The 54,684-nt window shown below is 41.3% G+C and overlaps 3 protein-coding genes across 4 annotated transcripts; 2 read left to right on the top strand and 1 right to left on the bottom strand.

The window, feature by feature from the left end:
- Nucleotides 1-3,423: 3,423 nt before the first annotated feature.
- Nucleotides 3,424-17,552, top strand: GARIN1B (golgi associated RAB2 interactor 1B). The gene is made up of 7 exons (XM_045564192.1): nt 3,424-3,769; nt 5,287-5,471; nt 6,587-6,839; nt 10,284-10,405; nt 13,240-13,277; nt 16,055-16,228; nt 17,128-17,552. Exons 1-7 carry the CDS (start codon nt 3,524-3,526, stop codon nt 17,139-17,141), a joined length of 1,032 nt encoding a protein of 343 aa, XP_045420148.1. The 5' UTR covers nt 3,424-3,523; the 3' UTR covers nt 17,142-17,552.
- Nucleotides 17,553-23,537: 5,985 nt separating this feature from the next.
- Nucleotides 23,538-50,585, top strand: CALU (calumenin). 2 transcript variants are annotated; one of them, XM_045564190.1, is made up of 7 exons: nt 23,538-23,581; nt 30,565-30,796; nt 35,570-35,763; nt 40,263-40,429; nt 41,147-41,207; nt 46,264-46,463; nt 48,159-50,585. In XM_045564190.1, the coding sequence occupies exons 2-7, from the start codon at nt 30,576-30,578 to the stop codon at nt 48,261-48,263; spliced, it is 948 nt and encodes a 315-aa protein (XP_045420146.1). In that variant the 5' UTR covers nt 23,538-23,581; nt 30,565-30,575; the 3' UTR covers nt 48,264-50,585. The 2 variants fall into 2 exon arrangements, with proteins under 2 accessions (XP_045420146.1, XP_045420147.1); XM_045564191.1 differs by lacking the exon at nt 35,570-35,763 and adding an exon at nt 35,837-36,030 and having other exon boundaries at nt 23,539-23,581.
- A 1,052-nt stretch (nt 50,586-51,637) lies between these two features.
- On the bottom strand, nt 51,638-54,465 carry OPN1SW (opsin 1, short wave sensitive). Its single transcript, XM_045564188.1, has 5 exons — nt 54,109-54,465; nt 53,638-53,806; nt 53,128-53,293; nt 52,613-52,852; nt 51,638-51,807 (listed from the first exon to the last, which is right to left on the bottom strand). The coding sequence occupies exons 1-5, from the start codon at nt 54,461-54,463 to the stop codon at nt 51,688-51,690; spliced, it is 1,050 nt and encodes a 349-aa protein (XP_045420144.1). The 5' UTR covers nt 54,464-54,465; the 3' UTR covers nt 51,638-51,687.
- Between the last annotated feature and the right edge of the window lie 219 nt (nt 54,466-54,684).

The following is a 54,684-nucleotide window of genomic DNA, read 5'->3' as shown; positions in this document are numbered from 1 at the left end:
AAGTTAGCTGGGCATGGTAGCATACGCCTGTAGTCCCAGTCACTTGCGTGCGAGACTGAGGCAGGAGGATTGCTTGAGCCCAGGAGTTTGAGGTTGCTGTGAGCTAGGCTGACACCACAGCACTCTAGCTGGAGCGACAGAGCAAGACTTTGTCAAAAAAAAAAAAAGAAAGAAAGAAAGAAAGAAGAAACAGAAAAATGTTTACCTTGAATCTAGAAACCCTTTAGATATAACTTCTACTTTACAGAAAATTAGTAGCTAGAGAATTAAGCTAAACATCACCACAAGGATGCAAACAGACACATCTAGAAGGTGAGACATTCTGTAGGACAACTCAATTGCTTTCACTAGTCAGGGTCCTAAAAAAGGGACTATACTAGATTAAAATAAACTAAGGGGAAATGTGTGGTCCCAGATTGAGTATGGGTTTGTACAAACCAGCTGTAATAATAATTTGAGTAAATTGGAGAAATTATAGTATGGCCTAGAAATTAGATAAGATGAAAATATACTGAAATACAAAAGCAGAGGGTGTTAACTAAATGAAACAGACTATTAAGAAGTTATAAAACAACTTTAGAATATGAGGCCGGGCACGGTGGCTCACACCTGTAATCCTAGCACTCTGGGAGGCCGAGGTGGGTGGATTGCTTGAGCTCAGGAGTTCAAGACCAGCCTGAGCAAGGGCGAGACCCCATCTCTACTAAAAATAGAAAAATTATCTGGCCAACTAAAAAATATATATATAAAAAAAAAAATTAGCCAGGCATGGTGGCGCATGCCTGTAGTCCCAGCTACTCGGGAGGTTGAGGCAGTAGGATTGCTTAAGCCCAGGAGTTTGAGGTTGCTGTGAGCTAGGCTGATGCCATGGCACTCACTCTAGCCCGGGCAACAAAGCAAGACTCTGTCTCAAAAAAAAAAAAAAAAAAAGAAGTTATAAAACAACTTTAGAATACGATATTTGGTTTTACACACACTCATACACATGGTTGTTATAGTGGTGTTCTCTAGGTGGTTGTTTTTTAACTTCTTTGTATTTTCTAATGTTCAACAAAGCATATGCACTGCTTATATAATAACAGAGTGTTTTAAATAGTGACATAGATTTCAATGGGACAGACTCACCAGGAAGATGATAAAGTTTAAGCTTCAGGGCCTCTAATTCCAAGTGAGCCTTACAAGGCTCTAGGAGGACCTCTAGCAATTTTGTATCATACTTTTATGGAGGTTCTATTTTATTTTTAAAGGTCTAGCACCTTTTTATTGTGGTAAAATATATATAACATGAAATGTACCATTTTAACGATTTTAAGTGTACAGTTCAGTGGCATTAAGTACATTCACATTGTTGTGCAACTATCACCACCATCCATCCCCAGAACTTCTTCACCTTCCAAACTGAAACTCTGTACCCATTAAACGATAACTCCCCATCCCTCCCTCCACTCAGTCTTCTTATTTTTAAGGGTTTCCCAAATTGTATGAGCTTTAAGTTCCTGAAAACATGGGTCCAGCCCCACCTTACAACCAGATATCCTGGTAACTCCTGTGCAAGCTTTGAAATGATCCCTTGCACTGACAAAGTGGCTTTATCCTCAAACCTTAGGATAGTCAACATAGTTGAGGAGATTGTCAACAAAGTTCTTCATCACCAAATGTGCAAAGAGCAGTGATTGTGGCAGCATCAATATCACTGAATGCACAAGGCTTCCTCCCAGAAATTGTACCTAACACTTGAGTTTACATCTCTTTTGCCAGAACATAGTCACATGGCCTTACCTAGCTGCAAGGGGGCAGGCCAGGAAATATAATCTTTCTTCCAGAAGAGCCTGTGCCCAACTGAAAATCAGGTATTTTATTACTAAAGGAATGGAGAGAATAGATAGTGGGATAGACAACTAAGCATCTGTCGTACGTTTTTTAAAAAGATTCGATGTGCTGGTTTCTGAGGTTTGGTGGGGGCAGGGAGGAAGGAGTAGACATCTTAAAGCACCATTTATACAATTGCTTAGCATCTTGTTTAGAGCCAAAAACTCTCCTGCTCACAGTTAGCTTTCCAGACTGGGTGCTCAAGCCTTCTTAATGAATTAATGAATACCACAGAAGTGGGCTTAACACACCTGTATGGACAAGAGAAAAAGTCCTCTTCCCAATCAACTCTGGGATATCACAGTGGTCAAATATATCCAAACCACATATCTAAACCAATAGACTTTATTGTTGTAGTTAAGCCTTGACTATGAAAAGCAACGAATCTGTTTATTAACTACCATCACGTTTATACTGTGTGTCCCTTTCCAGGCTGTTTCTAGGGAAATGCAAACCACAGGATGTGGTCTCTGACCCTATTCTTAGAGAATGTGACCCTGGAGGACATTTTCCCCACATAGTAAACAAAAGAAAATGTGGAAAGTGAGCTCAGAAGTTGCTTCACTGACCCGGGAGCTATAACAGGTGCCCGAGCAGAGGCGTGATGTAAATGACCAGGTGGGAGGGCCCACGAAACCAGATGAGAAAGCAACCTGGTGCGTCAGCCCTCTCCCTGACTTTGCAATGAGATGCACAAATCAACTCCCAGCTTGACCTTTGTGCATAATGGTTGTCAGACTGTTCTTCTAAATCTGTCACATTTGGCCTTGATTGTTAATACCTTATATAAATAACATCTGGAATTTTGTCCAAATTAGAATACAATTTCTCCCGGAAATGGGCTTGACTAGTGGTCAGCCTGCTTGGTTCTTTGCTCCTGATCTAGCTACCAGAAGATGTGGGCTCTTTCTTCCTCTGGCTCAAGGGTGAGGGATGCTGTCACTCTGAGAGGGCATGGCTTGCTGATCCGAGCAGAGCTGCTCATCAGGGTTCCACTCCTCCCAGCTGGCGCCCTCACAAGGCCAGCCTCTGGGTAAGAAACTAATTACTTCTCCTGCTCCTTCTGTTTGACCTACAGGAAATAAACCCTGCAAAAGGAACCAGACCGCCTTAGCAGAGCACAGAGCAGGCACCAACTGCCCTGCAACTGTTTCCATAAGCAGAGAAGGCTGCTGCAGATCCACCAGGGTGTGGGCGGATGGGGGGTGGCCTCATGCAAAGCTCAGGAAGGCTGGGTTTCCCATGGACAGGCAGCCCTGAAAGTTTGGGGTAGGTTGCGTTCAGAGTAAGGGAGGGTTGGAAGCCAGGGAGGGCATTTTCCTCTTAGTGGCAGAGGAGCTTCCTGGCAGCCCTCCTTCCTTGCTGTCTGCCTGGCTCACTGCTTTCTCAGCAAGTTCTGGGAGAGCTATATCCTGGGGCCCGACAAAGCCTGGGGAATGTCAGGGCATGAATAAGTCACAGAAGCACTCTGGAGGAAAAGGGAGGCCCCTCTGCATTTCCCTTTCCTGAAGGCCTGTGCTGGTTTTTCATGATGTCATCCATTCATCATTGTGAGCTGATTGGTGGTCCCAGGGCTTGGCCAGCAGCCCAAGGCCAGGAGGGAAGAGGGAGATCCCAGGACAAATGTGCAGCAGGCCCCTGAGCATGTGTAGAAATGTCATCAGTTCCACATAGAAACACTTGGCAGAAATCGAAGAAGACAGTAAAAGTCACAAGATCCTATCCAACCTTCCCTTCCCTTAATGCCTGGGAAGAATTCAGGGGCCTCTTGCCTGCGGTTGGGGAACTGAACCCTGGAGTGGCCTTGGGTGTGGAGGAGGGACTGCTCTGCCAGCTGGTTCATTCTCCAGAATTCAACCTGTTTCCTGACTCCATGGTGTTTGAAAGCAACTTTGTCCAGGTACGCTTGGGTGGCTCAGAGTAGCATTTCTTGATTCTTCTAAACCTATTTCCAAATGTGACCAAGAGAGTCCATCCCTGGAACTAGAGTGGAGTGAGAATTGAGGCCAGGAGAAGTTTTTGGGCCTGGAATGCAAGGCTACCTCAGTTACCTGGGCTTTGCAGAGCCGCAGACAGGGCTACTCATACACACAGTGGTTACCTGGGGAGAGAGGTCGGGTGTTCTCTGCTCTGAGCAGAGGGTTTGGTATTCAAATCCCCAGTTTTCTTCATCCCCCAGGCTGTCACCCAAAGCAGATGAACAAAAAGACAGTGAAAGGAGATGCCCTTTAAGGATTAGGAACACAAATGCTGATTATTGAAAAAACAGATCCTCAGGACCCAGAGAGACCTGGGCTCAGATTCCAGTCCTCTGCTTTCCCCTTGGGGAGGCATCATTGTGCAAATAACCAGAGTACCCTGAATCACTTCTTCTATTGTAAAAGGGTTGGATTGACCTGAGAATTGAATACAAATTCAGCAAGCAAAGTACCTAGTTTAACAGGTACCCAGTGTATTTTTGTTTTCTTTCCTGGTCTCTCCTCAGGCCAGACGGAACCCAGAACAAACAGAACTTTGAAGTTGGAAGGGACCTTCCTGTTCAGAGAAGATGCAGGAAATAATGGGACCCCTCAGAGAAGGGCTAAGAGGACAAATTTTCCAAAGCAAGGCCAGGAAACAGTCCAGGGAGGATTCATAGGAATATAATAGATACCAGAGAACTCCTGGGTTATAGTTCTTTTTTTTTTTTTTTGAAACAGAGTCTTGCTTTGTTGCCCGGGCTAGAGTGAGTGCCGTGGCGTCAGCCTAGCTCACAGCAACCTCAAACTCCTGGGCTTAAGCGATCCTACTGCCTCAGCCTCCCCAGTAGCTGGGACTACAGGCATGTGCCACCACACCTGGCTAATTTTTTCTATATACATATTTTTTAGTTGGCCAGATAATTTCTTTCTATTTTTTTTAATAGAGACGGGGCGGGGGGGTGTCTCACTCTTGCTCAGGCTGGTCTTGAACCCCTGACCTTGAGCAATCCACCCGCCTCGGCCTCCCAGAGTGCTAGGATTACAGGCGTGAGCCACCGCGCCCGGCCAACTCCTGGGTTATAGTTCTTATGGGCAATTGTTAATAGTAGGTCATTTAAATGCTATTACAGTTGTTTAACCAATATAGGTCAAAAGAGTGGTTCTCAACAAGCAGTGATTTTTGTCTCTCACTGCCAAGGGACGTTTGACAATGTTTGGAGATATTTTTGGTTGTCACAATTTTGTTTGGGTGGGGCGTGCTACTAGCATCTAATGTGTAGAGGCCAAGGATGCTGCTAAACATTCTACAATGAGTAAGACAGGCCCCCAGACCACCACTGCCCAACAAAGAATATCCAGCCCAAAATGTTAATAGTGCCAAGGTTGAGAATCCCTGGCTAAAACATACTGCTGCTTTTGCCAAATGCTCAGGCTGTGCCTGGGGGCTGCATTGCAGGTCAAAAGGGGCAGGAATTGGATAGACATCTACAAGGCTTCCAACACCATGGCCCTTGGAGTGACCTCCTCTGTGCCCTGCCTGCCCCTTCCCAACATCCTCCTCATGGCCAATGTCAAATGGCACCAGGGGCAGAACCAGACATGGAACAGACCATCTACAGCCCCAAAAATCATCCTGAAGAGGTAAGTGACAAAGATGGGAAAGAGGACTTGAGGGGTGAAGGGTGGACCCCAAGCGGAGGCTGCTTGGTGACTAACATCAGGGTGGAGAGAAAGCAGAGAAGTCATCAGCAGTAACATTAATTGTTTTAGTCAACAGTAACCCGAGACAGGTGGTGTGCTGGAAGGACAGAAGTCAAGTGGCTGAGGGAGGTGTCAGGTGGACAGGAATGAGGGGTCAGTCTACATGCACACTTTCCTTCTTGCTGCACTCACGCTGCTAAACTCAGGAAAGCTCTCGGCATTTGGCCGAGTGGCAAGGAGGCATGGAGCTCTGGCAGATGAAGCACGGGTTGGGAGAGGCAGGTTCTTTCTAGTCCTTGGTGTGCAACTAACTAAACTCAATTTTGAGTCACGAGTCACTTACTGCACTTCAGTTTTCCTATTGGTAAAATGAATGGGACTAAATCTCTTAGAACTGTAATGTGTAGTGACATCATGTTTCTCTGGGTTGGAACAGCCCTTTTTGAGGTTTGAGCCTCTTTGAATAATCTATAGTATGTCTCAATAATCTCTAGATAGTCCCAGAAATCCAGGAAAACCCTTCATTTCTCCATGCTACCTTAGTGACGAACCTCTTCATTATGTTCTTAGTGTATCTCTAGCAAGCATAGCCCAGTCCCAGCTAATATTAGATCCAAAGCCAGCTCCTTAGACCTTAGCTCCTTTGAGAAGAGTAATTGAGGGATTAAGGTCAATGAATGGACAAGTTGGACAGTGGGGCCAGCTCCCTTGGTGCTATCAAGAGGGAAATTGCAAAACCCTACGACTCCAGCTGCCTTACTCCTAGGCTGCCTCTCTCAAGGAGGGTCCAGGAATTACCAGCATGAGAATCATGTCAGGGCCATACCCCAGGTCTACTAAATCTGAATCTATGAGGGTGTATTCAGGTGTCTGCATGTTAAACAACCTCCCCAGGTATGTCTGATCTCCCCAGTATTTCAGCACCACTGTGCTAAGCACCCTTTCTTCTACATCCAAAGCCCCAGTCCTAAAGGAGACATTCCTTGTTTTAATGAAGATAGGGTCAAATCAGAAGCAATGGGGTTGTCAATGTGTGTCTTCCCTGGTGGCTTCAGGATTCTCCCATTGAAGTTTGTGGAGCTCCGGGTGTGTGACCGCCTTCAGCGCATCATGCGGTTGAGGACAGTCACTGAGAAGGTCTATTACCTAAAGCTCCACCCCAACCATCCTGCGACTGTCTTCCACTTCTGGATCCGACTGGTTCAAATTCTGCAGAAGGGTCTGTCCATCACCACCAAAGACCCTAGGATTCTTGTCACTCACTGCCTGGTACCCAAGAACTCCTGCAGCCCCTCAGGAGACTCCAAGGTAAGGGAGCACCATTGCCAGCCTACAGCCAAGGCCAGAGCCGAGAGGTAGACCTTACACTAGCTGGTATGTGAGCACCTGTGAAGGTGATCTCAGCTTTATGCCTTTTCTAAACAGCTTTATTGAGGTATCATTTGCACCATAAAATTCACCCATTGTACATGTACAGTTCAACACTTTCAGTAAATGTATAGAATTGTGTAACCATCACCACAATCCAGTTTTAGCACACTTCCATCTCCCTAAAAAATTCCATCTTGCCTTTTTGCAGCCATTCCCTGTTCCTACTCCCAGCTCTAGGCAACCATTCATCTATTTTCACCTCTATAAATTCATCTTTTTTAGATATTTCATATAAATGGAATCCTGCTATACAACATAAAGCCTTTTGTGTCTGGCTTAGCATAGTGTTTTTCAGGTTCATCCACATTGTAGCATGGGGCCCACTCCAGGGCAGAGGCACAGCTATCACTAGTTTATTCTCTTCGGTTGCTGAATAGTATCCCTTTGTGTAGATTTACCACATTTTTGTATCCATTCACTGGTTGTTGGACATTTGGATTGTTTCCAGTTTGGGGCTATTATGAATAATGCTGCCATGAATATTTGTGTACAGGTTTTTGTAGACATATGTTTTCATTTGTCTTGGGTAGATTCCAAGGAATGAAATTTCCAGGTTATGTGGTGTGTTTATGTTTAACTTTTAAAGAAACTGGCAAACTATTTTCCCAAGTGGCTGCACCATTTTATATTCTCACCAGCAATACATGAGAGTTTCTGTTTCTCCACATCCTCACCAACACTGGTACTGTCTATCTTGTTTATTGTAACCATTCTAGCAGGCATGTAGTAGTTTTAATTTGGATATCTGTAGTTGCTATAAGAAAAAAATTTGGATATCTGTAATGACTAATGATGAAGAACTTTTCATGGGCTTATTCATTGTTTGTATATCTTCTTTGGTGATATGTCTATTCAAATCTTTTGCCCATGTTTAAATTGGGTTTTGTCTTATTGCGTTGTAAGAATTCTTTGTATATTTTGGATATAAGTCCTTTATCAGGTATATGATTTGAAAATATTTTCTCCTTATCTGTGAATTTTCATTTTCTTGATGTCTTTTGAGGAGTAGAAACTTTTAATTTTGATGAAGTGTAATTTATCAACTTTTTCTTTTATGGATCAGGTTTTTCGTGTTTATCTAAGAATTCTTTGTTCAACTTAAAGTCACAAAGATTTTATCCCATATTTTCTTCTAGGAGTTTTGTAGATTTAGTTCTTACATTTATGTCTATGATCCATTTTGAGTTAATATGTATACATGGAATGAGGGAAGGGTCTAAGTAGTAGACTATCCTTCCCCCATTAACTTGTCTGGGCACCTTTGTCAAAAATCAATTGATCATGAATGTAAGAATTTATCTCTGAATTCTCAGTTCTGTTCTGTTGATGTATTTGTGTATTCTTGTGCCAATACCACAATGTCTTGATTAATGTAGCTTTGTATTAAGTTTTGAAAATGGGTGGTATAAGTCTTCCAATTTTGTTCTTTTCCAAATTGTTTTGGCTATTCTAGATCTTTTGCATTTCCATATAAATTTTAGGACCAGTTTGTCAATTTCTGCAAAACAAAAAAAAAAAGCCTGCTAGAATTTTGATGAACACATATTGAATTTACATATCAGTTTGGGAGAAAAGTGCCATTTTGACAATGTTGAGTCTTCCAATATATGGATACGGAATATCTTTCCATTTCTTTCAATCTTCTTTAATTTCTCTTAAATTAAAAGAAATGTTTTTAATTTTCAGTATTTAACATTTAACAAAAATGTTTTATAGTTTTCAGTAAACAAGTTCTGTACTTCTTTTGTTAAATGCATTCCAAAGTATTTTATTGTTGTTGATGCTATTGTAAATGGATTGTGTTTTCTAAATTTCACTTTTGGATTATTCATTGATAGTATACAGAAATACAATTAGTTTTTGTATATTAATTTTGTTTATTAGTTATAGTAGTTTTTGTGGATTCCTTGGGATTTTCTACATAGATACATATAGACATACATACATACATACGTACATTCATACCTCTGCAAATAAAGACAGTTTTGCTTTTTTATTTCCAATCTGGATCTATTTGTTTGTTGCTTTATTACATTAGCTAGAACCTCAGGTATAATGTTTGATAGAGGCAAAACAGACATCCTTGTTATTTCCTAATCGTAGGGAAAAAACAAATAGTCCTTTGCTATTAAGTATGATGCTAATTATGGAATATTTTTAGATGCCCTTTATGAGGAAGTTCCCTTTGTTCCTAGCTTATTGAGGTTATTCTTTTTTTTTTTTTATCATGAATGAGTATTGGATTTTGTTAAATACTTTTTCTGCATCTATTAAGATGATCATGTGGTTTGTCCTTTATTCTGTGAATACAGTATATTACATTAATTGCTTTTATGCTGTTAAACCAACCTTGTGTTCCTGCAATGAATTCTACTTGGTCTTGGTGTCTATAATTTTTTTATATGTTACTGGATTCATTTGCTAGCATTTTATTAAGGAATTTTGCATCTATGTTCATGAGAGATATTGGTCTGTAATTTTCTTGTGACATCTTTGTGATACCCTGGCTTTAACATCAAGTTAGCACTAACCTAATTGAACCCAGTTGGGAAATGTTCCCTTCTCTATTTTCTGAAAGAATTTGTGAAGAATTTTGATTACTTGTTCCTTAAATATTTGATAGAATTGACCGATGAAGCCACCTGGGCCACTTTGCCCAAGGTCTTTGAGCATGATGAACATGAGCCTGACTTGGTTTACAATATAAACTCCATGAAGGCAGGGATTTTTATCTGTCCTCTTCACTGCTGTATCCCTAGTACCAGGCACATAGTTGGCATTCAATAGATACTGAATGAATGAATGAACGAACATGGACAGCATGCACAACTGAAGCACCTTTGGGATATCACAGGCAACAGGAAAGAAATTAATTTTACCCAGGTGTAAAAAGCAGCTCAATATAGGATTTTTCTTAGACAAATTAATTTTTAAAACATTCATTAAATTCCTATAATAAATATATGATTCCCCTATGTTTAAGTATAAAACCAAGTAGCACAAACTTTATTAAGTTTATATCAACAGACTATTAAATTATATTAAGGTATATTAACAGGAATAGGTTGTCTACTAAATTATGTTAAAATTATACAATGATGACATATCTTTAAGGCACTGAAGGATATTTATACCAATACAGGCAGTGTAAACAAACAGTTAACAGCCTCAGAAACACCTCTACAAGCAGCTGGTATGGCTGCACGATGGAAGAATTTGAGTTCTAACAATTTAGAATCTGGACTATGATATTAGGAAAATGCAGAGACCCTAAGGCCCTAACCACCTGGTTTTGTTTTGTTTTGGTTTTTCTCCATACAGTTAGTACAGAAGAAACTCCAAGCCTCCCAGCCCAGCGAGAGCCTCATTCAGCTAATGGCCAAGGGGGAGAGTGAAGCAATCTCTCAGATTTTTGCCGACTTGCACCAGAAGAAGCAGTTCAGGTACATGACTTAAATCAGGCCAGCCTCTGACATTCCTTTGTGCAGCCCAGATGGTCTGGGCGGTGAGGTCCAGAAATCAAGTATCTTGCTTAATGAGCACAGGGAGGGGACATGAAAAGCTGCCACTCAGTATCCAGTCTTTTATTATTATTATTATTATTATTATTTTGTGGCATTGTAGCTCACTGTAACCTCACACACCAAGCATAGTAGGCTTGACTCCAGAGGAGGAATTTCATAAAACGTGAAAAGTAAATCTCCAACAGTGAGAATAAGTTAGTAACACAGGTGGAAAAGTAAACCCTAATTTCTAAAAACTAATTTCTAATCCAGTTCCTAGTCCTACAGAGAAATATCCAAAATATTGTTTAAAACATTATCTGCTTATTGGGTTCACTGACCTACTTACCTGGTCCCTGCTTGGACTTTATGGAGCTTGTAAATACATAGTCTGTTCTGGAAAGCTCCATGGTACAGACCTATCTTCCCCATGCCTGAGGAAATGTGCCTATATGTACAGATGACTTAGCCTTGAGTCTTAAGACTGGTTAATATGAGAGAGACAGGAGTTGAGAGCACTTAGACCAGAGGATACCACAACCAGAGTACCCAGTCCCAGGTGAAGTGGGACCCAGGGTCCTAGTGCATATTATTTGTGGTTTAATAGAAAAAGGAGAACAGAAATAAATTAGTAAATGTCATCAGGAGAGAAAAATGAGGTGTCAGAGAGGAGATTTTTGTCACTACAGGAACAATTTGGACCAGCAGCCCAGAGGCAGAACAAATCCCCTTTCTTTCTGAGAGCTGGTAATAAACTGAAACCAGCAGGGCTCAGAGGATACGATCTCTTACAGTGGTCAAGAGCTCATGTAGACTTGGGCCCAAGTCACTGTTCTAACTGCACCTTTGAGTATATTGCTTAACTTTTCTAGGCCTCAGTTTTCAGATCTGAAAAATGGAAATGATAATAATGCCCGCCTTATCCAGATATTGTCAAGATCAAATGATCTCATACACATCAAGTACTGAGCACACTCCTCAGCAGATTTAGAGGCAAATCTAAGTAAGCTCTCAATAAATGTTAACTCGTAGTATTGACTCCAACTTGGGCTGGAGCTAGAAAGTATTAACACAAGAGAAAGTTCTATCTGTTGGCCAGTGTAAAGGACATATACTGGAGATCGTCAATCTATAGATCACACAGAGATCTAAACTTAAGGAACTTCTGGACAAGATGTCACACTGCTGAGCTAGAGGGCACTGGACTCTAATAGAGCAAGAAATTTTGAAGCAACTTTTTGATTGTCTCAAAATACTAAATCACTGATTTTTAAATTACTATTTAAAGGACGGCTTCTGTTTCTATCTCACCGGCCACAACTCAAGTCACCTGGCCACACCCACCTGCAAGGGAGGCTGGGAAATGTACTTTCCATTCTGCATAGCCCTGTGCTCCATACAAAATCAGCTGCTTTGCCCCTAAGGAGAAAGGAAAAAGTATTACTGGAGGCCTCCTGGCATTCTCTGGCACCGACAGCTTTTAATATTTCCTGAAGGTCAGAGGAGGCTAAGACCTGAAGGAGAAATAGGCAACACACAGATAAAAGGGTGGCGATGGTGGCCGGGCGCGGTGGCTCACGCCTGTAATCCTAGCTCTGGGAGGCCGAGGCGGGTGGATCGCTCGAGGTCAGGAGTTCGAGACCAGCCTGAGCAAGAGTGAGACCCCGTCTCTACTAAAAATAGAAAGAAATTATCTGGCCAACTAAAAATATATATACAAAAAAAAAAAAAAATTAGCCGGGCATGGTGGCTCATGCCTGTAGTCCCAGCTACTCGGGAGGCTGAGGCAGTAGGATCGCTTAAGCCCAGGAGTCTGAGGTTGCTGTGAGCTAGGCTGATGCCACGGCACTCACTCTAGCCCGGGCAAGAAAGTGAGACTCTGTCTCAAAAAAAAAAAAAAGGGTGGCGATGGTGACAGTTTAAGGGAACAAGCAGGCGCAAGGCTGAGGCACCCTGGGAGCAAGCAGCTCGTTGAAGACCAGCGGGGAGAGCAGGCAGTGGTGGAAGAGAATAAGTAGAAGTGGGCAGGGGCCGCACCAGGCAGGGCCTGGGAAGCCATGTGAAGGAATTTAGACTTTAAGTGTCATGGGAGCCTTAGCAGCATTTTAAACAGGGAAGTGATGTGACCCAATTTACGTTTTGAAAAGGTCATGCTAGCGGTTGCTGTGACAGTTAATTTGAGGGAGAGAGAAGAGACGTGGTGAGACCAGCGAGGGAGCTATGGCAACGTAGTCTGGGCTGTCACATACAAAGCGGATGGAAGAATGCAAGAAACAGGGCAGGGGGCGATTAATTTTTATTTCACTGTTATCTCAGTTGCTTTATACAGAGGTTTTACTTCCTTTAGTTTCCCAAAACCAAGGCCTGGGTGGTCATTTTTCTCCTCATTCAGGCACATTCTAGTCTGGTTGCAATTATTATCAGTTTTTGCACATTGGCAACAACATGCAACTTAACAGCAAATAAAATAAATGGCTGAGACACAGGACTGAACAGATGGAGTCACTGCTCCCCGCTCCTCAGCGGAATCAGCAGCTTGGACTCTGCCCCCGCCTCCCCCCCACCTCCCCCTTCCCTACCTTTCTTCTGGAACTTTAATAAGTGTCACAGCCATCCAGCATAGCCACAGCTGGCCTTTTCATGTTTATATCCATCTCTAAACCTTTGGTATCAGGAAAAATATAACTAGAACAAGATCTGAAATACGAATTTAATGCTCTTTTCCTTTACTTTCCACCTTCATTTCCTTGATTCTGAAATGGCTGGAGTTTCAGGAGCAGCAAAAAGATGGAGACCAGCAAGGACAGCTCAGGTAAGTGAGTGCACAGGATGCTGTGAGAGATTTCTGCTCTGCAGACCCAAGAATAAGATCCGCTCCTGTTCCCCACGCTGACTTTCCTGGCACTGCCAGGACTGCCGTCGTCTCCCATGCCTTAGTTTGAATTCCTCGAGGCTCTCTGGCCACCATAGTCAATTTGGCATCAAGTCTTACCAATTTCTCTCTTTGCAGTGGTTCTTATATTCTTTACTTCATTTCTACCCTCACAGAACCTACCCTGGCTCAGCCCTTTCTCATCTCAAGCCTGCAGCAACTTCCCACTAGTTCATTCATCCATTTCTTCATTCAAAAGCAGGCACTGAGCACCTTGCAAGTGCCAGTCACTGTAGTAGGCTTTGGGGTCACCATGTCAAAAGACACCACGCCCCCTTCAAGGAGTTTACAATTTGGTGGGGTCAGATGGGGAAATCCCCAAATTACAAAACCTCTCCTTCCAGGAAGCATTCAAAGTGCATGCCTGGGGTGCCCATGCGGCACAAAGGAGGAGGTGGTGGTCCCTCGCTCCTCCCAGGAAGCTGGTCCGGGAGGCCTAGGTGTGAGCTGAGCCTCAGAGGGTGAGTACAGGTGAGCTGGCTGATGCAGATGAGAGAGGGCATTCCAGGAAGAAGAGACAGGGTCTGCATGAGGGAGCGTGATACATTCTGGAAACAGCAGCCCATTCCCTGTTTCCAGGTTCTAGCCCAAATCTACTCCATGCATGCATGGTCCTGCATAAACTTCCTGTTTCACCCATCTCACCTGACCACTCACTGCTTTAACAGGAGCCCTCTGCCTCGTCATCTTCTGCAGCCCAAACCTGCTCAACAAAGCTTAGCTAAGCTTCCCCAAATCTCCTTCACCCCTGCTCCGCCCTTTTCCCCCAGGCGCCACTCTAAATCTTACCTACCCTTCTAAATCCTCCCCCTCACAACTCCTTCCTGCCCGGACTAATCTCTCCTTGCTCATAACCTTTCTTACATTATGCCCTAGTTGTTTCACAGGTTTAAGGAATATTTTTTCAATGAATACTAAATTGTCTTCATACCTCTCACTTATCCACAGCAGCAAGCACAGGGCTGGGAACACAATGAGAGTTCACCAAATATCCATTTATCATGCCACTAATAAGTTATTTCTCCATATCAGCTCAGGAAGCAGTCAGAACATCGTGTTATAAGATACTTAGAAATTTCCAGGAGGTTGTAGACCCTAGGGGAGCTCTGCTAACTTTCATCCAAACAGGGATTACAAACTCATATGTCTGCAGGTGGTATAAATGTGTGGGTGACATGGATATAAGAAATAGTTAACTTTTCTCTAAATTCTATTATAAATAAAACAACCCGTGGCAGCTGACACTTGGTTTCAGCACTCAGTTCAGCATTGAGGAGACAATAGGGAGTGGTGAGGACAGTGGCAACAAGAAAGTGAAGGTTTCAATTAAGGCTTCGATTAATTATCGCCATGCTGGAGCCCAGGCCTGCTGTTGCCAGATACTCTGATTTTGCAAGATAAGCCAAAAATCCAGATTTTTATATAATAGACCCCCACCCCATAAAAAAATGAAGGTGCATTATAGGCTAACAGTGGGCAAACAAAACATATCTGCAGACCACATTCAGCCACACTCAGCCTGGAGGCTCCCAGCTCCGGTGAGCAGAGCTGCAGTTTCCCTACATTTTCTCCAAGTCTAGGACTGCTTTCTCATGTTATGCGACTGATGACACAGTGGTGATTCATTTCTGTTTTCACACATATATCCAAGCACACACACACACATAAACATACACACTCAAAATATACCCCATGAAGTTAGGGTTGAGGAAAACAGAAATAAAAATATTTTAAACTTATTTCTGGCACTTGAGAGAAGAGCTAGAATTTCAGGGTCACAGAATATCTGGCATCACAGGAACCACCCAGATGTTCCCAGGCTGATTTCAATAAACCATCCTGGGATGGCCTCCGGACCCTCTATTCTCATTGGGCCAGGTAGCATACCCTCTCAGTTTGGAAGGAGAGTTACACCCCAGCCTCATGGAACTTTTGGATGAAAAAAAAGAGAGCTACAGTGGAAAAACCAGCAGCCCAAAACTTACCTGTGTGGCTGAAACTTTCGACTCCCGACCGGCAGGTGGAGTGGCCTATTACTGCAGTGCTTCCCAAACTTTAATGTGCAAACCATCCCCTGTGGATCTTGTTAAAATGCAGATTCTAATTCCTTAGGTTTGGGTGGGCTTGGGATTGTGCACGTCTAACATGCTTCCAGGTGCTGCCAAAGCTGCTGGGCTGTGGGCCACCGTTTGAGTAGCCAGGGCCAAGTGGACAAAGAACAGGCTTTGGCTTAAGGCCTTCTGGGTTCAAGGCCTTTGCCAGCTCAGCTAGCTTTACCTCCTAGGGAAATCTACTCAGTTAATCTGTCCAAACCATGCTAGGTTTGTCCTTTTACGGGCACTGTGTTGCTCACATGATGTAGTGGTAAGAGCACGGGCTCTGGGGCTGGGCTGCCTAGCTTCGAATTCTGACCTGGCCTCATTATGTGACCATAAGTAAGTCCCTAACCCTCTCTGGGCCTTAGGTTCCTCATCCCTGCAATGGGGATTGTGGCAATGCTGACCTCACAGAGTTGTGGTGAGGACTGGGGAACATGAATGCATGTCATTGTTTGGAGCAGTGCTGGGCACGTAATAAGCACCCCCAAATGTTGCCTGTATTCTGTGCGTGATCTGTGAACCAGAGTACAAACAAATGCATTCCTTTTCTTGACCTAGAGAAAGATACTCCCTCCAAAGAGGACGACAGCATCCCTTGTACCCTCGACCTCAGTTGGAGGGATTCGTTCACGTATGGAGAGTGGGAAAGAGAGAACCCCTCTGGGCCGCAGCCGCTCTCACTCCTCAGCACTCTGGCAGCCTCCACCAGGCCACAGCTGGCCCCACCCATAGGTACAGTGACGGGACTAACCCACTGACATCATGGGACAGCCCTGGAGTTCAACCTCAGGGCTGGGTCAGGTCCTGGGGTCCTGAGGGTGATTCCCAAAAGCTGTGGGGTGAGGGTTGGCGGATGCAGGCCACAGCAACCTCAACCTTCTCTTTTTCTGCCTTTTTGTTCTCTGCCTCCAACTGGGTTGAGCAAAACCCTGAAGTGTGGTACCTCCAGAGCCCCCAGAGTTCCCACAGTGGCTCTGAAGGGACAGACGAGAATGGACAATGCTGTCATAGCTAGAGCTGCTTTCCCCTTGCTGTGTCAGAGGCAGGAGCGGCCTGCTCGGGGGAGTTCCGGTGCGCTCTCCCTCCCTCTTCCTTCCCTAGAGCCCTTGGCAAGCTTTCTCTCTGCTGGAGTTGGGGTGCAGAGAGCTAGAAGGAGGTAGGCTAGGAGGGCTGGGGAGGGTCAGACTTCCCTGGGGTTCCAGCCCTTTTCTGTCCATGCTCAAGGTGCACTCATCCACCCTCTTATTCAGTTAATAAACATTTGTGAAGTACTTCCTATGTGCCTGACTGACCAGAGATAGCTTCCTAAAGAAGGCAGGGGTGATGTACATTTTCTAAAGTAAAATGTTACTAATAAACCACTAACTCTTATAAGATACCTGTTATTAATAGTTGACAATTTTAAAAAATTGCCAGGGTAGTGGCTCACACCTGTAATCCCAGCACTTTGGGAGACCTAGGTGAGAGCCTCACTTGAAACCAGGAGTTCAAGACCATCCTGAGCAACATAGCAAGATTCCATCTCTACATAAAAAAATTTTTTTAAATTAACATAAGTATCTATGTGCCCACAAAAGAGCTCTTTAGGTAAATTATATTCTATCGAACATTTTTCTCTCCTACACTCACAGGCAATTCTATTTGAGCCACCCTTTCATGCTGGGGAGAATCTATGCAGCCCTCACCAACACCACTCTGCAATATTCAGCTCGAGGGGCTCTGTGGCTGGAGGGGCAGAGAAAGCTGTAACCAAGGGAAAACTGGAATCATCTCATGGAGACATCAGAGCCTTTCCTCATTCAGCTGTACATAACACACCTCAGCGCAGCCCACCTCCGTCCCACAGCCAGAGCGGGCCCAGGAAGATGCAAGAGACGGAGGAGGGGGAGAAAGGGAAGCCGGGCCAGAGGAGAGGCGGAAGAGAACAGAACCGAGGTGAAGAGGAAAGTGGCGGGAGGAAGTCAGAGAAGAGGAGAGACCCAAAGAGAAGTGGCAACAGAAGGAAACAGAAGAGACTTGGCAGAAGACATAAAGAGGATAAGAGAAGAAACACATCCCTGAGAGATGCCTCACCAAGCTTGTATTTATCTAATTTAAAACTTGAAAGTAAAGCCATAAACCAAAAAAAGAAACATGTTTTCTCCTCTGCTTAGACCACTCTGGACAAGTATGAAGGGCCAGACTCCTTCAATTTCCTTTTTTGCCAGTTTTTCTTACTAATTCCTCTCTTCTGACTCTAGCTTTATACCTTCTTCCTTAGCCTGCTCCCTAACTTGGACTTGCTAGCCCAGCCCTGGCATTCTGAATAGTGGTTTGGGTGTGGGCAGAGGAACGGTTCTTACAGGAGGTGGTAAGACAGGTGTGTAGGGTAGGGTGAATTTCTATTTTGTGTTCATACTCCCTAAGTTTGCTGTTACCCAACCCTACAAACACCAGCTCCATTTCTTTTGTGTTTGGCACCTCCTAGAAATGTTGACATACCTTACTAGTGCTTATTAAATTAGAGATTCCAGAGAGAGGAGATACAGTCTCCAAGTATAGGTAAATCAGAGGGTAACAAATTCTAAATCAACAGAATCACTAAGGAGCATCTGTCAGATGTCCCGTGGATTGGCCTCTTTGTTTAAAATGTGCAACATTGTCTGATGTGGTGGCTCACACTGGTAAGCACTTTGGGAGGCAGGAGGATCACTTGAGGCCAGGAGTTTGAGGCTTCAGTGAGCTATGGTGACACCACTGCACTCTAGCCAGGGTGACAGAAAAAGAGCCTGTCTCTAAAAAAAAAACAAAAAAGGCACAATATTTCACATTCAATGAAAACCAGTCTATGAGTATTTCAGGAAAACTGTCCAACCTCCAATTGGGGAGATCTTTGGGGTGTTTTGCTTTGATTTGAGATACCCCAGGAAGGTCTTTTACTTCACTCAAGAAGTTTGCAGACTGAATTGGTTGGAGGGCTAAAAAGTAGGCTCCTGGGTCACCAAGCTCCAAGGACGAGTTGTGTGCTAATTCTTGCTGTTTCAGTATGTGCATAGATGATCCTCCCCACACTCTGGTTGCTGTTCCCTGAACTCCTGCCCTTCAGTCATACTGTTCTCCACCCTCCTCAGCCACTGACGCCCCCGACTTTACCCTAGAGTCTGTGATTAATAACTGCACCCCACCCCATTATTCCCACTCTCCAGCAATACCACCTCCTATCCTTTCCCCTGAGTCCAATAATCCTTCGGCCCACCAGTCCTGCATTCCATTGCTCCTACCAGATTTTCATTATCCCTCGCTCTCTTCATGTCCTCATTTTCTTCTCCTGTAGCCTAGATTCCAAGATCAGTCACTATTATTATCACTCCCTTGCATGCACCCTCAACACCTTTGTGTCTCTTTCACTTTCTTCTATTGACTTGGCTAAATCCAGCTCTCCACCAACCCCATGCCTGCACCAGCCACTGAACTTGCTGCTGAACTTGCAAGAGAAAGTGGAGAGAACCACATGATATACTAACCAATCTCACCTCTAAGTCATCAACACAAGCTTCAAGAGGGTCCTTAATGTTGCCTGGAATCATCCTACATTCCTCAAGTCTGTTCACTCTGCTGAATTGTTCTTTCATACCTTCTCTCCCCTCAAACCGCCATTGCCTCCTGGTGACCAGACTTCCCATGTCACTGAGAACATGGCTCTCGCCACCACATCCACTAGTTACCTACATCCAGAGCCACAGATTCTGGCTTCTGTCCTGTTTTGTACTAGACCTCATCCCGTCTCACCTCCCCAAGGACCTTGCTCCAGCACCTCTTCTTTTTCCTACAGCATCAGTTTCATTCTCACTACCAGATCCTTCCCATCAGCAACTAACACTGTGATTTCTTCCATTTAAAAACAGAACAAAGTAAAACAAAACCTCTCTTGGTCCCTCTGCCCCCTGCTCCCTTTTCCTCCACCCCTTTAGAGTAAATTCCTTGAAAGCTTCCAATTTCTTATCTCCCATTCTCTTTTGAACCCACCCAATTATGTTTTTGCATACACAACCCCACCGAACCTGTCAAAGGTCCCCACATTGCTAAGGCCCAAGGCCAACCAGTCCTCACCCCACTGTCAGCAGCATGCATGCAACACACAGGAGTACTCCTTTTGCCCTTAAACTCGTTCTTCACTTGGCTTCTAGGACACTCTCCTGGCTTTCCTCCTGTCTCACTGGCTTTTCTTCTTAGTTCCTTTGCTGGTTCGTTCTCATCAACACCCCTCCACCATCTCTGAACATTAGAAATTTCCAGCACTCAGTCCTTGGGTCTCTTTTAATCAAAGTGCATGGCTTTCATACCACAGGTATACTACTTATTGCCATATTTATACCTCTAGTTCAGGCCACTCTGAACAGCAGAGATACATATCCAACTGCCTGCTCAACATCTCCATTTGAACATCTAAAAGGCATCTCAACATGTCCAAAACTAATCTTTCAGTATTAGCCCTCAAAACTTGCTCTCCCCAAAGTCTTCTCAATCCTAGTAAATGGAAGCTCCATTTTTCCTAGTTGCCCAAAACCTTGGCATCATCCTTGACTTCTCTATTCCTCTCCACCCCATTTCCAACCCACCAGGAAATCCTTTTAAATTACATTCAAAATATACTCAGAATCTGACCCTTCTCGCTACTTCCACTGCTACCACCCTGGAAAAAGCCACCATCATCACCCACCTGGATTGCTGTGAAAGACTTCTAATGCGCTGCCTGTTTCTAACCACACCCCATTCAGTCTAATGTGATCCTTTAAAAATCTTAGGTCATGTCACTTCTCTGCTCAAAACCTTCCAAATGGCTTCCCCTCGGTATAACTTAGGGCAATGCTATTTCTAAGAGATAAACCTCAATATATCAATGGCACAAAATAACTAATAGAAATTTTACTTCTCACTCATAAAAAATCCAAAAATGGTGTTCCTGTTAAGTCAGTGGCTCTTTAACAGGAACCCAGTCTCCTTCTACCTTGTGGCTCTACCATCTTCAATACACACCTTCCAGCCACAGGAATGGAAAGAGCTTGAATTGCCCATGGCAGCTTTGCATGGCAAGTACTGGAGGTCATGTACATCCTTTCTGCCCTCCCTCCCGTGGTCAGAGCTCAGTTATATGGCCACACTGCAAGGAAGACTGGGAAATGTAGTCTAGCTGGGTTCACAGGAAAAAGAGGAAACAGGTTGGCAAATAGCCAATCTCTCCCATACCCTCTCACTCATAGTAAAAGCTAAAGTCCCTGCAATGGCCTAAAGGCATTACAGAGTGTCCCTCTCCCCCTCCCCATCCCTGCTGCCCCCTCTCTGACCTCATGTTCTCTACTCCCCTTGCTGCTATACTCCAGCCACACTGGCTTCTGGTTGCTCCTCAGATACTCCAAACATATTCCCAGCTCAGGGCCTTGTCCTTGCTCTTCCCTTTTCCCCGGAACATTCTTCACCACTTTCAGGTTTCTGCATGAGTCACTCTCTCATGAGCCCTCCCTGGCCATCCTTTCTAAGACGGCAACACCATTCCTGACTGTTCTCCTTCCCCGCCTTATTTTTTCCCTTAGCACCTATCACCACCTCTCATTCTATATATTTTGCTTCTTTAAAAATCTTGTTTATGGGCTGCCTCAACTACCCTTACATACCAGAATATAAGCATCATGACAGAGATTAATCTATTCTGTTCACTGCTGTATCCCTAGTGCCTAGAACGGTGTCTTGCACACAGGAAAGACTCAGGAGTGAGTGCTCAAGAGTACCACATGAGCAGAGCTGGGATGCTTGGAGAAAAATGTCAGCCTTTTGAACTTGACACTATCATGCCTGCCACAAGCAGTCCTTCAATGCTTCTCTCAGAGACAGAATCCAGGGCTAGATGGCCTTGAGTGTCACCCCTCAAGTCCTTTTCCTCCCCCACCTACCTTCTAACTCAGGGGATCCCGTGAGGCCTAACCTGCTTTTCTCTCCTCAGAAAGCTCATCTGTTCTTATGATTCCATCAGCTACCTCCTGGCCAAGGACACATCTCTTAAGTATCTCTTCCAGCCTCTTGGCTCTTTGGTTTTAGATGTTCTGCCATCACCTAGATTAACCATATCTTGAACTTAACTCATTTCCCTTATTCCATGGATCTAGCTCATTCTCCCAGTCTTGCCTAATAAAAACTCTTAATTTTTAAGTGCTCCCTCTTAATTTCTTTCATCCAAGTGGTCACTAAGGCCATGACTTGTTATTTCCTCTTTTAAAAGCTCTCTTGTATATAAAGGTTCATTTCTATTCCCTTGCCCTTGTTAGGCCAGGCCCTTATCCACAGGGGATCTCAGGGTTGGAGGCCACCATCTCTGGCAAAGTCTTACTACCTGTTCAGCCTTCACTAGGCTGCAGTTCCTTGAGGGCAGGAATGATGTCCTACTTATCTTTGGGTTCACCAGCATCTAGCATTGTGCCTGACTTCAAGGAAGTATTTTTAAAACAGTTTTTGAAATAATGCCTCCTGAGGCAACCTCTTCTATTGTTAATCCCTATTAGAAGATGAAAGAACCACTTTCAATTTTATTCCACCCCCCACATAGGCACAAGGAAGACCCACAATTCTCACTGCCTTTAGCTCAGTCTCCTCAGATTGACAAGACCTTCCACCACCTGCCCAAACTCTTCCTTCATGGCTCCCTATCGCCTACCTGGCCTGAGAATTTACCTCCCACTCTGTCCCCCACTTCTCCTTGTTCCTGTTACTCTTCTTGCTAAATAGTCCATTTGGAACTTCCTTAGTCCAGCCTGAGTCACATCTTCCTATGAAGCCTGCTCTGGCTACTACCATGGTCACTGACTCTCCTTTGTTTGAATGCCGGAAGCACTAGTTGTAAAGCTTTCATCTTGACAGTAAACTCATTTTTTGTATTTAACTCTTTCATGAGCTTATTATCAATACTTGTCTCAACTGGATTTTAAACTATAGAGGCTTTATGTGCTTAGAACTCAGTAGATTTATAATTCATATGTGCTGAAACTATAATAGCCTTTAATACTTGTTTTAACTTCATGACATAAAAGTGAATAAATGGGTGATATCCTGTGTTCCTCTTAAACCAGGGGCATGCAATGGGTTCCACCCATTCAGTTCACGTAACATTATCGAGCTTTTACTTTGACCTGGGCAGTAAACTCAGAGCTGCAAATTTAAAGATGAAGAGGTAGATCTCTACCTGAGAACTTAGTCTAAGAGCAGATGGATAAGCAGCGTTTTATAGCAAAATTTGGCAAACTGTGCTGAAGATAAATAAAACTGTAAAGGCAAACGAGGGAAGAATTATACTTCGTGGGGTCAGGAAAAGCTTCTATTGCTAACATCAGCACTGGGAGTTCTACTGGTCTTCACAAGGCTGAGAATCAGGAAAACCACTGATTCAGAGAGGAGGGAGCTGCTCATGAACAAAGAGATGTGAAAGGACAGGCTGCGGAGGAACAGAAATGATGGTGGCTACAGCGGGGGATGTTGGGAGATGAAGCTGAAAGATACACTGGCGCCAAAGAGTGAAGAGCTTCCCGTACATAGCACATCAGGGCAGCAGCGCTGAAGGGAAGGGAGGAATTGGGATTATTCAACACAGTTGGTGACTAATACAATGGGATCAGTTCTGCCTTGGGGGCTTGCGGGCATGAAGATAACCAGCAGGGTAAACCAAGAAGCCCTGTGCAGGCAATCATGCGCTGTGAATGGGGACGTGGCGGCCAAACGGCCGCGCCCACAAGCCAGCCCAAAACAGGAGCCTAGGGCCCGCCATCCCCACAGGCCCCGGGACCAGAGTTAGGCGGGAATCCGGTCCACGCAACTCGGCGCGCTCGCGGGGACGTGGCGATTTCCAGCCAATCCCGGCTACGCGATTGTGGGACCAATGGCTGCCCGGGGAAGCTCTGCCGCAGCGGCGGGTTTGCTCATAATTGGTCTAGAGGTCGCCGGCGAGGAGGATGAGGGCGGGGCTAGGGTTCGCTTCCGGTTGGGCGGCGCTTGCGCGCGTGAGCAGAGCCGGTGGGTGAACGGCGGCCACGGCAGGCTGGGCAGTGGGGGCTACGAGGAAAGGTAAGTACAGTAGTGGCCGTCCCCGCCTGCTGGCGCTTCATCCTTATTTGCTCTCTTTCTGTCCTCGGGCGTTGCTTTCGGTGCGGCATGAGCCTCCCTCAATCGAGGCCCGTGTCTCTGCTGGCACCGGGGTCTCGGGCCTGAGCCTGCTCGAGATCCCAGGGCCCTCAGAGCGCAGCCAGGGATGGAGCCCGCCGCTCGCCTTCCTGTGCGCTCTGGGAAGGGGGTTGGGTCCCGTCTACCTTTGGCTGCCGGCTTTGCGTCCTGTTGGGTTCTGTTTTGCGCTTCGTCCCTGGGCCTCGCCACTCAGAGTCCGTGGGACTGAACGGTCACTTTTTGCCTCCTGAAGGTCAGAGGGCAGTTAGGTAGTGTTATTGTAACAGCCCCCGCCACCTCCCACTCACCAGCCTTCTTGTATCTGCCAGCCCCGCCCCAAGGCCAGATCCAGACAGTACGGTACATCTGACTAGAAAGTCGTGTTCACTAACTTAAAGGATGTAGAAACAAGGGGGGAAAGAACGAATGAAGACACTACGTGATATCTATAATTTTAAAAGCCGCACGTTTCGAGCTTCCATACTTGGCTGCATATTTGAGTCAGCGACGGAAAGTAGTTTTAAAAGCTTTGTTAGGGGATTGTTTTTTGACTTCGTTTTGTGGCTTCTAGCCCCAGATCCTAGTTCTGATTTTTGGCATGCAGCGTTCAGAAGTAAACTTAAATCCCAACAGCTGCCGTGATTAAGAGTATAGTAGAGTGGCTTGCAGTTTTGAAAGCTGCTTTTGCACCAAGGCAAAAGCTCCCTGAGTCTCTTGCTAAAACTTTTGGACCTTTGACCTAAATTCATGACTGTATAAAGTCCAAGAATAGTGTCTTTGAAAATTGAATTGCATTCATTTCCTGGCATGGGCCATAAAGTCAACATTAATGAATTGAGAATAAGGTCACTTATAGTAATTCTAGTAGCTTATTCAACTTGGAGATAGAGAACCTTAGAATCTCTGATAAATTATTCTTTGCCATAGAATGGAACTTGACACAAGACAAATGCATATTTGATCTCATTGAGTAGATTTAGTTAACCAAATACCAAACAGTAGTCATCACTGAAGAATTTATGTAGTAAAGCCCAAATGAGGGACCAGAGATAACCTTTATATATTGTCTTTCTGTGTCAAGAGGATGAGTTTGCGAAGGCCTAATCTGAGGTTTTACAGTGATTCAGGGGTTTCCATTGGGGTTCTTTTGAGAATCACAACTAAGAGAACCACAAGCTCACGAAAATATACTGAGTATGCCTGAGTGGATGGTACTCAATGTATAGCTTTGAAACCAAGTCACCAGCACTCTCAATATAATCATTGTTCACTTCTGTTCATCCAGTGATGTATCAAGAGATACTTATTGGTAGCACCAGTATACATTGCTCCAACATAGGAGATCAGTACATTGGTGTTAACACAGACTTTCTGTAACATGGATGTGCCAGGTTTGTTGGAAGGACAGAGGTAGCCAGGGATAGCCATTGAAAATGCTTGCAAGGCCATAAGGGCCTAGATCCTCTCCCTATGAACTCTTAAATATGGGTGTTGTTGATGCTGTAATTTATGTATTAGAGTTAAGACAGCTGAAATAACACTTTTGCCTGTTGCTGGCTGATAGCCAGATCCGGTAAGGGGAATTGGGGATTGGCGGGCACAGGGCAGACAAGAACCACAAAATTGCTGCCATGTACCAACCAATTAATCCAGTAAAATGTATTGGTATCTAAAAAGTGTAAGATAGTGTATTAGGGACTATAGAAAGATAATAATTTATATTGGCTAAGATGTAGGCATTCTTCCAGAAATATAGAATCTGTAGGGGAGCTAAGAATAACAACTTAAAGTAACCTATGATCATTATTGAGTGGTACAAGTTTTATAAAAGTTTAGAGGAGTAGGTACAGATCACTTCCAGCTAGAGTGATCCTAGTAGATAGGTCTTTTCATGTAGGATCTTAAAATTATATATAGACATTTGGCACTGAAGGAAGATTGAGCTAAAATAATACCAAATTCTCAAGGACTTCATGAATGTTACACGTGCATGGCAAAATTACAGCTAGAAACCAAAGCTCTTATCCCTACATTTTGCATAGCATTCCTCTGAAAATTGTGTATTACAGTTTCATCAACCAAAAAGAAGCTTTTTTTCTCCCAGAATTTCTGGAACTTTTTTTTTTTTTTTTTACAAAAAAGTTTTTGATTCTCTGGCCAAAAAAATGTAAAGTTTGTACTGGGTTGCTTTGGTTGTAAAATTAATGAAGTAATAGTTTCAGCCTTTTCTCAGAGCTTTTCTTCTATAGCCAGATTTTGCATTTGGGATATACTCAGCTGTCTTGTAAACGTATTTCCTCCATCACACAGATAATTTATTCAGAATATGTTAATGAACTAATGTAAATTTGCTCCATCAGTAGAGAAACATTAAATATAAATGGTTTGTTGGTATCATAACTTTTCTCAAAGCATGAAGGATGACATTACTTTTATGTAATATCCATTGATGGTATTTGTACTAAAGTCTATGAGTGAGGAATATCAGGTAGATAACCAGATAACTTTAACTTCTAGATTTCATAGCCTGGGCCTTAGTATTTAAATTGCTGTCAGATTTTTCACCCCATTCCCCAACTGAAATAGACACTTAAGCTGTGAGATCCTGCTTTTATTGCATTATGGAGAAATGCCTTTTCTGCTGAATATCCATCCAACTCAGAGAACTGGAATTTTACCACCACACCCATTTCTCCCACTTATTAACATTGAGCAATGGGTCTTTTTGGTCAACCAGAATAACTGTGGTATCACTCAGTGTTAACATTATTGAAAAGTTGGATTTAATCCAGACATCTGAATTTCCCTAAAACAATTTAAGTGTCCTGTGACTAGTGGATTTTTACCAAAAGTGGGAATTGGGGGTAGGGTAGTAGTGGTGGTAAGAATTTAGAGCTTTCAAGGAAATTTTTGCATGAATGAGATAAACTGACTCCTAAGACTCACCATTGTTATTAAAATCAAGCTTACACCATTAATCTTTTCTCCTTATAAATTACTGGAACAATTCATGGAAATAACTGTGCAGAAGACTATTATTGGTGACATACTACGTAGAAGGATGATAGCTACTTGTTTTTTTGTTTTTGTAGTCCTTGGTTTCTGTATCTAACATGGTGCTGTCCAATAAAATATAATTTTCACGTGAAAATCTAGAACAGGTGAAATTAATTTTAATATATTGTATTTAATCTCATACAAAATACTATTTTTCAATATAAAATATAACAGTTACACCAATCTTAATTCACACTAGTCACATTTGAAGTTCTTAGTAGTCACATGTGGCTAGTGGCTGCTGTGTAGTGCAGGTCTAGACTTTTATTTTTTTCCTGGAGACAGTCTCTCAGTCTGCCGCCCCAGCTGGAGTGCAGTGACATCATCATAGCTCGTGGCTACCTCAAACTCCGGGGCTCAAGCGATCCTCCTGCCTCAGCCTCCCGAGTAGCAAGGACCACTGCCCCCGGCTAATCTTTTCCTATTTTTAGTAGAGGTGGGGGTCTCCCTCTTGCTCGGGCTGATCTCAAATTCCTGACCTCAAGCGATCCTCCCACCTTGGCCTCCCAGAGTACTAGGATTACAGGCGTGAGCCATCGTGCCCAGCCTAGATCTTTTTTTTTTTTTTTTTTTTAAGAAAAAATATTAGATGTTACTCTTGGTGGGGGAGAGAGGGAAAATTATAGGTCATATGAGAAATGGGAAATGCATTTTTCACAACCATTGGTTTACCTTCTAGATCACGTGGTAAAAGCTCATAGTTAAGTCCTTAATTTATATCATACTTTTAAAAATATGTTATCCATTGATGTGTAGCTCGGTGAAGGGGGTAAGGAAATGAGAAGCGTCATTAGCTTTCTCTCCTGTGATTGAAAAGAGAAAGATGCTTCAGAAATGAACTGCCCTAATGTAGTTCTTCAAAAATCTTGTATGAAAAGTTATTTTGTACTGTTTCTTTTCACATCCTCTCCCCTAAAATATCCTTTGTCTTAGGGGGATAGCCTTTATTTCTACTTGAACATTTTTGTGTAATATATGAATTTAGATAAATCTAGTACAGTTTTTGGTGTGGTTTTTTTGTTTTGTTTTTAGTTTCTATATTCATAAAAGAAGCAGCCTTTTGTTAAAGTTTCTAATAGCCAGGAGTTGGTGTGTGTGGGGACAAAGTACTTTTTGTTAAGTAGAAATTATTTTTAGAGTGCAGATTTTTCATTATCCCCTGCAAAGAGGTAAAGATGACTAGGTAGGACCTTAGGCTTTGTCCAGCTGATGGTCCTTGATGACTCTTTTAGGCAGTTTCATCAGTGGTAAGATAGAAAGCCCGATTTCAGGGGAACAGCAGATGGTGAGGCAGCCGGGTAGACAACTGTGTGGGTGAAGGAAAGGGAAAAGCAAGCTTGAAGGAATAGCAGTCTGGGAAGACTGATTGGGGGTTGTGGACACCTGAGGAGTACTGACTGACAGAATGGAAATGGCCATCGAGGGATGGGGTTTGAGTTTAATTGAGATGGGGAAGGAAAGAGAATGGATAATGATAAAGCCAAATCACCTGGCTTTTACTCTTTGGAATTCTTGTTTCCTTGTATCAAGATAATAAGCCTCAAACATAAATGTAGTTTTCCCCCTAAATCGCAAAATGAATCACTCTGTTACGTTTTTATGCTACATGTCTCAATGCTTTGCACAGTATCCTTTCCAGGCCCTGATAGTGTTATAGGGCTTAAGCATTTGTTCATATTGTAATATTTGGGATTTACAAGAGTTGTTAGGGTATTATGCTGTATTTTATCTGAGAATATAATCATTTATAAAATTTTTCTAAATGTAAAGTTCTCTTAGTCACAAGGAAAGTCTTTTGTCACAGTGACTCTTGATTTTACTTGATTCTCTAAGCCTCTAACAAATATTGTTTGGATGCATCACAAAACATCAACAACATATAATCCTGTTCCTTGTTTCTACATTTTTATTTATCTAAAGAATTATTTGTTGGTAGTTTGAGATAGAAGGTCATTTTGCCCTAAAATAAAGGTGTATTCACTTTGATGTTGTATTTAAGAGAGCTACTAAATCTCTAATTTTCTCTTTACTCTTTAACTGATTTGATCAATCCATTCAATTATTGGAAGGTCAGCTAAAGTGTTATTTGCCTAGAGCAATGTTTTACAAGTAAGATACGCAAAAAGCTAATACGCCTGAGAGTAAGCCATTTACAAAAATCAGACAACACAGCAGAGTACGGTACTAAAGTTCACTTCCACAGCAGCCTCACCACCCTGCCCTACCCGTCTCTTCTCCCTTGAACCTAAAGGTTACCACTGTTTACATATGAGTGTTTATCCTTCCATACTATTTTTGTGCATGTGTTATATTTTACACACATATAAACAACCTGATGAGATCGTTTAATTTTGCTTTGTTTTTGCATAAATGAGATCTTGCCATTGTTTTGCAGCTTGCTTTTTTTGTTCATTTAATATGTCTTGGTGAGTTCTGTTTCACTGCAGATAGATCCACTTCATTCTTTTTAACGTGTGTACTTTTCCATAATATAGATTTAATATAATTTACTAATTCTCTGGTTTAGTTTTTTAATTTTTTAATCATTATAAACTATCATTGAGTATCCTTTTTTTTTTTTTTTTTGAGACAGAGTCTCACTGTGTTGCCCAGGCTAGAGTGCCGTGGCGTCAACCTTGCTCACAGCAACCTCAGACTTCTGGGCTCAGGCAATCCTCCTGCCTCAGCCTCCCGAGTAGCTGGGACTACAGGCATGCACCACCATGCCTGGCTAATTTTTCTATATATATTTTTAGCTGTCCGTATAATTTCTTTCTATGTTTAGTAGAGACAGGGTCTCGCTCTTGCTCAGGCTGGTCTCGAGCTCCTGAGCTCAAACGATCCGCCCACCTCGGCCTCCCAGAGTGCTAGGATTACAGGCGTGAGCCACCGCGCCCGGCCTTGATTTTTAATTTTACAGTTTTCTCTAAGATTTTAATCTCTGTGGATAGTACTGTGGGATACCTGTAGGGTATACTAAACAGATTTCTATCCTGCAGCTTCTCTGCAGGTTTTTTGGTTTTGGTCGTATTTTTCAATAAAGTGTACCAGCCTTGTGCTTGTTGATTAAAATCACTTGTAACTGCAGCTATTTTAAAGATCTGGAATAGGGCCTGGGAATCTGTACTTTGAATAGTACTCCAGGTGGTTCTTTATGCCCAGACAAGTTTGGGAAACACAATTTTACATAAGAATGAAGAAATTGTTGTCTATGACCATTTGAATGGTTTGGTCTTTGAAGGTGATTTAGGGTAGTAGATCCAGGACATGGGAAACTTGGTGCTATCAACCAAGGCAACTGCTGAGTATTTCATTGGTTCCTAATCTGATGATCATTAGAATAGTGTGAGAAGCATTTAATGCTGCAGGTGTCTGGATTCACCTTCAGAGATTCTACAAAAATATGGCAAACTTAAAGTTTCCCAGATGATTCTAATAACCAGCCAGGTTTGAAGACCAGACCACTGATGTAGTACAAAAAGTAAAGGATTTGGAGTCAGGATTTCAATCTTGGTCCTTTAGTTTTAATGCTTTTGATCGTGGGCAAAAGGATTAAAGTTCTGCGGTGTCTTTCGAAGGGAGACAATTATAAAGTGGACATTTTAACTATAAATTTCTTATCAGCCTACAATAAGATGAAGGGAACTGGTGAAAATTTCTCACCATAATTGGAGAGTCTGATATTCTACCATATTTATTTTATGGATTAAGTAATCATATTTGGGATAATATATCAAGTTGATAATTTAACTGGGATGTGAGCTTTTGATTTCTTGTTTAATTATTAAGTATACTGCCTCCTGAATTAATTGCTTTTCATTTTCTTTAAGATCTGATTATCATGGACCTGCGACAGTTTCTTATGTGCCTGTCCCTGTGCACAGCCTTTGCCTTGAGCAAGCCCACAGAAAAGAAGGACCGTGTACATCATGAGCCTCAGCTCAGTGACAAGGTTCACAATGATGCTCAGAGTTTTGATTATGACCATGATGCTTTCTTGGGTGCTGAAGAAGCAAAGACGTTTGATCAGCTGACACCAGAAGAGAGCAAGGAAAGGCTTGGGTAAGATGCCAGCTCTCAAGGGTCTAGTTAGGGTAATGACATTCTTTATAAATCAGTGAATGCTTTTCTTCTTTTCTGGCTCAGTCACCAGCAAAGTTATGTTTAACTAAATCTTCTGAAAGCTAACCATGGAATTGCTACCACTAAAATTTAATTAAATACCTGCTTTCCTACATTTCTCCATTGATTAATAGTTTGTACCTCATTCTACACAGCAAAATCATTTTTGCATAAAAGGACCAAGTATGATAGGACCCAGGTTGAACTGCATCATCTTAATCCTAGAAGAACATTACATGGGGTGCATCTCATCTTTGCTGCTTTTAATTTTTAAAAACTACTCATGACCTGTTTATTCATTATTGCCCAAGCCAAGTGTTTGAGTGGCTAATAAACTGCAAATTGGCCCCCTGGGTTATTTTCTATAAAGTTTATGATTTCCAAAGGTGTCATTCACCCTCTTTGTTTCTGTTCTTAGGTATTTGCTTAATTAAAAACCAAAAAGCAAACAAACCAACCTTATCTAAAATCAAAGAGTGTAACAAGTGATGGTCTTAATGTCAGAGTGTGAGTTTCAGTAACAGCCGGGCCGTAGGTTCTATGGCTCTCTCATCAGGCAGCTTTTTACCTAAAGAATTGATTTTGTAGCATCCCAGTTGATTATTTCTAACTGGGGGTCTGAGAATGTCTTTTTTGGCTCTTCCAAACCCTCACTTTATAAGAAAATGCAGGTTAGTTTTATGAAAATTTTCTCAAGGAGCACCATTGGTGCAGTTTTCTGAATTGTTTTCAAGGGATTTGTGTAGAAAGTCACACCACACATAGCAATTTCCAAAAATATTTTGCCATCATGGATAGGGCTTTGATTATAAAATACTATTATAGGATTTGCTTTGGGAGGTACTTCAGAATTAATTTATTCTTTCATTGGGTTATCTGCTGACTGAAGAGTACAATATTTTATTCTTCAACATTGACAGCAGTAATAAAAAGATTTTGCTATATAGAATGAGCACTGTGCCCAAATGTTTGAAAGTAGACATAGAAAGCACACATCAAAAAGTCCATCTTCTATTAGGTTGCTTTTCTAACTTTGAGAGACCATCCTTACTTTCTGTTTTAATCTTATAACTGTACTAACATTCCAGGCTGAAAATAGAGATGCATGAGAGTGTTCTCAGCCTGTTGATACTGTGAGTGTCCAACCCATATTTTGCTCTGCACGTATTTCTGTGCAGAATTACTCTTAAATATATGAAGGGCCCTCAGGGCTGGTATAATTTAGGGTACATGGTACTTTAATGAGGGTGTTCTTGCTCTTGCAGGTAGTGAAATAGCTCTGCTGGCAGGTTTCAGTAGAAAGTATTCTTTTTTGTCATCAGTAAATATTATCAAAAGTACAACACATGAGCAGATTTTGTATTTGATTAGAATAAAGTGATAAAATTATTTTTTATGGAACGTATGAATGAACTAAGTACTGTTTTCTTCTCCTAAATGTTGAAGATAGTGACAAATATCCCTAATTTATACAGTACCATCTGTTGAAAGCAAGAATTCCAGGTGAACTTTTTTCTTTTTTAGTTTATTTACTGTGGCGTTTCTCAACACTGTTTTGGTAGGTGACTGTACACCAGAGGTTGGGAACAACAGATTCCCCCTTTTTTCCATCTATTTATAAGGCAAGTACTTATTAAGGGATAAATCATTGTTTATACCTGCAATTGCAAAAATTCACTACTGTTTTTGAAATCCTTAGTAATAATATCTCAAAGAAGACAGGAAGCATTTTAAAACAATTTTAATATACAATTTTCAGTTTCTTTTTCTTATTAAGAATGTTGACAAATAGGACATTTTTTATGTGTGTATTATCCCCTCCTCCATAAAAATATACTTAGTTTTCATTTGTGTCCTTCAACTGAAGGTTTGTTTGTTTTGAAGTGGTGATTCTTAGTGTTAAAAAGTTCTCATCCTTGATTTATTTGCTATAAAAATGAACAGAGCAGCTTATTATCCATTTTGGGGATCACAGGCCCAGACCCTGTGGGAGTCTAATGAAAGCTAAGGACTTTTCCTCAGAAAGTGCACACATACGAACATATATAAAATTTTCCATGCTAGAAATTTCAGAAATATCGTGTACCCTTCTGGAGTCCAATTATTGACCCACATTCTTAAAAAACCAGAGGGTTTGCTTTGTGTCTCTTGAAATGTAGAGGCATGTGTTACCTCTCTGGAAATATAATACGAGGTCTGCTAAGTGCATTGTGTCTGTCCTAAAGTAAATACTTATTTAGTGGCATAATAACTGTATCCATAGGGCTCTCCAGTGTTATGAGAATACTACACCATTAGCTTCATAAATTTACACATTCTTTTAAACATCATAGTTTAGAGCCCACTTCCAGTGTACTTTCACAACTACAGCTGCCTGCAGGCTGGAGAGTCAGTGAGATAAGAATGGCTTTTGTCCAGACATGGTGGCTCACACCTGTAATCCTAGCACTTTGGGAGACCAAGGCAGGAGGATCGCTTGAGGCCAGGAAGTTGAGACCAGCCTGAGCAACACAGTGAGACCCTATTTCTACAAAGGAATAAAAAAAGAAAATTAGCTGGGCTTGGTGGCATGCACCTGTAGTCCCAGCTACTCAAGAGACTGAGGCAGGAGGATCACTTAAGCCCAAGAGTATGGCTTTTACATTTTTAGAGGGCTATTTTTATACACACACACACACACACACACATCTGCTTATGTATATCTATGTACGTATATATATATTTGCGACAGAACATATGTGTCTCACAAAGTCAAAAATATTTACTATCTGTCCCTTTTCAAAAAAAGTTTGCCAACCCCTAGATTAAACCATTTTGGATATTTCTGGCGAATAGAATGCTGTTCAGCTAACTTCATTAAGAAAAGCCTGTCTTGAACAGTCATATGCCCTTTTTTTAATCTGGGCAATCCTTCTTTTCAGGCTATTTATAATAGTTTAAAAATATCTTTTGGGGATGGGAAGGGTTCTGATACCTTGCCCTTTTTTTCTTTACCATGCAGTGGCACTATTGGTGGCCAATACCATCTGGGCACAAACTAGATCCCATTATAAATAATGCAGAAGTTTTTAATACTGGAATAACTTAATCTATTAATGTTGTCAAAATTCTACAGAGTTAAAGCTGCAGCAAAAAAATTTGTCCTTGGCCAGGCGCAGTGGCTCATGCCTGTAATCCTAGCATCCTGGGAGGCCAAGGCATGAGGATCGCTTGAGTTCACTAGTTCGAGACCAGCCTAAGCAAGAGCAAGACCCTGTCTCTACTAAAAATAGAAAAAATTAACCAGGCATGGTAGTCCACACCTATAGTCCCAGCTACTCAGGAGGCTGAGGCAGGAGGATCACTTGAGCCCGGGAGTTTGAGGTTGCTGTGAGCTAGGGTGATGCCACTGGCACATTCACCCGGGCAACAGAGTGAGACTGTGTCTCAAAAAAAAAAATATATATTGTCCTTATGTCCATGTAGGTAGAGGAGGATATTTAAGAGAACATATTACTATTTTACATTTTCTGTTAACATTTTAGAGCAAAAGCTACAAGATTACACATTCTCTGAAAGAAAATGTTAATTATAGGATTTAAGTAATAGTTATAGCTAACACTATCTCAGTATCAAGATGGGTCTCTTTTCATGGTGTCACTAGTGCTCTTTGATTCTAAATACTTTCAGATGTTGTATTCATGAAGTAAACACAAACTGGGAAAAGACATTATTTGCTATCAAGTGATAGTCTTTTTCAATCCTGCAAATAATAGAACAGGACTATTTGAAGATTTCACTTCTGTTGAAAGTTTATTAAAAGTTCCTATTCCAAACTGGGCTGCTTGCTTGTGTGATTTTTGTATAGGTTGACTTAGCCCCTGTGTAAGTGATTGCATCTTTAAACAGGAGTTTTCGTATCATATTTTTAAATCCTTAAATTAAGATGACAGATCTGGAAGAAAGACATTCATAAAGGGAGAAGTGTATTGATTCTTTATGTTGTTTTGCTTTATAATCTACACACTAACCCTCTCAGCTTATTAACATTCTCATAATCTGATATATAGGTTCTTACATCATTTCCTCAGAATTCTCTGTTTTCATGATTATGTGTAAAAATCCAATTCAACATAGTATGTAAAATCTGCTAGCCATTTTTTAGATAAGCATACTATTTTAAGTAATCTTGCCTTGAGATATAAGTGACCCCAGAACTATCATTGATATCTTTATATTCTAACAAGTGTTACTTTTTTAAAAGCAGCTAAATTTTTTAAAATGTAATTTAAATATTTTGAATTTTTAGAAAACCATGTCAGTAGTTGTGATTATTTACCAAGAAATGGTGATTCTCTTCTAAAAGCAATAAACATATAAAAATTTACATGTTTTTTGATGCAAAGAGTGGAGAACCCGGCTAGGAATGGATATTCACTCGAATTCTGACCATAGACTGATAACTACCTCTAAAGAGATAGGCTGGGTTTGCTTTTAGATCCAAGGGCACCAGCCATGGACTGTGTTTTCCTTATTCAGCTGGCTCACTACAGACCAGTAAAGGACCACTTAGGAGAAAAATTTTCAGTTGCCACTCTGGCAGTTTTTAAGAGGTAATTTTTTATTTCTGTGTGTTAGCCCTAGGCAACACCTGTGGTCACAGCACACACCTGGCTATGTCCAGAGCTTTGTGTCCTTTTAACCTCTTGCTGGATTTCTCTGCATTTTCTACAGAAAGATTGTAAGTAAAATAGATGGCGACAAGGACGGGTTTGTCACTGTGGATGAGCTCAAAGACTGGATTAAATTTGCACAAAAGCGCTGGATTTACGAGGATGTAGAGCGACAGTGGAAGGGGCATGACCTCAATGAGGACGGCCTCGTTTCCTGGGAGGAGTATAAAAATGCCACCTACGGCTACGTTTTAGGTAGGTCCCTACTACCTGGGGGAAAAAGCCTTATGGAGCTGGCACCTTGAAACGTAACTGTTTTGTCTTGTAGAATGATTGTAGATAAAATAGACACGGATAAAGATGGGTTTGTGACGGAGGGGGAGCTGAAATCCTGGATTAAGCACGCCCAGAAGAAACACATATATGACAATGTTGAAAACCAGTGGCAGGAGTTTGATATGAATCAAGACGGCTTAATCTCCTGGGATGAGTACAGAAACGTGACTTATGGCACTTACCTGGGTAAGGGGCAAGATGTCAGCCCGACAGGACCGTGGTCTTGAGTCAAAGAAACAAATGGGTCATGAAGTAAGGGAAAGGAAGACATTGTGCTTATCGTAAATAGTCAATGCTGAGCTGATTTCCCTTGTTTTGTTAATTTTAAATTTGTATATTATGTATTTTTTAATTTGTTTAATTTTGGTTTTCTGAAGTCTGACATCTATATCTTTAGAATTTCAAATGTATTTTGCCATTTTTTCTTTCTGTCATCCCTTATAGAGATAATTTTTGGAATAGATTGATTTAAAAGGCTGCATTTTTTCAACAATGCAAAGTAAGAGGCTTTTGAGATGCCTCTTGACGTGGTCCCATTAAAGTGTTGGACCTAAAATACAAACCATTTTAGATTTCTTTATAACTGGCGAGAATAGGAGGAAAATTACTGTCTTTCCTTAATAAAACAAAATCCAAATAAAATACCTTTCCTTGATAAAATTTAACTATTTCAGTATGTCTGCTCACTGAAGTTTAAAAATGAAAATTCCCATTTGTTTTCTATGGCCCATGAGTTTATCAGCCTGCTTTGCAATTGCTTCAAGGCAAATAAATGTTACTTTGACTGCTTTCTGTTGATTTGGTAGCTTGTATGCTTGGGCCACCTGTTTGTAATTTTCTTTTACTTAATACACTTGCCTGCTTCTGAATACTAGGTGGTGATCTTACTGAGTTGATGACCTAGGGTGTTAGTAAGATTCCTCTATTGTACATGGTTACAATTTGAGACAAGAATGTATAAATGGCATTTTCAGTCTGGAAATTGGGCAAATTTCTGGGTTAAAGCAGGCATTCTCCACCACTGACTAATAGTGAGTGTAAAATGGTCTGTTTCCCCACTGGATAGCCAGCTGTCTGTGTTAATTACAGGACTGAATGCATTTCTGGTGAAGAGACTTTTATTTTTGTGTCAGGCCTATTCTCATTCCTAAGACTAAAGTGGCTATCTCTCTCAATGCTTGACACTTAGCCAGAAACCAAACATATCCTTCACCCAATTAAGAACACATGTATTAAAAAGTCAGCACAGATGGAGAGGCATCCTGCTCTCTGGCTGAGACCCAACACCTTCCTGATTTATTTGGAATTAATTATAAATATAAAGCAAAGGGTAGGCTATTGATAATCTAAACAAAATAGTGTGTTAATAAATCTGAGCTCAGACGTATGCACTCACTTGCTGCCCAGAATGATTCTTCAACTCTGTGTGTGATTATGTGCATAAAAATCTGTTGAGAGCTCTGTTGCCTCACAGGGCAGATGATTCAGTATAATGGGTATTTCTACTGCCTGAGACTACACATAAGCTGAAGTACTGGCTGGAGAAGCAATGTCTTTATAAGGCATCTTTCCCTGGAGGCATGCGGGTGAAGAGAGCTCAGGGGGTAGTGAGTTGGCTTCCAGAAGTGCAGAGGAGTTTTTATGAGAGTGTGTTCTAGGTTCAGTTTTGAGTTCAGGTATAAATCTTCGTAGCGCTTAGTTAAAATCTATCTCAATGAATCTACTATCCACAAGAAGAATGTTAACACTGTCTCTGCCACAAGTAAAATACAAAATATTAAGATCCACCCTGCTTATAGCCAAACTAGATCCATAGCCTACCCTAAGCTGTGTACCAGCCACCTAGGGCCAAAACTGGTGCTTAGGGTAGGTACAGTACTCTAAGCAAGACATTTAGGTTTTGTCATTAAAAATAAAGTTTTGTATCTTCCTTTTTCCATCATTATATATGTGCATGTTGCTTTTAGGTTACCTGATTCTAGTCACTGTTTTACCCCCGAGGAGAGCTCTTAGCTAAGAATCTAGTCTTAAAATATAAGTTGTCTTCTGTTATCTTTCCTATTTATGTTACGTAGCTGTTACAATATATAGTTGTGAAACTTTGTATTTGTTTAGAAGAGACAGACTTATATCTGAGAAAGGTGATATTTTCCTTAAATTCTCCATCTCTAACCTATTACGGCTTTGAGTATACATATATAGGGTCCCAAATTCTTATGACTAAATAAGCTGTCTTACTGAATTTTTGATGCTCAACAAAGAATGAAACTTCAAGCTTCTCAACTCTCCAAATAGAGCAATAGTTTTTGGTTTTGTTTAAGCTTAACTTAAAAAGTATGGAAAGACTGACTTGCAGTGTCAAAGGTCAGCAGTACAGCGTTATTGTTAAAAGGGACCTGTGGGTCTTTTTGTAAAGCTAGTGTCATATCTTTTTTATTTGATCAGTATGTTGCAGGAACAATAATTTCTTACCTTTAATATGATGTCTTTTACTTTTTAAAATGCCTCACATCTATTATCTTATTTGTTTACACAGCAACTCAGATTGAAAAGATTTTTTTATTCCTTATCTGCCGTTAACTCCTGCACGTTTTTTCAGCTTAAAGAAACTAAAATTTAGGCTGGGTGTGGTGGCTCATGCCTGTAATCCTAGCACTCTGGGAGGCCAAGGCGGGTGGATCGCTCGAGGTCAGGAGTTCCAGACCAGCCTGAGCAAGAGTGAGACCCTATCTCTACTAAAAATAGAAAGAAATTATCTGGCCAACTAAATATATATATGTATATAGAAAAAATCAGCCAGGCATGGTGGCGCATGCCTGTAGTCCCAGCTACTCGGGAGGCTGAGGCAGAAGGATCGCTTAAGCCCAGGAGTTTGAGGTTGCTGTGAGCTAGGCTGACGCCACGGCACTCACTCTAGCCTAGGCAACAGAGCGAGACTGTGTCTCAAAAAAAAAAAGAAACTAAAATTTAGCCAGGTGCAGTGGCTCAAACCTGTGATCCTAGCATTTTGGGAGGCTGAGGCAGGAAGATGGCTTGAGGCCAGAAGTTGGAGACCAGCCTGAGCAATAGCAAAACCCCATCTCTACAAAAAATGGAAAAATTAGCCGGGCATGGTGGTGCACGCCTCTAGTCCCAGCTACTTGGAAGGCTGAGGAAGGAGGATTGCTTGAGCCCAGGGGTTTGAGATTGCAGTGAGCTATGATGATGCCACTTCACTCTAGCCCAGGCAACAGATTAAGACCTGTCTCAAAAAAACAAACAACCTAAATTTCTTTTTTATAGATTCTTAGAGACTAGATAACTGCTACTTGTGCAGTTCACCATTGTAACAGATGGGTACATCTAAATTCAATTTGGTTGTAATATAATGGATTAGAGTTGTTGTTTTTTTGTTTGTTTTTTGTAACAGCTTTTTCAAGATGTTATTGACATATAATGAACTGTACTTAATTAAGTGTAGGATTGATGAGTTTTGACATGTATACACCAGTGAAACCACCACTACAATCAAGATAATAAACACCATTATCCATCACCCCTCCAAAATTTCCTCATGTTCCTTCTCACCCTCCACAAGCCCCTGTCTGTAGACAACTACTGATCTACTTTCTGTAATTCTAGTTTAGTTTGCATTTTCTAGAATTTTACCTAAATGGAGGATGAACAATACCTGTAACTCCTGGTATATTTCTCGATTGACTGAGAAAAACCAAAGTGTGACCTTTCAAAGTGGTGATACTCTGTTGCTTGAATCCACATGTCCTTAATATGGGATACTTTGGTATCTTTCTTTTTTATAGGATCCTAATGTTTATTAAAAATAGCAATAACTGACATTTCAAGCCAATTATGTGCCAGGCATTGTTCTAAGAACTTTAGGTTTATCTTCTCATTTAAACCTCAGCATAATCCTATGAGGCAGGTACCATTATTACATACATTTTACAGATGAAGAGACTGAGGCACAGTTAAGTTGCTTGTCCAAAGGCTACACAGCTAGGAAATGGTAGAGTTCAAATACAGGCTTTAGAGCCACCACTGCCTCCCAGATATAACTAGGAAATTTAAGACTTGTAGTAGCCTTAACACCAATAATAATGAAGCATTAAATACTGAGTTACATAGTGCAGAAGCCAGAGTTCCATGTTGAACGGCAAACATTTACGCTGAACTTGGACCTGATTCTAAGGGCTGATTACTGGAGCTTTAGCCCAAAACTAAATGTCTTCATACTGCTTCAGTTTTACCTGTGTAATCAAGAATTCTTTCTTTCATACAGCTTTTTTCTGGGCAAAAAAAAAAAAAGAATTATTTCTTCATTTCTTAGTTTATTTTTATTGGAAATTGATTCCCCATCCCACACATTTTCCTGTTTTCTGGAAGCCTTTTAAGATTTGACCTAAATTTTTGTTTTCTAGATGACCCAGACCCTGATGATGGATTTAACTATAAACAGATGATGGTTAGAGATGAGCGGAGGTTTAAAATGGCAGACAAGGATGGAGACCTCATTGCCACAAAGGAGGAGTTCACAGCTTTCCTGCACCCTGAAGAGTATGACTACATGAAAGATATAGTAGTGCAGGTGGGTAGGATCCAGGATTCCAGCAGGAATACAGTTTCTCTTTTTGTGGCCTATGCCATCTTTGCTCTGTAGCCATTCCTCTATATTTTGGAAGATGACTTGATATACAAGTACTGGTCAGATTCGGAGTCCAGGTCTGTCACGATTTTTCTGTGACCTTGATTAAGTCATTTTTCTTAGGTATCTTAGGCTTTCTAAAATTTTTAGTACAATAATACTCTCCGTCAGGTAGTGTATTTTGCCATTTGATTAGTAGCTTCATATTATTAGAATAGGGGGAAATCTTATTTTTTTTTAAATATCCCAGTGACCAGTGGTCATACACTGGGTAGTAATAACAGTGAGACTGAAAAATTCCACAGAAGGCAGTTAACTGATAACATAGACCATCTATAGCTATAGACATAATCACTGGTCACATCTCCTATCAGTATTACTTCAGCATGACTAAGGCTACCAGGTAGTTCAACATTAAGCAATGTCAGTGTTCATCCTCATAGTTATTTTAGGTTGAAGCATAAGAAATTGCTAATGTTTTACCATTTTTCCAGCTAGAAAAACATCAATTTCCTATGGTTTTCACCATATAGACATGCATGTATGTGTGGGTGTACTTTTTTAAATGAATGATAAATGTTTCCCTAAACCAAATACCATACACCCTTCTGGCAAATTCACTCAGAGACTAATAGTCTCTTCTTATTCTTTCCTGTTTAGGAAACAATGGAGGATATAGATAAGAATTCTGATGGTTTCATTGATCTAGAAGAGTATATTGGTAAGTCTCTGTTTCTGGTGTTTTTCTTAAAAGGAGCTGAGAAGCTTTGGAAGATGTACTTACTCACAGAAACAATTTGCCCCATGGTAAACTTTCACCAGATCATTAAGCCAGATCAGTGTGATGAATAGTGGGTCTTGATAAAGTATCTGTAGCAGCACTGTCCAATCAAAATATAAATGTGAGCCACATATGTAATTTTAATTCTAATAGCCACATTAAGTGAAAAGAAACAAATTAATTTCAATAATATGTTACTTAACCAGTACTGTAAAATACTATACTTTCCACTTACCAATATAAATTACTGAGTTTTTAAAATACTTATGGCACATCCCAGTTGAGACCAGCCACATTTCAAGTGCTCAATAAATATATATGGCAAGTGGCTACCATACTGGACAACATAGAGTACATCTCAGAATCCCTCTGGAATTGATGGTGTTCTGTTCCATCTGTGTTCTGTTCTTGTTTTCTGTCTGGTTCTTTGACTCGGTTGGTTTTTTGTTTGTTTTAATAAGTTGCTCCTTTTTGCCATTCTGCTTTTTAAGTTGTCTGTTTAAATTTTTTTTTCTAACTTTTTTGGATGCTACACCTTCATAGCAAATTTCTCCCAAGTAAAGCTCTGTTTTATTATGCTCAGAATAATTTTAAGATTTTCTCATTGCTTTAAAAAAGAGCTGCCTCTCTTGCCAAATAGTTGAGCAAATTGTTTCACCGTGATGGAAATTCAAATGAGTAAAGGAGAAGAGATGGCAGTGTTAGGACTGTTGTTACAAATATTCCATTTTGAAAGATATTAGGTAATTTAATATTTCACCTTCTTATTTTTACCCATAGTAACTTACTCTAGTACACCACTGGTTTTGCATTTCAGAAAGCCAGTTTGTTTTTAGACCTGATAGTTACCTGAAGTAATTATTTAAAGCCTGAAAGGGAGAGTTAATCATAAAGTTAATCATAAAGAGAGTTAAGCCCTACCTCTATCACCTGTCATTAAACTGCATCGAACAAGTCACTCCTTTACATAGTTTAATCGTAACCTGTTATTTATATTCTAGAGTTATTCCAGTTGAATTACTCTTGAATATTTACCACTCTTTTCTTCTAAGGCTCAATGATATACTTTGAGCTTTTTAGAGAAAGAGGGAAGAGCAATGGAAGATAGGATTTTTTTTTTTTTTTAATGAAGTTCATCAGGACAGTGAATAAATGCTTGGGTGCATTTACTGAGCCCAGGTTGACATTAATGGGATTTTCTACTTTGAAATATTTGATCTTTTCAGTTCTTGGCTTTTGCCATTTGATCACCATTTCTAAAACCGGGGAACTCATTTGAACCTCCTGAGGAGAGGAATTAAAGTTTTATAACTGTTAAGTACTACCACTTATTAAGCATTGAGGCCAAATAAGGAGATATTTCTGTCTCCCTCCACATCATGTAGATTCAAGGACAGAGGAATTATGTTTTGAAACTACCAAAACTATTGAGAGAGAGAGACACACACACACACACACACGTGCTTTCTTTTGCAAGTCAGTGACTAAAGCACACACTTTTACAGCTGGGGTGCTGGGCTCTGTAAACCTCAAATTCTCCCAAACAGTACTTTGTTTCTAGGGATGTGCCAGTTCCTGCCCTGTTGAAAGAAATCATAAAGCAACAAAAGTTCTTTGCTGTTAAATGTAGCATTAATAAGAAGCACCCAGAGTTATGCTGTTTAATTCTTTTTATTTTTTAAATTTATTAGAGAGCATTGTAAACCTACACATAATGAATCCCCACATACTTGTGCTCAGCCTCAATAACCATCAACCCACAATCAGTCGTTTCTCAGCCACACGCCCTTGTCTCCTTTCTTATTTTGAAGTAAATCTCAATTATCATCTCATTTCATCTGTAAACATTTGGTTATATATCTCTAAGATACATATGTATTTCTAAAAAGATAATCTCAACCAAAAAAATTAACAATTCCTTAATATCATCAAATAGACTGAATCGTTTTTAAATGGAAATTCAAATTGTATTGGTTTTTTAATCTTTACTCATCTATCTTTAAAATACATTATATTGTATGGTCTAGCTTCTTTAAAAACTATATCTTTTAAGCATATGTCAATTTCCTTTCTAATTTAGAACTTTCCAATCTATGTGCTGTGAACAGGTCTCCTTGACCCTCAGGACAGTGAGGGCAGGGCCCTGGCCCAGTGGACCATACAAATACTACATTTTCTGAAAGTGCTGTGTGTAGCATGGGGAAAAAATGGGCAAATCCTACACTCAGGAACTTCTGCCTTGAGTTTAAGACAGAGGGAGTACTTCTATCCTTAACCCTCAAGTTCAGGAAAATGACAGCACCAACTAAATAACTACCTTTGGTTAGAACTGCTAGGAACTATTTAAACTTCCAGTAGGTGTGTTCCTAACCTTCCATGCAATGCAGGTACACTTACTTATATGTAGTACAACTCAGGAGTTTTCAGACTTGTTCACTCACAGAACTCCTAAAAAATTTTGACAAACTGTATTCCCTTATGTGTTTTGAAGTTGGCATCTAAAATACCTAGTTAGAAGTTTAAACAATTGTAAAGAATAATTTGTTGGTTATAAATACATTTTAAAAAGGCGAAAGATTTATACCATCTGAAGAGAAACCAGAGTATAATACTGACATTTTAAAATACCTCAATCCTAAACTAAATCTATAAAATTTAAACGCCATAGCAACTTCTTATCTACCATCATTCATATGAATAATATGAACAAACCAACTTTAAAAAGATAGGAAATTCAAATTTGGACTGGCTATTAGATAATACTAAGGAATTGATTTTGTAAAATATGTTAATGGCATTATAGCTGTATAAGAAAATGCCCATAATTTTTAGAGATACATTCTTAAACATATAAAGGTAAAGTGATGTCTGAGATTTGCCTTAAATCATTCATGGAAAATAAAAAGAAAAAAATGGAAAGCTGAAGCATGTGAGACAAAAGCTTGATAATGGTTAGGTTTCATGACAGATAAATGAGAGTTCTTTGGACTATTTCTACTTTGGTATATGTTTGAAAGTTTTCATAATAAGAACAAAAATGATAATACAAGTAGAATACTTATCATTATGCCTAGAATATAGTAAGCATTTAATAAATGTTAATTATTTTTCCATTTCATAATAATTTAAAAGGAAGTAGTTCTTCAGTACTGTATTTTAATAAAGCATAGTGTTTGGTTTGCAACAATGTGACCATTGCTTGATTGCATTTGTTTTTTGTTTAATTTTATAGGTATTTGGGGATATTTATACTAATCAGCCACAAGATGGACAATAATTAGTATTTTATCTTGAAAGCCTTAAATCACCTTGGCATTCTTATTTGCAAGAACATTGTGTATGTAAATTGAAATACGAGAATAATTGTTTTCTGTGATAAGGCTCTTAAGTGTTTTTTAAAGAGTCTTCTGGGTTAAGTTACTATTACAATTATTAATACACAATTGAACAAAACATTTATTGCAAACATTTTGTTTATATTATGAAACAGAAATGTATCTCTTTGATACTTTTTTTTCCAAGTAATTTTTTATCCATGGATGACAATTACTTATCACCAGAGTAAAACAGGGTTTACCAAATCCTGGTTTTCATTTTTTTTTAAGGAAGTGCTTAGGAGACCTTGTTTACATAAATTTATAAATACATTGATGAGAATGAAAGATTTGTTATAACCACACTTAGTTCTTGGTACTTCTTTTGAGTGATATGCCAAAAATCATGTGATCTGTCATCAATTATTTTTAATGATCCCTTAGCTAAAATTCAATTGGGTCCTCTTTCAGTTTTTCAAAAAGCAAAGAATTGGAAACCTCTTGACATGCAAAAGAATTTGTTACTCATTTTTTTTCAGACATCTATTCCTTGAAACCAACACTAATATTTCTAATTGTCCCTTTTTTGTCATCTTGGGGCTTTTTACAATCTAGTAAGTTCCAAGATGGGTGAAAATATGCCTTTCTTTTATAAAGTGGGAAAGGGCAATTGTGAAAGGTGAGACAGGAAAGAAGGCTTGATGGCCAGGGATACATTCTTAAACAATAAATTTTTAGGAAAAACTGTATGTGGAGTTGAGGGTCTGGAATTTGATTCTCTTGTGACCAGCCTTTCCCAATGTACTCCTTGACAGTGTTCTTGTTTCCCAAGGGGCATAGTTACCACAACTGAAGGCCACTGGTGTAACGCACTTTATGTAGTAATTGGTTGGTGGACAGCTTTGCCTTATAACACATACTTTTCAGGCTTCCTTGAGAATTTAAAACTGTACCTTTCTAAAAACCAGTGGTCCAGTTTAATTAGCTAACTTGGGGTGAAATGAAATGTAGGAAACAACTAGTCTTTATCTTTCTTGATGCTGGCTTTCACCTCTTATTTCAGTGGGATAAAAAACCCCACTGGTGGTTTTTTTGTTTTGTTTTGTTTTGTTTTGTTTTTGAGACAGGGTTTTGCTCTGTTACCAGGCTTGAGTGCAGTGGTATGATCATAGCTTTCAGCAGCCTTAAGGTCCTGTGCTCAAACGATCCTCCTGTCTCAGCCTCCCAAGCAGCTGGGACTACAGGCACACACCACCACACCTGGCTAATTAAAAAAAAAAATTTTTTTTTTTTTTTTTTTTTTTTTAGAGACAGGGTCTTGCTATGTTGCCCAGGCTGGTCTTAAACTCCTGGCCTCAAGCAATCCTCCTACCTCCCCCTCCCAGAGTACTGGGATTACAGGTGTGAGCCACTGCACCTAGCCTATGTGTGCATTTTTTTTAGGTGTATGGACTCCCTTTGTTCTCATGTCACTCAAAGTCAACATCTGGAAATATTCTTGTTGCAAGTTCAGTAATTAAGCCTTGGGAAAATACCTTGCTTTCTAAGGTCTCTCTGGCCTAAAATAACCATTTAACTGTTATTAGGTTCCAAACGGATGAGGAAGGATTAGGCCAGATTAGCATGAGGCAATCTTTGGAAAAAGACAAACCCTTCTTTTGTGTGTGTGTCTGTGCACCCAGGTGACATGTACAGCCATGATGGAAATGCCAATGAGCCAGAGTGGGTAAAGACAGAGCGAGAGCAGTTTGTTGAGTTTCGAGACAAGAACCGTGATGGGAAGATGGATAAGGAAGAGACCAAAGATTGGATCCTCCCCTCAGACTATGATCATGCAGAGGCAGAAGCTAGGCACTTGGTCTATGAATCAGACCAAAACAAGGTAAGTCTGTCCAGGCCTGAACAGTCTAGCCTTGATAGAAGTCTGTTTCTAGAGGATTGTCTTTAAAATGTTAATTAAAGCACATAGAACATTTAAGGCCTTAATTAGTCTAAATCAGCTAAGGGTCGATATTTGGCAGTTGATTAGAGACAGGATCTCGCTGTGTCGCTTAGGCTGGGGTGCACTGGTTTGATTATAGCTTACTGTAACCTTGAACTCCTGGGCTCAAGTGATCCTCCCAAGTATCTAGGAGTGCAGGCACACACCACCATGCCTGGCTAATTTTTTTACTTTTTGTAGAGACAAGGTCTTCATATGTTGCCTGGGCTGGTCTTGTACTCCTGGCCTCAGGCGATCCTCCCACCTCTGCCTCTCAAAGTTCTAGGATTACAGGCAAGAGCCACTGTGCCTGGCCCTGATCTCATTTTAGAAATCCCTTTGCCTAGTGCTTATAGCATGGGAGGAACTTGGGCTTCAGAAAAGAGCTTCTTTATGTAGCCTGTGCCCAGTATCCATAATCTGTTATCTTTGGATCCTCAGGAAATTTTGCTATTTTTTTGATTTGTTATTTCTTTTGTTCTTTTACCTATTACAGGCTCATTCTGCCTTCTCAAAGCTGGTTATTTCCTTCTAAAATCAAATATACACTTTAAAATTAGGTCCTTTGCAGTAGGTTATAAATCAGCTCTTCTTTGGAGTCTGTTAAAATTGTCCTTGATCAATTGTCTGAGACATTTTGTTCATTAAGAATGGTATTATTGGCCAGCCACGGTGTCTCATACCCGTAATCGTAGCACTTTGGGAGGTCGAGGTGGAAGGATTGCTTGAGCCTAGGAATTTTGAGGTTGCAGTGAGCTCTGATGATGCCACTGCACTCTAGCTGTAGCAATAGAGTGAGACCCTGTCTCAAAAAAAAAAAAAGTGATATCACTAAGCTTTGTCACCTTTTGTAGAGATTTGAATGCTGTGCTTTAGAGTAAGCTGAAAATCAATCTGAAGATGGGGATTTTTAGTACTCTGAACATTCTTTTATCTAGGCCAATCCTCAGTTTCACATACAGTTTCTTTTCTTAGAGCCTTTTTAGCATTGATCTGTTTTGAGTTCTTGCTTGGAGTCACTTCAATAGCCAGGTGCTGTGTCCTAAAATATGTGAGAAAAGGAAACTTACGTAGTCATCCCTTGGGGAATCTAGATGGTGTTTGAGATGAGTGGCTGAGCCTTCATTTGGGGTTGTGTCTGTAAACCTCACTGGTGCATAGGGCAGAGTGGATGTGTGGACTAGGCTTGATATCGGCAGCATTTGTTGTTCCTGTTAGAGGATGGCTGATCCGTTTGGAAGTATTTGTCCAGTTATTATTGACCGTCTCTCATCCATAGCTAAGAGATGTCCCATATTTTGATCTAAAGGGAGAGTTTTCTCCTCAGGAAACAAACCTGTATCTCTGGTATTGAGTTGTTGAGTTACATTATTTCCATTCTTCCACTTTTAACTTTCTTGGTAAAAGAAATGTATTAATTGCTATTTTCTTCCCCTTTTGTAAATTGGGGGAGGGGGAAGATAAGGATTGAATTTACATTTAAATAGGAACTAGAATCTTAAATCCTGATTAACCCCTTATTATTCTTTAGCAGTGTTTCTGATTTTGTGATAAGAAGTATATTCTGCTTCAATTCATTGATCTCTCTAATTTCAGGATGGCAAGCTTACCAAGGAGGAGATTGTTGACAAGTATGATTTATTTGTTGGCAGCCAGGCCACAGATTTTGGGGAGGCCCTAGTACGACATGATGAGTTCTGAGCTACAGACAGAGGAACTCGCATTTCCTCAAAAGTAATTTATTTTTACAGCTTCTGGTTTCACATGAAATTGTTTGCGCTACTGAGACTGTTATTACAGACTTTTTAAAACGTGAAAAGGCGTAATGAAAACTATCCTGTCCCCATTCGTCCTCCTCTCCAAGGGACTGGAGGGAAACCGTGCTTCTGAGGAACAACTCTAATTAGTACACTTGTGTTTAAAGATTTACACTTTGTATTATGTATAACATGGTGTGTTTATTTTTGTATTTGTTCTCTGGTTGGGAGTATGATATGAAGGATCAAGGTCCTCAACTCACACCTGTAGGCAAACATTAGCCCTTTACTCTTTCTCAACCCTTATCATATAATTTTTATAATTCTTACTTAACTAATTTTTTAAGCCTGAGATCAATAACAATTGTTCAGGAGAGAAAAGGAAAAAAATGTATACTCCACAATTCCACAGTTTATATTTAGAAAGATGACACTTAATCTTGCCTATCAAAAAGTCTGATATTTCACAAGTGGGAGAGGCCACATGTTACATTCAGTTGCTCACGGGTCCAGCAAACTGATCCCGCTGTTATCTGGGCAACTGATCCCTGTGCTGTAAGAAAGCTTGGCCCAAATTGATTTCATTCCCCCCACCACCACTAGCCATTTGCTAATTTTATCAGGCACAGCTGTGGTGGGAAGAGTTAGGGCCAGTGTTTTGAAAATCAATCAAGTAGTGAATGTGATCTCTTTACAGAGCTATAGATAGAAACAGCTGGAAAACTAAAGGAAAAATACAAGTGTTTTCAGGGCATATATTTTTTTCTGGGTGTGCATCTGTTGAAATGCTCACGACATAATTATTTGCCTGTTGAAATCACTGTAAGTGCCCCATCCGGCTCCTCTTCCCCAGGTGTGCCAAGGACTTAATCTTGGTTTCACTACAATTAAAATTCACTCCTTTCCCATCACATCATTGAAAGTGCCTTTAATGAGAGAAATGGTCACTGAATGGGAATTCTCTTAAGAAGCTCTAAGATAAAATAGATTATTTGGACACCTTTTATTAAAGCTTAGAACCTCCCAATATAGTGGGGATTTTTTTTCTTCCCTTTCTCTTTTGGACAGTAGTTAAATAGCAGTGTTAGTTACAAGCTTGGTTGCAGTATTCTTACCTTGTGGGCTGGTTTCCAAAAACCACAATGCTGCTGAATTTACCAGGGATCCTCATACCTCAGAATGTAAACCACTTACTACCAGGCCTCTTTTTGTGTCCGCTGGAGAGCTTGAGCTCACAGTCAGATGAGAGGACCTGCAGAGGGGCTCTTTGGTTTGAGGACCATTGTTCTCCCTTCTTGCCTTTGACCCCATCCCCTCATGCCCCACCTCCCTGCTGCCAAAAAAAAAAAAAAAAAAGGTGGTTTATCATGGATTTACAGGTTGCCAAGTCCTTGTCAAAGAGAGGGATGTTGTAGAAAGAGCTGAAGAAACCACCTTCTGTTCCCACCTCCACTTTACCCATGTTTTATGCAACACAAACACTGTTCTTTTTGGTCGCTTTCTTACAGATGGATCTCTTTTGAGAGGAATTATGGTATTCCAAGTTTATAGCCCTCAGGTTACCAAGATAGACACATGTGTATATAACCTTTATTATTTTCTGTATCTTTCTGGGTAATACATTCAGGTGGTGCTGGGTGATTATTATAATCTGAACTTAGGTGTATCCTTTGGTCTTCCACAATCATGTTGAGGTGGGCTCCTTGGTATAGTAAAAAGCCAGGTATCATGTAACTTCTCCCCAGCCTTTGTATTGAGCTCTTGATAGTAGATAGACTCTTTTGAAGTTTAACCCCAATATAAAGTGATGGAAATTCTTTGTCCTCTGGATTCCCCATTTTTTATTGTTAATAAAACCAGAGATAATTAATAATGCCACCAACCCTGGCTTAGTTAGGGCGCATCATGAACTGTGTGGTGAGAGAGCTTCCAAGCTCACTTAGTGCAGAGAGCCCAGGCTTTGTGTTAAAATCAAGCACTTAGCAAAACTTAATCTGCCAAGATGGCAACTTCCAGATGCTGAGGACTCAGCAGCAAGCATTGTAATGTAATCTCTAGTGATCCCCTTGGGTTGTTTTTTTTGTTTGTTTAAATCAAGCCTGAGGCTGGTGAACAGTAGCTACACACCCATATTGTGTGTTCTGTGAATGCTAGCTCTCTTGAATTTGGATATTGGTTATTTTTTATAGAGTGTAAACCAGGTTTTATATTCTGCAATGCAAACAGATACCTATCTGTTTCTAAATAAAACTGTTTACATTCGTTATGGGGCATGTGTGACCTTCATTCTCTAAGAAATGGAACTCTAGCTTAAAATTGTGGGTGCTATAAAATGACACAGAAAAGGAACTCTCCTAGAAGTTCCCTCTCCCAACGCCAGAGAAAGTACTGCCTTCTCCCAAATGGTTACTCTTTCCTCCTATTTTCTAGTATCTTCTAGCATCCTTCTCACCACAGCTCTAGCCCTTCTGTGTTTCCCCTTAGGCCGTATAACTGGAGAGGACCCCAGCTGCTCATTACATAATTATCTCATACCAGACACAAGCCATTCCTGAGTGTACACACATTTATCTTGATTTTTACTTCAAAAAGCCTCTTTTGAGGGGTGGAGGAAGAATATAGAGTATAAAATGAAACAATTTTTTTGAACATTTTGGTATAGTTTATAAATGGCATTAAGATATACAAATTCATTTTGAGAACATCAAGGGAATTAAACTATTAACTTCAGTAAATACAAGCTTGAGAAATATAGGTTTAGCCAAGTAGGAGGAGGGGGAAAGGGAAGCACCTGGACTAATTCATGCTGGCCCAGGGGCTTGTGGACGTGGCTGTTCCTGCCAAAGCTGCAGCAGTTATTGGCAGAGATAGATAGCATGAAGTTATCTCAAACTCATATTTGGGGCCTATCAAAGGTTTTTTGTTTGTTTCTTTTTTCTTCCTATCTCTCCTACTTATGAGGGTTTTCTTAAGTTCTAATTCAGACTACATCATCTCAGAATAAAAAAAAATGTTACTAAAAAAGAAAGTAATTGTTATTCATATACTAAAAAATCAGCCATACTCCTTTATAGTTGCCTTGTATGTAGAAATTGGTTCTCCAAGTGCTGTGAATGGTGCCTCTTAGGATTAGAAACTGAGGACTACTGAAATGATCTTTGGGTGGTCTGAAATAAACCCAGCTGGGAAGAGTAGCTTCTAGGCAGGAAGGGAATCATAGGAAAATGAAAAATTGACTCTCCACACTGCCATCACTCCGTTCCTATGTTTTTTCTGTGTTATTAGTAGTTTGGTTTCTGACAAAAAGACAGTAGAAACTTACTGAAATGTAAAATTCTAGTTGCTGCAAACAGGTCAACATGGGGTCCTCAGTTGGGGCCAACTTGGCTAGAAGAGAAAGTAGAAACTTCCGTCTTCTGGGAGCTGGATGTGTCGGATTCATCTCTCATGGCCTTCCCACATACCATCTCCATGATGCAAGCTTGGAACTGGAGGGAAAGGCAGAGTTGGAGACAACCTTGGCAGGCGAGAAGTGTGGGGGAAAAGATCTCATTCTTTGTATCCCCAAAGCTCACACAAGCCCATGATGTTCCCAGGTGATTTTGAATGTATTTTTCCCATCCTGAAAAGTAGGTAGATTCCAGTCTAGAACTACTCACTACTCCTTGGTCTACAATAATAATCCCCAAACATTCTGGCGGAGTGAGGCCTCACTGTTGGGAAACTTCACAAACCAGCAGTGCCACAGTAGGCCCACCCACCGCACCATTACTAGAAGGTGCTCCCAGCTGGGAAGGACTGCCAATTCTTTTCCACCCAGTAGATCTCAGATTAGTTCTGAATCTATCTCTGGGGTTGAGGAAACAAAATAATTCTGAAAGTAGGGTTGTTTGCCTTAAAAGACTGAGAGATTTATGCCTATGTTGTGGTATCTGCGATTCACACATGTACCCATAGGCTAGAAGTTGGAAGGGAAAGAATTAAGAATTCATGAAATGCAAGGACTAGAAATGTACAAGAATTATTGCTCTATGAATTTTTCAATAAAACATTACCTTTTCTCATCCTGCTCTTTGGAGCAGCTCCATTTTTCTGGCTCTAGTTCTATCCTCCCTGAGTTCTATTATCTTAATAATCTAATCCTCCTCCCGTGCTTACCAAGGGCTTCCCTGGTCCACCCCTAGAAACCCTCTGAGTAGAGTCCAGAGTATTCGGAGTTAAAAGTCATTGGCGAGAAAAGAAACAGGGTCTTCTGGACCAGGGTCTCATTGGAATATGAGTAGAGAGCTTTACCTGCTTATTCATAAAGCAGTAGATGATGGGATTGTAGACACCAGCACTCTTGGAGAAGAAGGCAGGAATGGTGACAAGCCGTAAGTCCAGCCCATGGTTACGGTTGTTGACCATGTACATGGCCAGGGCAGCATAGGGCACGTAGCAGAGACAGAATGATCCCACCATCACCACCACCATGCGGCTCACCTCGCGCTCGGCCTTCTGAGTTGTAGCTGACTCCTGCTGCTGAGCTGCAACCTGGGGCAGAGCACAGAAAGTAGCATGTCCCTCTTCCTGGCCCTCAACTCCCAGCTGTTCCGATGCTTGTCTATTGGCGGAGGGGATCCACTGTAATTGCCCATCTTCCATCCCAGTTTGGGTCTAAATCCTCCGGCCCTCCTTAATCTTCTTCCTCCCACTTCCCTCAGCCTTTTAGATGCCCAGATGTCTTCTGTGCTAGAGTACTCACCCACTCTTCCCTCACCTGCAGCCCCCTGACCCACTTCTCCCTGACTCTCTCAAAAGCCACTCACAGCTCTCAGGGCCCGCAGCAGCTGAGAGTAGGAGAAGCAGATGAGAGAGAGAGGCACGATGAAGCAGAAGATGAAGAGGAACCAGGTATAATACTCGCTGCGGTATTTGGTGCCCACGGTGTACCAGTCGGGGCCACAGGAACACTGCAGGCCCTCAGGGATGAACCTGCAAAGGACCAGGCACTCAGCCATGGGACAAGCACTTGCTTGCTGTGGGCCCTCCACAAGCATTAGTGGAGTGGGCGCCGAGATTCCTGGATCCTGTTCTTCACTTAGAACCCAGAGAATGCAAACAGGCTTCGGGCAGGGGGATCTTGTCCTGACCAGCAGAGGCTACAGCAATTCTAACTGCAGAGCAAACATTAGCACTCATCTCCCACAGCCCTTTCACCTCACCTATAACTCTAATTCTTTAAAAAGTAGAGGTCATAAACTGACATACCTGAGCTCTCGTTCCACCCACACCAGCGTGAGCTCCTTGCTAAGTCAGCACCACTGCCCTGCACTCACCGGCTCCAGCCAAAGAAGGGTGGGATGGAGACGCCAATACCGATGATCCAGGTCGCCAGGACCACCATCAGCGCGTGCTTGGAGCTGAAGCGGAAGTTGCCGAAGGGCTTACAGATGACAACGTAGCGCTCAAAGGCCAGGAAGGCCAGTGACCAGCCTATCACCAGACCTGTGGCGAAACGTGAGGAGAGTGGGGTAGACAGAGCCCAACCAGCCTGGCTGGTAGAGTGGAGTTCAGATGGGATGGAGCAGGCACAGAGACAGGGAGGATTGCACAGATGTCTGGAGTGCAGTGAAGATTCAAACATCCCATTTTTGTCCAACTTTTAGTTTGGGCTGCTTTGTACCCCAGTATTCAAAAGAGCACCAAACTCCTTTCCCCCAGACTCCTTTAGGGACTCCCTCCAACCCAAAAGCCTGCCCCTTTGGAGTAGTGTCCTTTGCCTCCCCCAGCCCCTTCCCCTGCAGTACCTGCTGCAGAGCCCAGGAAGCCCTCCATAGCACAAACATGGCGGCCAAAGAGGAAGTATCCTCGACAGCTAGCGATGAAGACGGGGAGGACAGAGAAGATGCACAAGAGGAAGCCTCCAAAGGATAGATTGACCAGAATGTAGTTGAGTGGCTGCCGCAACTTTTTGTAGCGCAGTGTGGCCACCAGCACCATGGCATTGAGTGGTGTCCCTGCTAAGAAGACAAGGCCCATGAAAGCTGCCTGGAGGTAGAAGGCCCAGACAGGGGCAATGTGGTACTGAGGCCCATCCCACGGCCCCACCGAGGAGAGGTTCTTGAACAGAAAAAACTCCTCTTCCTCTGACATCTTACACATGGGATGCCCCACACCCCCTTGGATTCCTCTTATAGATTATCCTTCCACCACCACCCCCTCCTCTAAAGACACTTGGGCTCTGTGAATGATAGTACTTATCCTAAGTCTCTCAAGGACAAAGAAGTTTGGGATTAGGGATCCCTAAACCCTTACCTAAACCTCCTTTTGTGGTCTCAAAGCCGATTGTGTTCTTCAGAGGATGAAAGAATTGGGATATGCAA

This window comes from Lemur catta, chromosome 11, assembly GCF_020740605.2.
Source record: "Lemur catta isolate mLemCat1 chromosome 11, mLemCat1.pri, whole genome shotgun sequence".
Lineage (NCBI taxonomy): Eukaryota > Metazoa > Chordata > Mammalia > Primates > Lemuridae > Lemur > Lemur catta.
Note: the sequence above shows the minus strand (reverse complement) of the source record. Positions and strands in the feature narration are given on the sequence as shown.

Bases quoted from the DNA above. Each gene is read 5' to 3' on its own strand.
- CALU (XM_045564190.1), top strand. From the start codon at position 30,576: ATGGACCTGCGACAGTTTCTTATGTGCCTGTCCCTGTGCACAGCCTTT. The intron at 41,208-46,263 runs GTAAGTCTCTGT...CTGTGCACCCAG, and splicing joins TGATCTAGAAGAGTATATTG to GTGACATGTACAGCCATGAT. The intron at 46,464-48,158 runs GTAAGTCTGTCC...CTCTAATTTCAG, and splicing joins ATGAATCAGACCAAAACAAG to GATGGCAAGCTTACCAAGGA.
- OPN1SW (XM_045564188.1), bottom strand. From the start codon at position 54,463: ATGTGTAAGATGTCAGAGGAAGAGGAGTTTTTTCTGTTCAAGAACCTC. The intron at 53,807-54,108 runs GTACTGCAGGGG...GTTTCGCCACAG, and splicing joins CTTCCTGGGCTCTGCAGCAG to GTCTGGTGATAGGCTGGTCA. The intron at 53,294-53,637 runs GTGAGTGCAGGG...GGTCCTTTGCAG, and splicing joins CCCTTCTTTGGCTGGAGCCG to GTTCATCCCTGAGGGCCTGC.
- GARIN1B (XM_045564192.1), top strand. From the start codon at position 3,524: ATGTCATCAGTTCCACATAGAAACACTTGGCAGAAATCGAAGAAGACA. The intron at 5,472-6,586 runs GTAAGTGACAAA...TGGTGGCTTCAG, and splicing joins CCAAAAATCATCCTGAAGAG to GATTCTCCCATTGAAGTTTG. The intron at 13,278-16,054 runs GTAAGTGAGTGC...TTCTTGACCTAG, and splicing joins GACCAGCAAGGACAGCTCAG to AGAAAGATACTCCCTCCAAA.